Source organism: Chrysemys picta, chromosome 12 (genome assembly GCF_011386835.1).
Source record: "Chrysemys picta bellii isolate R12L10 chromosome 12, ASM1138683v2, whole genome shotgun sequence".
NCBI classification, from domain to species: Eukaryota; Metazoa; Chordata; order Testudines; family Emydidae; genus Chrysemys; species Chrysemys picta.
This window is the reverse complement of record NC_088802.1, coordinates 1,910,227-1,975,979: the sequence shown is the minus strand read 5'-3', so window position 1 is coordinate 1,975,979 and position 65,753 is coordinate 1,910,227. Positions and strand designations below refer to the sequence as shown.

General features: G+C 61.2%; 3 protein-coding genes, 1 long non-coding RNA gene and 1 pseudogene across 4 annotated transcripts in view; 3 read left to right on the top strand and 2 right to left on the bottom strand.

Annotated features, from left to right (window-relative positions):
- Window positions 1–9,213: 9,213 nt before the first annotated feature.
- LOC122173438 (uncharacterized) lies at window positions 9,214–10,819 on the bottom strand. Its single transcript, XR_010591966.1, has 3 exons — window positions 10,693–10,819; window positions 9,884–10,003; window positions 9,214–9,379 (listed from the first exon to the last, which is right to left on the bottom strand). It is a non-coding gene; the product is annotated as an uncharacterized LOC122173438 (long non-coding RNA).
- A 35-nt stretch (window positions 10,820–10,854) lies between these two features.
- NCR3 (natural cytotoxicity triggering receptor 3) lies at window positions 10,855–24,873 on the bottom strand. The gene is made up of 6 exons (XM_065563861.1): window positions 24,669–24,873; window positions 21,251–21,601; window positions 20,410–20,532; window positions 18,893–18,987; window positions 16,672–16,724; window positions 10,855–11,044 (listed from the first exon to the last, which is right to left on the bottom strand). Exons 1-6 carry the CDS (start codon window positions 24,709–24,711, stop codon window positions 10,855–10,857), a joined length of 855 nt encoding a protein of 284 aa, XP_065419933.1. The 5' UTR covers window positions 24,712–24,873.
- Window positions 24,874–26,815: 1,942 nt separating this feature from the next.
- On the top strand, window positions 26,816–41,666 carry LOC112061519 (von Willebrand factor A domain-containing protein 7-like; annotated as a pseudogene).
- Window positions 41,667–42,541: 875 nt separating this feature from the next.
- On the top strand, window positions 42,542–47,304 carry AIF1 (allograft inflammatory factor 1). Its single transcript, XM_008175597.4, has 6 exons — window positions 42,542–42,699; window positions 43,948–44,009; window positions 44,727–44,793; window positions 44,997–45,038; window positions 45,387–45,549; window positions 46,450–47,304. The coding sequence occupies exons 1-6, from the start codon at window positions 42,675–42,677 to the stop codon at window positions 46,535–46,537; spliced, it is 447 nt and encodes a 148-aa protein (XP_008173819.2). The 5' UTR covers window positions 42,542–42,674; the 3' UTR covers window positions 46,538–47,304.
- A 4,594-nt stretch (window positions 47,305–51,898) lies between these two features.
- PRRC2A (proline rich coiled-coil 2A) overlaps window positions 51,899–65,753 on the top strand; it is a 24,981-nt gene continuing 11,126 nt past the window's right edge. The window contains 13 exon segments of the mRNA XM_065564030.1: window positions 51,899–52,102; window positions 59,857–60,029; window positions 60,305–60,482; window positions 60,638–60,737; window positions 61,554–61,626; window positions 62,259–62,402; window positions 62,760–62,911; window positions 63,206–63,285; window positions 63,505–63,644; window positions 63,785–63,875; window positions 64,206–64,410; window positions 64,697–65,087; window positions 65,650–65,753. The exon segment at window positions 65,650–65,753 is cut by the window's right edge and continues 108 nt beyond it. Coding sequence (XP_065420102.1) covers window positions 59,918–60,029; window positions 60,305–60,482; window positions 60,638–60,737; window positions 61,554–61,626; window positions 62,259–62,402; window positions 62,760–62,911; window positions 63,206–63,285; window positions 63,505–63,644; window positions 63,785–63,875; window positions 64,206–64,410; window positions 64,697–65,087; window positions 65,650–65,753 — 1,770 coding nt within the window. The 5' untranslated portion in view covers window positions 51,899–52,102; window positions 59,857–59,917.

Genomic DNA, 65,753 nt, shown 5'->3' with positions numbered 1-65,753 from the left:
GGTGGCTGAATGGAATAGGGGGGATAGAGGTGAAGGGGGATGGGAGGGGGGATAGACAGGGAGGGGATGGGAGGGAGATGGATGGATGGAGGAAGGGGTAGATGGATGGAGGGAGCGAGGGATGGATGGAGGGGGTGGGGATGGATGGATGGAGGAAGGGGTAGATGGGTAGATGGATGGAGGGGGTGGTGATGGATGGATGGAGGAAGGGGTAGAAGGATGGAGGGAGGGAGCGGTGGGGATGGATGGATGGAGGAAGGGGTAGATGGATGGAGGGAGGAAGGGGTAGATGGATAGAGGGAGGGAGGGAGGGGTGGAGATGGATGGATGGATGGAGGAAGGGGTACATGGATCGAGGGAGGGAGGGGGAGGGGATGGATGGATGGAGGAAGGGGTAGATGGGTAGATAGATGGATGGAGGGGGTGGGGATGGATGAATGGAGGAAGGGGTAGATGGATGGAGGGAGGGAGGGAGGGGTGGGGATGGATGGATGGAGGAAGGGGTAGATGGATGGAGGGAGGAAGGGGTAGATGGATAGAGGGAGGGAGGGAGGGAGGGAGGGGTGGATATGGATGGATGGAGGAAGGGGTACATGGATCGAGGGGGGGAGGGGATGGGTGGATGGATGGAGGAAGGGGTAGATGGGTAGATAGATGGATGGAGGGGGTGGGGATGGATGAATGAGGAAGGGGTAGATGGATGGAGGGAGGAAGGGGTAGATGGATGGATGGGTGGAGGTGGTGGGGATGGATGGATGGAGGAAGGGGTAGATGGATAGAGGGAGGGAGGGAGGGAGGGAGAGAGGGGTGGAGATGGATGGATGGAGGAAGGGGTAGATGGGTGGATGGAGACAGGGGGGTGGGGATGGATGGATGGAGGAAGGGGTAGATGGATGGATGGAGGGGGTGGGGATGGATGAATGGAGGAAGGGGTAGATGGATGGATGGAGGAAGGGGTAGATGGATGGATGGGTGGAGGTGGGTGGGGATGGATGGATGGAGGAAGGGGTAGATGGATGGAGGGAGGGAGGGAGGGAGAGAGGAGTGGAGATGGATGGATGGAGGAAGGGGTAGATGGGTAGATGGATGGATGGAGGGGGTGGGGATGGATGAATGGAGGAAGGGGTAGATGGATGGAGGGAGGGAGGGAGGGAGGAAGGGAGGGGTGGGGATGGACGGATGGAGGAAGGGGTAGATGGATTGGGGGGAAGTGTGGGGTGGCTGAATGGAATAGGGGGATAGAGGTGAAGGGGGATGCGAGGGGGGATAGACAGGGAGGGGATGGGAGGGAGATGGATGGATGGAGGAAGGGGTAGATGGATGGAGGGAGCGAGGGATGGATGGAAAGAGGGAGGGAGGAGGGGTGGAGATGAATGGATGGAGGAAGGGGTAGATGGATGGATGGGTGGAGGTGGTGGGGATGGATGGATGGAGGAAGGGGTAGATGGATGGAGGGAGGAAGGGGTAGATGGATGGATGGGTGGAGGTGGTGGGGATGGATGGATGGAGGAAGGGGTAGATGGAGGGAGGGAGGGAGGGGTGGTGATGGATGGATGGAGGAAGGGGTAGATGGATGGAGGGAGGAAGGGGTAGATGGATGGATGGGTGGAGGTGGTGGGGATGAATGGAGGGAGGAAGGGGTAGATGGATGGATGGGTGGAGGTGGTGGGGATGGATGGATGGAGGAAGGGGTAGATGGATGGATGGGTGGAGGTGGTGGGGATGGATGGATGGAGGGAAGGGGTAGATGGATGGAGGGAGGGAGGGAGAGAGGGGTGGAGATCGATGGATGGAGGAAGGGGTAGATGGGTAGATGGATGGATGGAGGGGGTGGGGATGGATGAATGGAGGAGGGCTAGATGGATGGAGGGAGGTAGGGAGGGGTGGGGATGGATGGATGGAGGAAGGGGTAGATGGATGGAGGGAGGAAGGGGTAGATGGATGGATGGGTGGAGGTGGTGGGGATGGATGGATGGAGGAAGGGGTAGATGGATGGAGGGAGGAAGGGGTAGATGGATGGATGGGTGGAGGTGGTGGGGATGGATGGATGGAGGAAGGGTAGATGGATGGATGGAGGGGTGGGGATGGATGGAGGGAGGAAGGGGTAGATGGATGGAGGGAGGAAGGGTAGATGGATGGATGGGTGGAGGTGGTGGGGATGATGGATGGAGGAAGGGGTAGATGGATTGAGGGAGTGAGGGGAGGGGATGGATGGATGGAGGAAGGGGTAGATGGGTAGATGGATGGATGGAGGGGGTGGGGATGGATGAATGGAGGAAGGGGTAGATGGATGGATGGAGGAAGGGGTAGATGGATGGAGGGAGGGAGGGATTGAGGGAGGAAGGGAGGGGTGGGGATGGACGGATGGAGGAAGGGGTAGATGGATTGGGGGGAAGTGTGGGGTGGCTGAATGGAATAGGGGGGATAGAGGTGAAGGGGGATGCGAGGGGGGATAGACAGGGAGGGGATGGGAGGGAGATGGATGGATGGAGGAAGGGGTAGATGGATGGAGGGAGCGAGGGATGGATGGAAAGAGGGAGGGAGGGAGGGGTGGAGATGAATGGATGGAGGAAGGGGTAGATGGATGGATGGGTGGAGGTGGTGGGGATGGATGGATGGAGGAAGGGGTAGATGGATGGAGGGAGGAAGGGGTAGATGGATGGATGGGTGGAGGTGGTGGGGATGGATGGATGGAGGAAGGGGTAGATGGAGGGAGGGAGGGAGGGGTGGTGATGGATGGATGGAGGAAGGGGTAGATGGATGGAGGGAGGAAGGGGTAGATGGATGGATGGGTGGAGGTGGTGGGGATGAATGGAGGGAGGAAGGGGTAGATGGATGGATGGGTGGAGGTGGTGGGGATGGATGGATGGAGGAAGGGTAGATGGATGGATGGGTGGAGGTGGTGGGGATGGATGGATGGAGGAAGGGGTAGATGGATGGAGGGAGGGAGGGAGAGAGGGGTGGAGATCGATGGATGGAGGAAGGGGTAGATGGGTAGATGGATGGATGGAGGGGGTGGGGATGGATGAATGGAGGAAGGGCTAGATGGATGGAGGGAGGTAGGGAGGGGTGGGGATGGATGGATGGAGGAAGGGGTAGATGGATGGAGGGAGGAAGGGGTAGATGGATGGATGGGTGGAGGTGGTGGGGATGGATGGATGGAGGAAGGGGTAGATGGATGGAGGGAGGAAGGGGTAGATGGATGATGGGTGGAGGTGGTGGGGATGGATGGATGGAGGAAGGGGTAGATGGATGGATGGAGGGGTGGGGATGGATGGAGGGAGGAAGGGGTAGATGGATGGAGGGAGGAAGGGGTAGATGGATGGATGGGTGGAGGTGGTGGGGATGGATGGATGGAGGAAGGGGTAGATGGATTGAGGGAGTGAGGGGGAGGGGATGGATGGATGGAGGAAGGGGTAGATGGGTAGATGGATGGATGGAGGGGGTGGGGATGGATGAATGGAGGAAGGGGTAGATGGGATGGATGGAGGAAGGGGTAGATGGATGGAGGGAGGGAGGGAGGAGGGAGGAAGGGAGGGGTGGGGATGGATGGATGGAGGAAGGGGTAGATGGATCGGGGGGAAGTGTGGGGTGGCTGAATGGAATAGGGGGGATAGAGGTGAAGGGGGATGCGAGGGGGGATAGACAGGGAGGGGATGGGAGGGAGATGGATGGATGGAGGAAGGGGTAGATGGATGGAGGGAGCGAGGGATGGATGGAGGGGGTGGGGATGGATGGATGGAGGAAGGGGTAGATGGGTAGATGGATGGAGGGGGTGGTGATGGATGGATGAGGAAGGGGTAGATGGATGGATGGAGGAAGGGGTAGATGGAAAGAGGGAGGGAGGGAGGGGTGGAGATGAATGGATGGAGGAAGGGGTAGATGGATGGATGGGTGGAGGTGGTGGGGATGGATGGATGGAGGAAGGGGTAGATGGATGGATGGGTGGAGGTGGTGAGGATGGATGGATGGAGGAAGGGGTAGATGGATGGAGGGAGGGAGGGAGGGGTGGTGATGGATGGATGGAGGAAGGGGTAGATGGATGGAGGGAGGAAGGGGTAAATGGAAAGAGGGAGGGAGGGAGGGAGGGAGGGGTGGAGATGAATGGAGGGAGGAAGGGGTAGATGGATGGATGGGTGGAGGTGGTGGGGATGGATGGATGGAGGAAGGGGTAGATGGATGGATGGGTGGAGGTGGTGGGGATGGATGGATGGAGGAAGGGGTACATGGATCGAGGGCGGGAGGGGGAGGGGATGGATGATGGAGGAAGGGGTAGATGGGTAGATGGATGGATGGAGGGGGTGGGGATGGATCAATGGAGGAAGGGGTAGATGGATGGATGGAGGAAGGGGTAGATGGGTGGATGGATGGAGGGAGTGGGGATGGATGGATGGAGGGAGGGGTAGATGGATGGATGGGTGGAGGTGGTGGGGATGGATGGATGGAGGTAGGGGTACATGGATCGAGGGCGGGAGGGGGAGGGGATGGATGGATGGAGGAAGGGGTAGATGGGTAGATGGATGGATGGAGGGGGTGGAGATGAATGGAGGGAGGAAGGGGTAGATGGATGGATGGATGGAGGGAGTGGGGATGGATGGATGGAGGGAGGGGTAGATGGATGGATGGGTGGAGGTGGTGGGGATGGATGGATGGAGGAAGGGGTACATGGATCGAGGGCGGGAGGGGGAGGGGATGGATGGATGGAGGAAGGGGTAGATGGGTAGATGGATGGATGGAGGGGGTGGGGATGGATCAATGGAGGAAGGGGTAGATGGATGGATGGAGGAAGGGGTAGATGGGTGTGATGGATGGAGGGAGTGGGGATGGATGGATGGAGGAAGGGGTAGATGGGTGGATGGAGGGAGGGGGTGGGGATGGATGGATGGAGGAAGGGGAAGATGGATGGAGGGAGGTGGTGGGGATGGATGGATGGATGGATGGATGGATGGAGGAAGGGGTAGATGGGTGGATGGATAGAGGTGGTGGGGATGGAGGGATGGAGGAAGGGGTGGATGGATGGATGGAGGGAGGGAGGAGGTGGGATGATGGATGGATGGAAGGGGTAGATGGGAGGGAGGGAGGTGGTGGGGAGAATGGCTGGAGGAAGGGGTAGATGGGTGGATGGAGGGAGGGGGTGGGGAGGGATGGATGGAGGAAGGGGTAGATGGGTGGATGGAGGGAGGGGGTGGGGATGGATGGATGGAGGAAGGGGAAGTGGATGGAGGGAGTGGTGGGGTTGGATGGATGGAGGAAGGGGTAGATGGATGGATGGAGGAAGGGGTAGATGGGTGGATGGATGGAGGGGGTGGGGATGGATCAATGGAGGAAGGGGTAGATGGATGGATGGAGGAAGGGGTAGATGGGTGGATGGATGGAGGGAGTGGGGATGGATGGATGGAGGGAGGGGTAGATGGATGGATGGAGGGGGTGGGGATGGATCAATGGAGGAAGGGGTAGATGGATGGATGGAGGAAGGGTAGATGGGTGGATGGATGGAGTGAGGGGTAGATGGATGGATGGAGGGAGGGAGGGTGGGGATGGACGGATGGAGGAAGGGGTAGATGGATCGGGGGGAAGTGTGGGGTGGTGAATGGAATAGGGGGGATAGAGGTGAAGGGGATTGGAGGCGGGATGGACGGGGAGGGGATGGGAGGGGGATGGAGGGGAGAGGGATGGGAGGGGGATGGATGGGGCAGAGGAGATGGAGGTGAAGGGGGGGATAGAGGTGAAGGGGGATGGGAGGCGGGATGGACGGGGAGGGGATGGGAGGGGGATGGATGGGGCAGAGGGGATGGAGGTGAAGGGGGGGATAGAGGTGAAGGGGGATTGGAGGTCGGATGGACAGGGAGGGGATGGGAGGGGGATGGACGGGGAGGGGATGGGAGGGGGATGGATGGGGCAGAGGGGATGGAGGTGAAGGGGGGGATAGACGGGGGAGGGGGACGGCGGTACCCTAGCTGTGTGGCAGGGCGGGGTGACAGTTCGTTTGAATCACTCTCCACCCTCCCCTCCCCCCCGCCATCGATCTATCCATCCCTCCCCCCACCCCTCGGCCGTCTCCAGCCCCCCGCCCCCCTCTGCTCCCTTCCCACCCCCGGCCCTGCCCCTGGGCGCAGGGGGCACTCACCTGCCCATGCCAACCCAGCAGCCGGCCCCAGGCTCGGCGAGCGGCACCCCCAGCAGCGTCCGTCCGTCCGTCTTCCCCCACGGGCTGCGCGTCCTGCGGGGTGAGGGAACTTCTGCTACCAGCTCCCCAGCCCCGGAAACCCCAAGTGTTAAAATGAGAAACTCACAAGGCAGCTGTATCCGCCCTCGAGGGCTGCATGGTCAGCGGGGGGGGGGGGGGGGCGCGGGCTGGGAGCCAGGACGCCTGGGTTCTCTCTCTGGCTCTGGGAGGGGAGTGGGGGCTGGGAGCATGGACGCCTGGGTTCTCTCCCCAGGTGGAGGGGAAATGAGAGGGGGTCTGCTGGGTTAGAGCAGTGGGCTGGGAGCCCGGACGCCTGGGTTCTCTCCCCAGGTGGAGGGGAAGTGGGAGGGGGTCTGCTGGGTTAGAGCAGTGGGGCTGGGAGCCCGGACGCCTGGGTTCTCTCCCCAGGTGGAGGGGAAATGGGAGGGGTAGCTTTGGTGCCCCCAAGGGAGTGCCTGGCAAGCAAAATTTCCGCTGCTGAGCTGTGAAATCTACCCACAGCCCCAGGGCCCTGCTCCCCACCCAAGGGTGTGGCCGGCCTTGGGGGGGCAGGGAATGGGGCTCGGGTTCGTCCCCCCAAGGGGGAGCCGAGCTCGGGGGATTGAGCAACCGAGTGTAGTGGGGCTGCAGAGCGCTAGGACTCCTGGGTTCTCTCCCCGCGCTGGGAGGAAGAGAGGACTAGTGGTTAGAGCGAGGGGAGGGGAGGGGAGTGCCCAGGACTCCTGGGTTCTGTTCCCAGCAGAGGATTGACCCAAGCCCCCATCCCCCATCCCCATGGCTGGGGTCTGTCCTTCCTTGAGAATCTGCTGGTTGTGAAATACACGTCTCCTTCCTTCTGCAAAACAACCCCGCAACTTCCTGGCTACAGCACCTCCCTCCTCGGCCTCACAACAAGCAAATGCAACAGAACCCAGGAGTCCTGGCTCCCAGCCCCCCCTGCTCACCCCACTCTCCACCCATAGCTGGGGATAGAAACCAGGAGTCCTGGCTCCCAGCCCCCCTGCTCTAACCCACCAGCCCCCACTCCCCTCCCAGAGCCACGCAGAGACCCAGGAGCCCTGGCTCCCAGCCCCACTGCTCCACCCACCAGCCCCCCACTCCCCTCCCAGAGCTGGGGAGAGAACCCAGAGTCCTGGCTCCCAACCCCCTCCCACTTCACCTTGCCCTTGTGTGTGTTTGTGGGTCCCCTTTCACCCATTCCAAGCCTCCCATCTGAGTGAACCTTCGGCAGCTCTGCCTGGTATTATTGTAGGCCCTACAGGATGTCATTGAAGGGCCCCGGGAGCCGTAGCGGCGCCGAGGGAAATGAAGATTTCTGTTTTCAGCAGGATCAGCCTTTATTCGGCTCCTCGCCGAGCAGCTGGGTGCAGAGAAACGTAGCGAGTCGAAACCAGGGAGCGAGGAAGTGGCCGGTGGCCGGCGTCCGGCTCTGGGTGGCGTCAGGGCCGCAAATACCATGAGACTGTCTTCAAAAACCAGGGCCTGGGGAAAGCACCAGTCGCGAATCCAAGGACTGAAAGTCAGTGGATTGGCCGGGGGAAATCATGACCCGGGACGGCCCTGAGACGCTGCCCTCCGTATGATGTTATGCAAATATGCTAACGAGCATGAATAGGACGTCACTGGAATATGCTTCATGCGAAAGGTCTCTGTAAGGTATCGTTACAAAGCTTATCATCTACTGAGTGTGATCATCCTATTCGTATAAATGTATCACTTGTGTATCTGAAACTAGAAATAGGAAATATAACTCCGAGGGCCTATTGTCATTATGCAAAGTGGGGGCCGTTAACTGGGGGTTTGGAATCTTGATGGCTCCCATTAACCAGGACAATTGACTGTGGATGGCTCTGTTTGCAGGCCGCCTTCCCGTGAGTCAGGCTGGGGAGGAATGAACGCTGGGGTCTCCCAGGACATGGGACCATATCACCTGGTACTGGAGTCCATCTTGAACCTGGGGCTTTTCCATTGAGAAGGAGGGGTGGGGCCCAGAGACAAAGGATTCCCGCCTTGGGCCGAAGCTATAAAAGGGGGTGGAGCAGGACAAAGAGGGGCCAGTCATGAGAAATCCCCGAGTTACCACCTGAGCTGGAACAAGGGCTGTCCCCGGGAAGGGACGGGCCCAGGCCTGGAAGGAGTCTAGTCTGTGAAAGAAGCTATTGGAACATCTCTGAGGGGGAGATTTACCTGCATTTAGTTTCCTACTGTGTTAGGCTCAGACTTGCGTGTTTTGTTTGATTTTGCTTGGTGACTTACTTTGTTCTGTCTGTTATTACTTGAAACCACTTAAATCCCACTTGTTATACTTCATAAAATTACTTTGTTTATTAATTATCCCAGAAGTAAGTATTAATCCCTGGGGGAGCAAACGGCTGTGCACATCTCTCTATCAGGGTTACAGAGGGCGGACAATTCATGAGTTTACCCTGTATATGCTTTATACAGAGTAAAACGGTTTGGATTTGGGGTTTGGACCCCCTGGAGCCTGGGTGGGTAATGGAGACAGGGGACTTGCTGAGCAGTTTTTGGTTACAGGCTGCAGGTTTGGGGGCGGCCCAGACCTGGGTCGCGGTTGCAGCAGGCTGGCGTGTCTGGCTCAACAAGGCAGGGTACTGGAGTCCCAGGCTGGCAGGGAAAACGGGCTCAGAGGTGAATTCAGCACATCAGGTGACGCTCCCAGGGGGGTCTCTGTGACCGAACCCGTCACAGGCCCCACGATTGTCTGGGAAAAGAACAAATCGGGGCCGGAGGCAGGAGGAGACTGGCTGGAAAGGGCGGGGGAAAGCGAGACGCCCACAAATCCAGACATTTCGTTTCAACCGCCCGTTGGGTTTCTCTCAGCGTTTCAGGGGTCGCCATTTCCAGCCGTTCTTCCCGGCCGGGACACGGGGAAAAGAGACAACTCTTTAACCCAGAGCCCAGGTCCCCGGGACTCCTGGAGCTGGGGCATGAAGAAAAGGGCCCAAACTTGCAATGTTGGTTATGTGTACAGGGAGGCTGGCGGGAGTGTGGGCAGGGAGGGGGTCTGGCAGGTTAGAGCAGGGGAGGCTGGGAGCCAGGACTCCTGGGTTCTCTCCTGGCTCTGCCGAGGGCAGTACGGGCTAGTAGTTAGAGCAGGGGACATGAACATTCACATTCGCAGCTGGGCTTTGGACTGACGCTCCCTGACTCGTCTCTGTCTCCTCCGGGACACTAGGACGAGAAAACGGAGAGAGAAAAGTGAAGGGCTCAAATAAGTGGGGTGGAAAACAGCATCTCCCAACCTGGCATCCAGTAAAGTATCTGATACCATCAGCAGAGCTGGGCGGGACCCCAGGGCTGGGCTGGCAGAGGCTGCGGGTCAGGAGTGAGGGCACTGGCAGAGCAGGGGGGCAGGGCTGGGGGGGCCTGCAGGGCGGGAGGGGGGCAGGGCAGAGCGGGGGGACAGGACTGGGGGGGCTGCAGGGCGGGAGGGGGGGCAGGGCTGGGGGGGCTGCAGGGCGGGAGGGGGGGCAGGGCAGAGCGGGGGGGCAGGGCTGGGGGGGCAGGGCAGAGCGGGGGAGCAGGACTGGGGGGGCTGCAGGGCGGGAGGGAGGGCAGGGCAGAGCGGGGGGGCAGGGCTGGGGGGGCTGCAGGGCAGAGGCGGGGGGCAGGGCTGAGGGGGGGCTGCAGGGCGGGAGGGGGAGCAGGGCAGAGCGGGGGGATCTGGTCACTCACGTTTCCTCTGGTAGCACAGGCTGGTCCCCAGGGCGCCGGCGGCGAGGCCGAAGGTGCAGATGAGCCCACGCAGGAAAAGCCACAAGAGGACGAATCCGTCGGGCTTCACGTCCGTGGGCTCTGAATGGGATAGGAGGGAGGAGAACGGGATTGTGGGAAATTAATACTATGTGGGCGGGAGAGAGAACCCAGGAGTCCTGGCTCCCAGCCCCCCCTGTTCTAACCACCAGCCCCCACTCCCCTCCCAGAGCCGGAAGAGAAACCAGGAGTCCTGGCTCCCAGCCCCCCTGCTCTAACCACTAGGCCCCACTCCCCTCCCAGAGCCGGGGAGAGAACCCAGGAGTCCTGGCTCCCAGCCCCCCCATTCTAATCACTAGGCCCCACTCCCCTCCCAGAGCTGGGGAGAGAACCCAGGAGTCCTGGCTCCCAGCCCCCCTGCTCTAACCACCAGCCCCCACTCCTCTCCCAGAGCCGGGAGAGAACCCAGGAGTCCTGGCTCCCAGCCCCCTTGCTCTAACCACCAGCCCCACTCCTCTCCCAGAGCTGGGGAGAGAACCCAGGAGTCCTGGCTCCCAACCCCCCTGCTCTAACCCCACCAGCCCCCACTTCCCTCCCAGAGCCGGGGAGAGAACCCAGGAGTCCTGGCTCCCAGCCCCCTGCTCTAACCACCAGCTCCCACTCCCCTCCCAGAGCCGGGGAGAGAACCCAGGAGTCCTGGCTCCCAGCCCCCCCTGTTCTAACCACCAGCCCCCACTCCCCTCCCAGGCCCGGGGAGAGAACCCAGGAGTCCTGGGCTGCCCCAGACTCACCCGCTTTCAGCACCTGGAGCCACGTCCCATTCCCCGCCCCCTCGCCCAGGGTGGGGGATCTTCACCAGGCAGCGGTAGGTCCCGGTGTCGTAGGGTCTCAGCTCCCGCAGCTCCACGTCGGCTCTCCGCTCCCCGCAGGAAGCTCTGGTCCTGGGCCCCGGCTCACCCGGCCCCTGAACTCCTGGTCCCGTCGCTCAGCTCCAGCCGGGCGCCCGCCACGTCCTTCACCCAGGTGTAGCTGCCCAGCCGGGGCTCCCGGGTGCTGTTGTAGGAGCAGGGCAAGGTGACGGAGCCGCCCTCGGTGCCCTGCACGGAGCCGGGCTGGGAGACCCACAGGTCCTGCGCCAGGAACCTGGCAAAGAGACGGGACAGAGGGAAATCAGGCCTGGAGTCGGGCAGGGGCCTGTCCCCCTCTGGGGGGCGCCGGCTCCCACCCGGCCGCAGGGCGGGGACTGGCTCAGGGGGGTGGGGAATGGTGCAGGGACCTGTCCCCTCTGGGGGGCGCCGGCTCCCACCCGGCCGCAGGGCGGGGGATTGGCTGGCTCGGGGGGCAGGGAATGGGGCACGGGGGCCATATGTCGGCCAGCCCACGTCAGCCCGATGGCCTGTCTGTGGCAGGCCCCGCAATGAACAGAACCGGGCGATTATCGAGGGCTCCAGCCCCGGCCGGCCAGTCCCAGCCTCTGACTCCAAACCGGCCTCAAACCCGAATCAAAACCAGCCTGTGAAATGGTGATTCTCCTGCTGAGAGAAACCGCCACGTAATTCGTACTATGCGTCGGCTGCCTTCAGTGGCTGGATCCGCCCGAGCCCCCTCCTCCCCCGCCCACCAGCTCTCTATCCCCATCCACCCCCATCATCATCATCATCATCTATCCATCCCCATCCACCCATCCATCCGTCTGTTTATCCCCATCCACCCCCTCTATCTATCTATACTTTCCCCATCCACACCCCATCATCATCATCATCTATCCATCCCATCCACCCATCCATCCGTCTGTCTATCCCCATCCACCCCCTCTATCTATCTATCTATCCCCATCCACCCCCATCATCATCATCATCTATCCATCCCCATCCACCCATCCATCCGTCTGTCTATCCCCATCCACCCCCTACTATCTATCTATCTATCTATCTATCCCCATCCACCCCCCCATCATCATGCATCATCATCTATCCATCCCCATCCACCCAATCATCTGTCTGTCTATCCCCATCCACCCCCTCTATCCCCATCCACCCCATCTATCTATCTATCCATCCCCATCCACCCCCATCATCATCATCATCTATCCATCCCCATCCATCCATCTATCTATCTATCCCCTCCACCCCCATCATCATCATCATCTATCCATCCCCATCCACCCATCCATCCATCTGTCTGTCTATCCCCATCCACCCCCTCTATCTATCCATCCATCCATCTATCTCTCTATCCCCATCCACCCCCCATCATCATCATCATCTATCCATCCCCATCCACCCATCCATCCATCTGTCTGTCTATCCCCATCCACCCCCTCTATCTATCCATCCATCCATCTACTCTCTATCCCCATCCACCCCCATCATCATCATCATCATCATCTATCCATCCCCATCCACCCATCCATCCATCCATCTATCTATCTATCCCCATCCAACCCCATCTATCTCTATCTATCTATCCCCATCCACCCCATCATCATCATCATCTCTCCATCCATCCATCCATCCATCCATCCATCCGTCTGTCTATCCCCATCCACCCCCATCATCATCATCATCTATCCATCCCCATCCACCCATCCATCCGTCTGTCTATCCCCATCCACCTCATCATCATCATCATCTATCCATCCCCATCCATCCATCCATCCGTCTGTCTATCCCCATCCACCCCTCTATCTATCCATCTATCCATCTATCTCTCTATCCCCATCCACCCCCATCATCATTGTCCATTCACATCCACCCCTTCTATCTATCTATCTATCCCCACACACACCCTCCATCCATCCATCCATCCATCCATCCACCCCCACTATCCATCTATCTATCTATCTATCCCCAGCCACCCCCTCTATCTCTCTGTCTATCACCTTTTCCAACACTCTACATATTTCTGGCTGTTGCAGAGATAGGAAACACTCGCCGGTTTCTCTCCTCCCCTCACCGAACAATTCCCCATTCCATATTTTCTTCCTTCTCTACAGTTCGAGTCTCGTTTCCTTTCCGTTTGGGTCCTTGGCCTTTGTACTTTTCCACACAAAGCAAATGTCCCCAAAGCGCGTGAGACCCAGGACCTATCAGGCCCAGACCCCGGTCGGTTTAGTGTCAGGGATCGGATTGTAACACGGTTACGTTGGAAAGAAATCCCAGGCGTTTGCTGACGCGATAGTCACACACGGGGCGATAACTGAGTCTGAAATCAGTGGGATTCACAGCTGGGATGAATCTTAAACCTCTTGCAAGAATGTACGGGCTGAATTCTGAGTTGCTTTCACGCGATTAACTGGGCTACGTTTGTAAAGAAAACAGTGTTTTCCTTGGATTAAATATTAAAGGAATTTCAATGATCGAATGAGGTGATCAATCTAATTCCCACAATTTCCTTGGATTAAATGATAAACTTCTGGGGCTAATTTTGAAAGGACCCATGGATTAGCTTTAAGAAACTTCTATTTTTCCTACAGTTACATTGTAAAAGGATTACCATCATCTGATGGATTAACAGACACATTCCCTGGAATTAATTTTCTAATCTTCTGGGGTTCGTTTTGAAATGCATCACAACAATTTACTACAATGATTTTTAAGGACATTGAACTAGTTGCCCTGGGATTATTATTTAACTCAATTTCAACAGTGCGCAGGATTAACGATGCCATTGCAATCATTTGGTGCCTTTTTTTAAACTGCAACAATTGTTTCAGGATTTGGTTTAAAGACGTTGCAATAATTCTGCTGAGAAGCTCAGATCCATTGCACTACTTGGCTGGTAATTACAAAGAACTGCATCCATTTACTAGGAACCAGACTGTGATCACTGAGTTTAATTAACTCATAAATAATAATTTAGTACCATTAACTCTGAAATAAATGGCAACAAATTCTTGACTTTACTCTTAAAGAGATTGAAATTATTCAGTGGGACGAACTCTTAAATAGTTTGCAATATTTCACCAGGATTAGTTCAAACTGGGGATTATATTTTAAAGGAACCGCAAAAAATCAGTGGATTTTGCAGTAATTTTCAAGAAATCACCAAATCAATTATCTTTATTAGCAGCAATTAAATTGTAAAGAAAAAGAGTTTATTAGGGTTACTCAAATGGTGAATTAATTTGCTGGAATTATATTTGAAATTACCAGAGTTGGCTGGGATTAATATTTAAATATTGCAAGATAATTAATATTTAAATATGGAAGAATGACCCAGGATTACCTCCTAAACTTCCTCAAATTACTCTGATTAATTGGAATCAATTTCTATCCGTTTCTAGGATTAATTCTTTGAAGACATGGCAAGAATTTGGAAAGGGCAAACAAATAAATCGCCACGCTTGGCTCGGATTCGCTCAAAGAAATTGCAATAATTTTGGGTTGATTTAAATACTTTGCCGTAACGTCCCAGTAACAAAGAAATCGCCGCAATTGGATGAGGCCGGTCGTAAGAAAAGCTCGTGAAGAAAATTACATGAATTTTGAAATAATTTTCCCGGTTTCATTCAAAACTTGCAAGCCGTTTCGTGGGCTTAGCTGTGAAAATGTAACCGTTAACTGGGCTCAGTCGTTAAATCGTGCATCGTTATTTCTGGCCTTAGCTGTGAAAATACAACGGCTCCGGACGGTATCAGATGAATTCAGGTGTGAGACTGACGGAGCCGCTCGCTGAGAAATGGGCCACGTTCACTATCGAATCACTTGCGTTTCGGAGGCGAATCGTTCACTTGAGGCCTGGATCGGCCAGGTTCGTTCAGAGCAGCCGTTCCCAACCAGGGGTCTGAGCAGGTTTCGGGGGGCCCCCCAGCCAGGCCGGCCCAGGGCAGAAAGCCAGGACTGATGCCCGGGGCCCCGAGCCGGCTGGCGCCAAACCAAAGCCTGAGTGCTGCAGCTTTGCGGGTCCTCCTTGGCGTGGGGCCCTGGACAATTGCCGGGCATGTTGTGGGGGGCTCGGGCAGGAAAAGGGTGAGAACCCCTGGTTTCAAGGCAATCACCCCTTGCAGGCCCCATGCAGCGACCCCAGGGATGGGGCCCGTGCACTCGCGGCTGGCTCTGCCGGTGCCCGCCAGGACCGGCTCGGAGCGATGCCTCATGGCCCGGACCGCTCCGGTTCACGCTCGCCGCGAGTGGTACATTCATCCCGGCCCGCGGGCAGCGCTGGGCAGGGGATAGGCAGGGCGGGGTGCGGGGCACTGGATACATAGGGATGGATGGGTTGACGTGCCCACCCACCCAGCCCATACAGCATCTCTCTGCCCACGGAGAGCCGGCTGGCCAGTGCCCCATGCGCCCCGCTCGGTCTGTCTGGGCTGCGGGTTCAGATCCCCCCGTCCCAGCCTCGCGCCCCCCTCCCTCCCCACTCACCTGCAATCAGCGCCAACGTCCAGAGCAGGGGGCCTGGGGCCATGGCTGCCGGTGTGAGGGCACAGGAGAGCGGGTGCAGGGCTGGTGCGACTCGCACCGGGGGGGGGGTCAGGAAATGAGCCTCTGAACACCACCCGCCTAACGCGGCCGGTTCCTGGCTTCCGGCCCAGGGGCCAAGGGGGGGGAGGGGAGAGGAGGGGAGGGGCCCGGACTCCTGGGTTCCATCCCCGGCTCTGGGAGGGGAGTGGGGGCTGGTGGGTTAGAGCAGGGGGGCTGGGAGCCCGGACTCCTGGGTTCTCTCCCCAGCTCTGGGAGGGGAGTGGGGGCTGGTGGTTAGAGCAGGGGGGGTTCAGAGCCAGGACTCCTGGGTTCTCTCTCGGCTCTGAGAGGGGGAGTGGGGCCTGGTGGTTAGAGCAGGGGAGCTAGGAGCCAGATGTACGGGACACATTTAATTTAGGTCAACAGCTTCTTACATGGGCGTGACTTTATTTCAGCGCCAACACCGGGGGCTCACAGCCCCACCAGCCCGCGCCGCGTGTCCTGCTCCCGCCTCCATCGCTTTGTGAGACGATCCCGGACTGCAAACAGCCCCAATCCCCCCCCCCCCCCCCCGCGGCCCCATTACTGCCTGTTTGACCCAGGGCAGCTGGTCCAGAAGGAACCCGCCTGATTTAAACCTCACCCCGGCGGGAGCCCCCCCAGGGCCCGGGGAAATCACACACCTGGGGAATTCCCCTCCCGGCACAAACCGATGCCTTGTTCCCAGGCTGGCTCTGCCCAGCTCCGGCTCCAGCTCCGGGCCAGGCTGGGGTTCGATCCCCTGCCGGACTCAGGACCCCAGGGGGTGTTTGGTTCCCCCGGTCGGTGCCTCCAGCCGGGGACACGTCCCCCCCCTCGCCGGCCGTGCTCAGCTCATGGACCGAGCTGGGGGTCTCGCTCGGAGGCCGGTTTTCTAACCCCTTTCATCGTCCTGGGGACTCCTCCCCGATTGACCCACGTCCTCCTCGAATCGCGGGCACCGGAACGGGAGCCAGGACCCAGCCGCGGGAAAACCCCCTCCCGGCTCCTACTCGAGATCCCCCCGGCCACGGCCCAGGCCGGCGTTCGCCGCTTCGCCCCGTCCAGCTGGAGACGGAGCTGCCCAGGGTCTGCCCAGGGGGAACTGATGGGGGACCAGGGATCTGGGGAGCCGGAGTCCTGGGTCCTTCGTTCCTTTCCTCCCTGGAGAGCCGGCCCCGCTCCGGATCAGCCGCTGCTGACGTGCGTGGTTCAGCCCCACACGGCCGCCCGAGCGCTCAGCCGACCACACGCCCAGCCCAGGGCCTGTTTCCTGAGCGGGGCTGGAGGCCGGGTTGTATAAGCGGCTCTTGAGAGGCCGGGGGGGTGGAAAAACTGGGTCACCGGCTCTCAACGGCCTGTGGGAGGAAACAGACGCCGGCCGCGTCCTCTACCGCCTGAAAAACCACCACGGCAGCAGTTAACCCTCATGCTCCAAGGCGGAGAGTGAGGCTGGGAACTAGGGGTCCGGAAGGGACAGTGAGTCCAGCGCTGGCCACTGGGTGGGTGTCTTGGGTCCTCTTCTGAAGCTGTGGGTCAGGTCTGAGGGGCACTGGCAGAGCTGGGGGGAGCAGAGGGCTGGGCTGGCAGGGGGCTGCGAGTTGGAGTGAGGGGCAACCGGCAGAGCTGGGGGGGACAGGGCTGGGCTGGCGGGGACTGCGGGTCGGGAGGTGAGGGGCACCGGTAGAGCTGGGGGGGGCAGGGCTGGGCTAGCAGGGGGCTGGGGGTCAGGAGTGAGGGGCATCAGCAGAACTGTGGCATGGGGGGAGTCCAGGACTAGACTCTGCCGGTGCCCCTCACTCCCGCCCCGCAGCCCCTGCTCCCCGAGCTCCGGGCTCCCCCCGCCCCACAGAACCTCCGGATCTAAACACACGACCCCTCGTGACGGAGCTCATGGGCCTGGGGGCTGCTGCCGGCCCCTCACCCCTGCCTGCGGCCCCAGCCAAACCCACATCTTTTCTTTCGCTGCATTGGGCGGTCAGCCCAGCTCCGGGTTCACTAGGCCCAGCTCCGGGTTTCGCTAGCCCAGCTCCGGGTTTCTCCAGCCCGGCTCCGGGTTTCTCCAGCCCGGCTCCGGGTTTCGCTAGCTGGTCTTCCAGGCTATGTTTAGCCGCTCTGTGGATTTTTTCTAGCCATTTTGGCGAGGGGGGATGGGGGGGTTACGGCGTCTCGCAGCGTCTCCGGGCCCCCCCGCGGGAGCTGGGGACAGTTACCCTGCCTGGCTCCCTCCCAGCGCCGCGCTGGGCCCGGAAACACCCGGTTCCTGGAGCCGCTCGGTCCCAGCTCCGGCCAGGCTCACCCCAGACTCAGCATCGCAGGCCGGAGACGGGGCGGGAGGGGACGGCTGGGGCGGGACACACGGAGGGGGGCTGGGGTGGGGAGCAGGGACCCGGGAGCCCCAGAGTAGCTTGTGCGGGGGGAGAGGGGGGGGTGATACTGCAGGGCGAGGCCGCCCCCTGGTGGCGGACGGTTGGAACTGCAGCCCCTTGCTGGGAGGATGGAGACATGCAGCGGGGCTGGTTTAGGGGGTGTGAATGTTGTCCCCCCTACTGGGGGGTCCCTGCTGCCCCCTCCTGCCGGTGCTGTGGGGGAGGTTCGTGGGGGGTGCACACGTGGTGTGAGGTGCAGGGGGCATGTGGAAGGGGGACATGTGTGGGGTGCGTGTGTGGGGGAGCATGGGGGGGTGGGAGGCGTTTGTGGGTGGGGTGAGGGGGGAATATGGGGGTCTCCGTCCCCCCCCCGGCTGAGCCCCCTAGCCCCGGAGGCTGCCCCCGATGGCGGCGTAGGTGACGAGTTCGCCCGCGGGCGCTGGGCGCCGACCCGGCTTCACCCTCAGCTCCGCGTAGCTCGGCTCTTGGGGCCTGGTGAGATGGGACAGAGACGGACCCCTCACCCCACAGCCCCATCAGCCCCCCACAGACCCCCTCAGACCCCCCACAGCCCCGTCAGCCCCCCACCGACCCCCTCAGCCCTCCCACAGACCCGTCAGCCCCCCCCTCGGCCTTGTCAGCCCCCACAGACCTGTCAGCCCCCCCCACAGCCCCATCAGCCCCCCACAGACCCCCTCAGCCCCCCCCCCACAGCCCCATCAGCCCCCCACAGACCCCCTCAGACCCCCCCACAGCCCCATCAGCCCCCCACAAACCCCCTCAGCCCTCCCACAGCCCCGTCAGCCCCCCCCATCGAACCCACAGCCTCTCCACAGCCTGGCAGCCCCCCCCGACCCCTCAGACCCCTCCCCCATGGCCCCATCAGCCCTGTCAGCCCCCCACGGCCATCCCAGCCAGGATTGTCCCTTCAGCTCTTCCCCCAGGTGATCCGCCCCCCACAGCCCCACCTCCCAGGCCAGCCTTGTCCCCACCCCAGGCACCTCTGGCAGGGGAGCCCCCGACTCACAGAGCCACCTCCCCAGGCACTGCGCTGCCTGTCCCTGCACATGCCCCTCCATCCCCCTCACACCCCTCTGTCCCCCCCATTCGCCCTCCCCCATCCCTCCATCCCCCCCACACCCCTCACTCCAGACCCCCCACACACCCCTCACTCCATCCTCCCATTCCCCCCCTACGTCCATCCCCCCTCCACACACACCCCTCCCTTCATCCCCCCAGCGGGGTCTCACCGGCATTGGGGCTTCCGTCTGGGGTCCTACTTCTCGCTGGTCTAGGGGGATCATTCATGTCATTAATTAACCAGCGGGAGCCAGAAATCGCTAGTCAGCGGCCCAGAATCACAGCTCAGCCAATAGCCAATTAGAATAATCAGTAGCCAATTATCAAGTTCCTTGGCCTAATCAGTTCTCAGCATAAATCAGCCGCCAATAACCAGGGGTCAGCGGCTACCCAGCGCAGCCAACGCTCACCAGTAGCCACTCAGCAGGAATCCGGAGCCAGCCCGTAATCGAGACTCGCTAACGGAGCTGCCAGTCTGGGGCCATTAATTGGTAAGTGGTGATTGACAGCTGAGGGGAAGACGACAGGGACTGATAGCCAGGAATTGATAATTAGTTGCCAATAGACAACTATGCGTAGAAGCCAATAAGCAGACGCTGTTAGCCAATGGGCAGAAGCCAGTCGTCAATAACCTTTAGACAATAATCAGTAGCCATTAGTCAATCGCTGGTAGCCCGTAATCTAGCAAGAATCTTTAGCCAGGAACCAGGAGCCAAAACTCCATAATTGGTAGCCAGTAATCAGCAGATAATAATAAATATTCAGTACCCAGCAATCAATAATCAGTAGCCAATAATCGATAGCCAATAGCCAATTATCAATCAGTAGCTAGTAATCAATAGCCAATAATCAATATAATTAATCAGTAGCTAATAATAGTGAATAATCAATAACCAGGAACCAATTGCCAACCAGAAGCCAGTAATTAATAGCCAATAATCAATAATAAGGACTCAATAGCCAATCAGTAGCTAACGATAGCAAATAATCAATAACCAGGAGCCAATTATCAATCAGGAGCTCATAAGGTCCCCAGTTAGTGTCAGGGTCAATGTCAAGGTCCCCGGTTAGGGGTAGGGATGGGGTTTGGGGTCAGGGTTTGGGGTCCATGGGTGGAGCTTGGAGTTCGGGTCAAGTCTGGGGCTGAGGGTCGGTGTCTCTGGCAGCCCCCCCCCCCTCAATCTCACTGTGACAGCTGGTCACCTCACTATTCACCACTGTCGTGTATTTAGGACACGTTTTGTGCAAAGTGTCATTGTAAAAGTCTGGACCTGCTCGCCAGGCCCATCTCGTCGGATTGTGTGCGCTACCGGCGGGTGCGATGTTATGGAGTTTGTCTGCGTGTGTTACTGAAACACGGTGTGAGGTTGAGAACATCCACAAGCAGCCTTTCGGGTACAATCGTGAAAAGGCCAAACAAGGCTAACGGCTCACTGAGAAAACACTGAAACGCTGGTGAAAGTGAAGCCGGGAGGCAGGTGGCAGAGACCCTGCGTGTAAGGGCAGCTGGGCGTGTCCCTGCCGGTGTGAAACGCTGGTGAAAGTGCAGCTGGGGGGGGCAGCTCAGTGCGAGAGGGAGGGCTGGGGGGGGCTCGGTGGGGCCCTGGTTCCAGGGGGGATCTGTCCCACTCACCTCGTCTCCTCTTGTGGCAGATCAAAACCAGGGCGGCGGCTGCGCCAGCGACCCCCACGGCGGTGCCCGCGCCCAAGCCCAAGCCGAGCGTGCCCAGCGCCAGGGGGGGCGATGATGGGGGGCCTGGAAGGCAGGGAGAGAAGGAAAGTGGGAATGAGACAAAGCGGCCGGAGAAGGGGTGGAAGCCGGCACCGACTCCTTCCCTGCGCTTCTCTGCACCCCTCCTTTCGCCTCTTCATTCGTCCCTTTCTTCCTCCCTTCGTTCTTTCCTCCCGCGGCCTTCCCTGGCTCTCCCTTTCCGTCCCCTCCTTCGGCTTTTCACTCCTTCTTTCGCTTGTTCGTGACCCGGCCCCTCCTTCCGGCCTGTCCTTCGCGCGCTCCCCGGCTGTGTTTCTGCCTCCCCCCGCCGTCCTTCGCGGCCCACCACGCCTGCCCCGACTCCGCCATCAGCCTCGCCCCCAAAACCAGCCGCTAACAACACCCCAGAAATAACAATAACGGCCCCACTTCCCCTTTTCAATCCAGAACCACCACCCCAGTCTAACCACCAGCCCCCACTCCCCTCCCAGAGCCAGGGAGAGAACCCAGGAGTCCGGGCACCCAGCCCCCCCCGCTCTAACCCACCAGCCCCCACTCCCCTCCCAGAGCCGGGGAGAGAACCCAGGAGTCCGGGCTCCCAGCCCCCACCCCCGCTCTAACCACCAGCCCCCACTCCCCTCCCAGAGCCGGGGAGAGAACCCAGGAGTCCTGGCTCCCAGTCCCCCCTGCTCTAACCACCAGCCCCCACTGCCCTCCCAGAGCCGGGGAGAGAACCCAGGCGTCCTGGGCTGCCCGGACTCACCCGCTTTCAGCACCTGGAGCCACGTCCCGTTCCCCGCCCCCTCGCCCAGGGTGGGGATCTTCACCAGGCAGCGGTAGGTCCCGGTGTCGTAGGGTCTCAGCTCCCGCAGCTCCACGTCGGCTCTCCGCTCCAGCAGGAAGCTCCGGTCCTGGGCCCGGCTCACCCGGCCCCTGAACTCCTGGGTCCCGTCGCTCAGCTCCAGCCGGGCGCCCGCCACCTCCTTCACCCAGGTGTAGCTGCCCAGCCGGGGCTCCCGGGTGCTGTTGTAGGAGCAGGGCAGGGTGACGGAGCCGCCCTCGGTGCCCTGCACGGAGCCGGGCTGGGAGACCCACAGGTCCTGCGCCCAGGAACCTGGCGGATCAAAGGCCAAGGGTCAGCAGGACGGACGACCCCCCTCCCCTCCCAGAGCCAGGGAGAGAACCCAGGAGTCCTGGCTCCCAGCCCCCCCTGCTCTAACCCACCAACCCCCACTCCCCTCCCAGAGCCGGGGAGGGAACCCAGGAGTCCTGGCTCCCAGCCCCCCTGCTCTAACCCACCAGCCCCCACTCCCCTCCCAGAGCCAGGGAGGGAACGCCGAGGGGGTTGGCCAAAGGCGATTGTCCAAGCGCCCGGCCTCCCTTGCCCACTTCACTCGCATTTCTTAGGGGCGACGCTAAGTAGACACAACATTCGGCCCTCGAGCCTGGTCTCCCCCAGCACTGAATTGCACCCATCTGCCACCGGCTGGTCCTTGGCCAACGCGGCTTCGAGGACGGCCTCCAGGTTGGAGCTGGACAACCCACTGCTTCCCTCGGTGGGTCTTTCCAATGGCCCATCCCTCTCACTCCGAAACATTGGAGCCTTATGTCTAATGGGAACGCATCTGGCTTTCATTTCCCCCTTCGGGCCTTGGGCAGCCCTTCTCCGGTGGGAGAAAGAGCCGTTCGGGGCCGCGTATCTCGCCCTGAGAGGGTCCCCTCTGGGTCTTCGGCCGGGGGCGCTGAACGGATGGAGATCCTTACGTCTCCCTCTCTCCGGCGTTTCTCCCACCCTCCAACCGCTCGTGTGGCGGCCGTCTCTAAGGTCTCCACATCTGGGTCTTGTCGGACAATCCCTAGCCGTGAGGTGCAGGGTCCGAGCGCTGCCCAATCCACCACGGCCGTCGGGAAGCTGCTCCGACGGTTAATTACTCTCGACTGTTAGTCGGGTTCCCGGTCTGAATTTGTCTGGCTTCAGCTTGGAGCTTGTTCAGCTGCTGTCTGCCGGACGGAGGAGCCCTCGAATATCAGAAATCTTCTCCCTCCGTCATCGCCTTCCCTCGGGTAAAGCCAGGTTTAACGCCCGGCTTTGGTCCTTAACGTATTCTCCACATTAAGCGCACAAGACGCTCCCGTGATGTTGTTGCCAATCCTGGCGATTTTATCCCCATAGCTGGTGTTTTTCCGCAGCTCCTGCTCTCGGTGTTGTGTGGATACGTCACACGTTCAGCTTTTGTTTACCAAAAAAACCCCAAAAAACGGTTTCTAGCCCTTTGGGTTGTGGAGAAAACCCAGCGAACACGACTGCGAAAATATCTATTTTTTCCCCAATGGAAAATCTTCGACGGGAACAGAAACGCTTTGCTTGGGCCTCGTTCAGGTTTGCGGCATTCGCAACAAACGAGGGGTTCCTGGTTGAGAACCCGCAAATCTGGGCTGAGAATTTAATGTAACGGAAAAGCCTTTTCCCACCGAAAACCTTTTGATGGAAGGTTTTATGTAACCTTGCGGCTTGGAAAAGGAGAGGCAAAGACAGACAACTTCCAGGTGGATTATTTTTTACAACCGGATTTTTTCAAGTCCATCTCGTGATTCACGGCGGAGCCTGACTTGTGCTTGCACATTGGAATGGCCACTTAAAAAACTAGGGTTATTAACCAGCTCCGTTGGAAGCAGCTTCGTTTGCTCACGGCTCTTATCACGCAAACACTGAGGCATAATCTTCAATTTAACAGCATAATTTGCCCGTCAAATTCAGTCTGCAGCATTGCTACCCGGCCACGAGTTAACCTCCCCAAAAACTCATGAGATTTGCCTAAAATTCACAAGATTTAGGGGGGGAAAGAGGAAATCTTTGTCTTTCTACCTTTTGCAGATTCAGAATTCCCAGTTTTGAATGTTTCTCCACAATACAAAATGCTGGGAACTTGCTGGGTTTTTATAAAAGAAAAACGGACCGTTCCTGCAGACCTGCAGAAGCCGGAGCGTTCAGGAAAACACCGAATAGCGTCAAAACCAAATCGTGAGCTGGCAAGTTGAGACTAAAATGGTGATTTCTTTGCAGCCCTGAAAACTGGCAGGGGAGAATTGTTCGTTTCCGGCAAGATGGTTCCATTTCTCATTCAGTGACTGTCGTCGGTCAAAACCCAAGAAAATGGGGATTAAATAAAGATGAAAGAATCCAGATTAGATTAAGATTAAGTCACGCAGGCTGGATTCTGCAAACGCGGCTCATGGGCTAACATTAGACTTGGTCTGTCTTTTCCAGGCACGTTTTAGAGGAATCATTTGGGGGGGTTTGTCAACTTCTGTTGCTTTTTATCCCCACCCCGAAAACATCTGGTTTCCAAAATGAAAAACCTTGTTCAGAAAAAGGGATTTTCCAGGACATTTTTCGGTGGACAATGTTGGGGTTTTCAAAACTGGGGGGGGGTGGTGGGAATGTTGGGTTTTTCATCAAACCCTTTTACAGAATTATTTGGGGTTTTCTCGGTTTTGGAAACAGCCAAGGAGGGAATATTTAAGCGGCTTTGGGCAATTTTCACTGCTTGGTGGGGTGGGTCGGTTCATTTTTTCCCTAGATTCCTTGAGGAAACATTCTGGGGGTTTTCCACCAAAAAGACAACACCCTGAATGCCCTGAGGGCCTCGGCAGCGTCTCCAGTCAGTCCCGTAACAGCTCTTACCTCGCCTGGTGTGTCTGACTTTGAAAAAGCCAAATATGATTTTGGGGGAGCAAAAAAAGAGGGAAATATCAAAAAAACAGTGAGATGAAAACCAGAAAAATGGGAGTTTTTTTGGTCTCTTTCGCCGGGCTCCACGTGTCAGTGGCGGCCGCGCCGGGACCCACTCGGGGTGTCCCGGGGGGGGTAGAGCGGCTGGGAGGGGTCACGTCAGACCAGAGAGGGCAACTTCCCTGCGGACGGGGCTCTGGTGAGATCGTAGCCGGGATGATGCCGGGCCGGGGGTCCTGGCTCCAACGGGCCGATGGAGCGATGGGCCGGGCACGGGCAGAGGGGAGTGGGGGAGGGATGGACAGAAGGGGGGAGGTGAAGCGATAACCCAGGAGGGGATCAGGGGAATTCCCCGCACCCGGGGCGAGGGAAGGGACGATTGTACCCCAGGCCCATCCCCGGCTGCAGGACCCCTGGGCGGGGGGCAGGAGGGGCAGGGCCCCCTTACCGGACCAGCTGAGCAGGCAAACGCAGAGGCGGTGCAGAGCCATGGCGCCGGGGGCTGCAGGGGTCCTGGAGTGAGACCCCGACCCCGACCCCGCGGGGCGGCAGGATCCAGGCAGCCCCCACCGGACGTGAGTCACAGAAACCAGAGCGAGCGGGGCCCAGAGAGCGACGCCTCCGCTGGGCCGGAAACCTCCCCCCCAGCCAGGCCCCTCTGCCCTGGCCCTGCCGGTGCCCCTCACTCCCGACCGGCAGCCCCTGCCCCCCGAGCCCTGCCAGTGCCCCTCACTTCCCGACCCGCAGCCCCTGCCCCCCCCAGGCCTGCCCCCCGCAGCTCTGCCGGTGCCCCTCACTCCCGACCCGCAGCCCCTGCCCCCCCCAGGCTTGCCCCCCCCCAGCTCTGCCGGTGCCCCTCACTCCCGACCCGCAGCCCCTGCCCCCCCAGTCCCCCCCAGCCCTGCCAGTGCCCCTCACTCCCAACCCGCAGCCCTGCCCCCCCAGCTCTGCGGTGCCCCTCACTCCCGACCCGCAGCCCCCGCCAGCCCAGCCCTGCCCCCCAGCTCTGCCGGTGCCCCTCACTCCCGACCCGCAGCCCCCCCAGCTCTGCCGGTGCCCTCACTCCCGACCCGCAGCCCCCGCTAGCTCAGTCCTGCCCCCCCCCAGCTCTGCCGGTGCCCCTCACTCCCGACCCGCAGCCCCCGCTAGCCCGGCCCTGCCCCCCGCAGGTCTGCCGGTGCCCCTCACTCCCGACCCGCAGCCCCTGCCCCCCAGCTCTGCCGGTGCCCCTCACTCCCGACCCGCAGCCCCTGCCCCCCCCAGCCCTGCCCCCCAGCCCTGTCGTGCCCCTCACTCCCGACCCACAGCCCCTGCTAGCCCAGCCCTGTCCCCCCAGCTCTGCTGGTGCCCCTCACTCCCGACCGGCAGCCCCTGCCCCCCCCAGCCCTGCCGGTGCCCCTCACTCCCGACCCACAGCCCCTGCTAGCCCAGCCTGTCCCCCCCAGCTCTGCTGGTGCCCCTCACTCCAGACCCGCAGCCCCTGCCGGCCCAGCCCTGCCCCCCCAGCTCTGCCGGTGCCCCTCACTCCCGACCCGCAGCCCCTGCCCCCCCCAGCCCTGCCCCCAGCCCTGCCGGTGCCCCTCACTCCCGACCCACAGCCCCCGCCAGCCCAGCCCTGCCCCCCAGCTCTGCCGGTGCCCCTCACTCCCGACCCACAGCCTCAGGGCTCTGCGTGTGAGCTGTCTCTGTGGTATCGAGCATCTGGCACCAGACCGGGCCGGGGTCAGCAGCCCGGAGCGGAGACGCTGACCACATGGGGGGTGGGGATGCAGGGCCTCTCGCTGTCTGTGCAGGTCGGGGTTGGGGCCGCCAGCGGCTCTAGGGCTCTGGGGGCGACAGGGCCCCTGTGGGCTCTGGGCTGACGCACAAACCCGCTGGGCTCAGCACGGCCATGAGGCGTTTCCTCTGCAACCACAATCCCCGGCTCGCAGCTGCCCGGCACTTGCAGCCTCGACCAGCGCCCAGGGGCTGCGGGTCGGGAGTGAGGGGCACCGGCAGAGCTGGGGGGGCAGGGCCGGGGTAGCAGGGGGCTGCGGGTCGGGAGTGAGGGGCACCGGCAGAGCTGGGGGGGCAGGGCTGGGCTGGCAGGGGCTGCAGGTCGGGACTGAGGGGCACTGCGGGGGGGGCAGGGCTGGGCTGGCAGGGGCTGCGGGTCGGGAGTGAGGGCACTGTGGGGGGGCAGGGCTGGGCTGGCAGGGGCTGCGGGTCAGGAGTGAGGGGCACTGCGGGGGGGGGGCAGGGCTGGGTCTCTCTGCACCAGACATCATTTCTCAGCACTTGGACTTTATTCCGTGTGAACCGAGTTGCTCCAGGAAGCGTCAAAATAAAAAATAGTTCAATGGTGCAAAAGTAAAAAATCACGTGCTTGGGGTGGGGGAGGGGCGTTGGCCTAGAACCCCAGGCCCCATGTCCCACCCCCGACCCACCAGGACTCCTGGGTTCTCTCCCCTGCCCTGGGAGGGGATGGGGTCCAGTAATTAGAGCAGGGTGGGGGGAAGGGGGAGTCGGGGCCCCTTGTGCCTCAGTTTCCCCCTTTGGAGTGGCTTCGGAGTGGCTGCAGGAGGCCAGGGGGCTTTGCCAGGAGGAAGTGGATTAGTCGCAGAGCTGGGTGGGGAACCCTGGCCCCGCCCACCCGCAGGGTTATAAGGCGACCGACATCCCTTGGGCCCCTCCATCCCTGGGGCCAGCGACACCCTCCCAGACCATGGGCCCCGGCCGCGCCCTCCCCTGGGTGCTCCTCCTGGCACTGGCCAGTGCCTTCCGCCCCAACCCCGAGTCGGGGGGGCCTGGCCCCTGGCGACTTCACCGACGCCGACATCACCGAGCTGGGCGCCCTGCGGGCCGTGGCCTGGTTCCTGGAGAGGAACCCGCCCGCCGGGAAGCCCCCCATGGCCCCCGGGACGCTGGAGAACATGGAGCCGCTCACGGCCAGCGGGCTCTTCAAGGCCTATTTCCAAGGTGGGGAGAGAACCCAGGTGTCCGGGCTCCCAGACCCCCTGCTCTAACCCACCAGCCCCCACTCCCCTCCCAGAGCCAGGAGAGAACCCAGGAGACCTGGTTCCCAGCCCCCCTGCTTTAACCACCAGCCCCACTCCCCTCCCAGAGCCGGGGAGAGAACCCAGGAGTCCTGGCTCCCAGCCCCGCCCCCGCTCTAACCCCCCAGCCGGGAGGGGCTGGGGGGATCTGGGGGGGCGGGGGGGCGGGGGGGATCGGGGGCGCCGGGCCGGGGGGACCGGGGGGATCTGGGGGGTCCCGGGCCGGGGGGGCTGGGAGGATTGGGGGGTGCTGCACTTCAGGGAGCTGGGCAGGGGGGGTGGGGGGGTCTGGGCTGCAGGCGGGGGGCTCGGGGGCGGTACAGGTTACAGGAGCCGGGCAGGGGGCTCGGGGGCACCCGGCTGCAGGAGGGAGGTTTGGGGAGCTCGGGGGGGCACCCGGCTGCAGGTGGCGGGTTCAGGGGGGTTGGGGGACACCAGGCTGCAGGCGAGGGACTCGGGGGGTTCGGGGAGCTCAGGGGATTCGGGGGGCACGCGGCTGCAGGCGAGGGCTTGGGGGGCTCGGGGGGTTCAGGGGGTCCGGGGACACCCACCTGCAGGACCCGGCGTGGTTCACACAGGCCCCCGCGCTGGCTTTGCAGGGTCGCCCCGGCTGCGGGCGGGGGGTCGGGGTTTCGGGGGGTCGGGGGGGGGGTCAGGCGTTTGGAGGTTCAGGGGATTGGGGTTTCGGGGGGCTCGGGGAGCTCACACAAGCCCTGCACTGGCTTTGCAGGGGCGACCCGGCTGCAGGCGGGGGGGTCGGGGTTTCGGGGGGTCGGGGTTTCGGGGGGTCGGGAGGTTGGGGGTTCAGGGGTTTCGGGGGGCTCAGGGAGCTCACACAGGCCCCGCGCTGGCTTTGCAGGGGCGACACGGCTGCAGGCGGGGGTCGGGGTTTCGGGGGGTCGGGAGGTTGGGGTTCAGGGGGTTCAGGTTTCGGGGGGTTTGGGGGTTCAGGGGGTCGGAGTTTCGGGCGGGTCGGGGGGTTGGGGTTTGGGGGGTCGGGGGGGTTGGGGGTTCAGGGGGTTGGGGTTTTGGGGGTTGGGGGTTCGGGGGGTCGGGGGGCTCGGGGAGCTCACACAGGCCCCGCGCTGGCTTTGCAGGGGCGACCCGGCTCCGGCTGCTGCGGGCCGCGGCCGTGGGGGCGCTGGGCGGCGCCGGGACCCCGGGGGGGCTGGAGTCGGCTCGGCTCAGCGCCGGGAAAGCCCTGCACGTCCTGCAGCAATTCTATAGCAACACCAACTGGGCCGAGCTGGGCCAGGCCGAGCCCTACGCGCACCTGGGTAAGCGACGCCCCCCCGGGCCACAACCCGCTCGCCCGCCCCCGGGGCCACAACCCGCTCGCCCGCCCCCGGGCCATAACCCGCTCGCCCGCCCCCGGGGCCACAACCCACTCGCCCGCCCCCCGGGGCCACAACCCACTCGCCCGCCCCCGGGCCAGGCCTGCCGGAGAGCAAACCCCCTGGTCGGACCCCACCGCGGGCCTAGGACGGCCCTGAAATCCCCAGACCCCCCAAATCCCGAGACTGGCTCCCAGAATCTCATGATTTTCTGCAAAGCTCCTCTTGGGGTTTGGGGCCCTCCCCGGGGGTGGGGGGCAGGAGCTCACCCCCCACATCTGCCTGGCTCCTGCCCAGCTGTTAATCCTGCCCCCCAGCTCCCCATGGGCTCAGCTCCCCCACCCCAGTGCCGCTGTCTGTCACGGACTCACAGATCGTGCCCACTCTTGGCCCCGTGGGGTCCGTGGGGGGTGCCCCTTTCAGTGCGACAGCCCTTCTCGGGGGTCCCCTCTCTCTCGGGGTCAGGCCCCTCCACCTCCTGGAGCCGCACCTCTCGGAGCCTTAGCACGTCTGTCTCTGCCGTGGGCCCCCTCAGGGAGTCCCCTCGCTCTGGACCCCCGGGGCCTCCACCCCCGAAGGGACGATGCCCCCCCCCGGCCCTGTTCTCTAGCCTAGAGCGACTCTCAGCCAGCGTCACACAGGAGGTTTATTGAGCGTTGACCCCAGCACAGGAAACTCTCTGACCCTGAGGACTGGCCTCCCTCAGCCCAGCACATCCCAGTCTCTCTGCATCCTGGGGGGCTCTGCCTGCTCCCCCTCTCCAGCCCAGAGCCCCCCTGCTCCCAGCTGGGCATCTGAGATCCCCGGCCCCAGGCCCCGCCTCTGTCCATTGTCTTCTCTCCAGGGAAACAGGGTCACTGGGCCCCCTCTCCCCTCTTCTATCCTCTGGCTGGACCCGGCTGGTCAGGTCACCGGGGTCCTTTCCCCACAGCCCATTGTCCTCCCACTGGCCAGAACCGGCTGCATCTCCTGAGCTGCGTCTCCGGGTCGGGGTCTCAGGTCACCGGTCGCTGGGGTCTCCGTCCTCCAGGCCATTGGCAGGGGTCCCACGTCCTCTCTCCGGTCCTGTGTACCCACAAACTCCCTCTCCCCTCCCCTCGTTAAACCAGTAACCCCCAGGGAAACTGAGTCCCACCCCCTCCGCATGCAAGCAAGCAAATCCCCCACTTCGTCACCCCCATCGCCCTCCACTCACCCTCCCAGCACAGCCCCTCGGCTCAGCACCCACCAGCCATGCAGCCCCCCAGGGCAGGGACTGGCTGGCTTGGGGGGCAGGGAATGGGGCAGGGACTGGCTGGCTTGGGGGGCAGGGAATGGGGCAGGGACTGGCTGCTCAGGGGGGCAGTTACCAGATTCTCACCCCTTCCCCCCCCCGCAGTGAACGCCTCCAGCCCGGCCGTCCCGACAGCGCCCCCGGACAAGCCAACGTGCAAGGACTGTGCCAAGGAGCCAGGGTGAGACCTGGGGACCCCCCGACACTGTCTGGGGCGGAGATGGGGAACCCGTGTGTCCAACCTCAGGGGGCCCTGGGCTGGGAGGCTGGGAGCAGCAGGGGGTGCTGGGCTGGGTGGACTGGGGGGGTCCCTGGGGGCATGGATCCCCCCGAGTTTAATGCTCCACTTCTCCAGCAGGGGGCACTGATCTGGGGGATGGGTGGGGGTCAGTGGGGGTGGGGGACAGGAGGGGGTGCTGGGCTGGGGGCAATGGGGGGGTCAGTGGAGGCATGCCCCCACGAGTGTAACGCCGCAGTTCTCCGGCAGGGGGCGCTGATCTGGGGGATGGCTGGGGGCAGCGGGGGGTCAGTGGGGGCATGCCCCCCCCCGAGTGTAACACTGCAGCTCTCTGGCAGGGGGCACTGATCTGGGGGATGGGTGGGGGCAATGGGGGGGTCAGTGGGGGCATGCCCCCCCCGAGTGTAACGCCGCGGCTCTCCGGCAGGGGGCGCTGATCTGGGGGATGGGTGGGGGTCAGTGGGGGTGGGGGACAGGAGGGGGTGCTGGGCTGGGGGCAGCGGGGGATCAGTGGAGGCATGCCCCCCCCGAGTGTAACGCCGCGGGTCTCCGGCAGGGGGCGCTGATCTGGGGGATGGCTGGGGGCAATGGGGGGTCAGTGGGGGCATGCCCCCCCCGAGTGTAACGCCGCGGCTCTCCGGCAGGGGGCGCTGATCTGGGGGATGGCTGGGGCAATGGGGGGGTCAGTGGGGGCATGCCCCCCCCGAGTGTAACACTGCAGCTCTCTGGCAGGGGGCACTGATCTGGGGGATCGGTGGGGGCAATGGGGGGTCAGTGGGGGCATGCCCCCCCGAGTGTATCGCCGCGGCTCTCCGGCAGGGGGCGCTGATCTGGGGGATGGCTGGGGGCAGCAGGGGGGCAGTGGGGGCATGCCCCCCCGAGTGTAACGCCGCGGCTCTCCGGCAGGGGGCGCTGATCTGGGGGATGGCTGGGGGCAGCGGGGGGTCAGTGGGGGCATGCCCCCCCGAGTGTAACGTCGCGGCTCTCCGGCAGGGGGGCGCTGATCTGGGGGATGGCTGGGGGCAATGGGGGCTCAGTGGGGGCATGCCCCCCCCGAGTGTAACGCCGCGGCTCTCCGGCAGGGGGCGCTGATCTGGGGGATGGCTGGGGGCAATGGGGGGTCAGTGGGGGCATGCCCCCCCCCCGAGTGTAACGCCGCGGCTCTCCGGCAGGGGGCGCTGATCTGGGGGATGGGTGGGGGTCAGTGGGGGTGGGGGACAGGAGGGGGTGCTGGGCTGGGGGCAGCGGGGGGTCAGTGGGGGCATGCCCCCCCCCGAGTGTAACGCCGCGGCTCTCCGGCAGGGGGCGCTGATCTGGGGGATGGCTGGGGGCAATGGGGGGTCAGTGGGGGCATGCCCCCCCCCGAGTGTAACGCCGCGGCTCTCCGGCAGGGGGCGCTGATCTGGGGGATGGCTGGGGGCAGCGGGGGTGGGGGACAGGAGGGGGTGCTGGGCTGGGGGCAGCGGGGGGTCAGTGGGGGCATGCCCCCCCCCGAGTGTAACGCCGCGGCTCTCCGGCAGGGGGCGCTGATCTGGGGGCAGCGGGGGGTCAGTGGGGGTGGGGGACAGGAGGGGGTGCTGGGCTGGGGGCAGCGGGGGGTCAGTGGGGGCATGCCCCCCCCCCTGAGTGTAACGCCGCGGCTCTCCGGCAGGGGGCGCTATCTCTGCCAGGGGAACATGCTGGTGAGTGACATGGTGACCAGCGGGTACAAGCTGTCGGGCACCTGCCGGAGCAAACCCCGAGGTGAGCAGAGCCCCCCCCCCACCGCTCCCCTCCCCCACATCACCCCCTCCCCACCCCACCCCCATTCACCTTCCCGTCTCGGCCCCAGGGAAATGCGGCCATGGGGGGCGGAACGACGTGACCCAGAACTTCTCCCCGACCGGCGGCATCAACAAAGAGACCTCGGACCCCCAGCTCTCGCCCCACCACCACCTGCACCGCCAGGCCGCGGACCTGGCCACCCGGGCCACGCGGGACTTCTTCGTGGGACCAGGTGAGAGCCCCTCGGCCGGCCGGCGCCCCTCACTCCCGACCCGCAGCCCCCCACAGCCGGCCACCGCCCCTCACTGCCGACCCACAGCCCCCCGCCAGCCGGCGCCCCTCACTCCCGACCCGCAGCCCCCCGCCAGCCGGCGCCCCTCACTCCCGACCCGCAGCCCCCCGCCAGCCGGCGCCCCTCACTCTCGACCCGCAGCCCCTCGGCCGGCCGGCGCCCCTCACTCCTGACCCGCAGCCCCCCGCCAGCCGGCGCCCCTCACTCCCGACCTGCAGCCCCCCACAGCCGGCCAGCGCCCCTCACTCCCGACCCACAGCCCCCTTGGCCGGCCAGCACCCCTCACTCCCGACCTGCAGCCCCCTGCTCCACCAGCCGGCGCCCCTCACTCCCGACCTGCAGCCCCCCGCAGCTGGCCAGCGCCCCTCACTCCCGACCCGCAGCCCCCCGCAGCCGGCCACCGCCCCTCACTCCCGACCCGCAGCCCCCTCAGCCAGCCAGCGCCCCTCACTCCCGACCTGCAGCCCCCCGCAGCTGGCCAGCGCCCCTCACTGCCAACCCGCAGCCCCCTGCTCCGCCAGCCGGCCACTGCCCTCACTCCCAACCCGCAGCCCCCCTCAGCCGGCCAGCACCCCTCACTCCCGACCCGCAGTCCCCCGCTCTGCCAGCACCCTTCACTCCCAACCCGCAGCCCCCTCGGCGGCCGGTGCCCCTCACTCCCGCCCCGCAGCCCCCGCCCCACTGAGGCGTGTTGGGTCCCGCAGGCTCGGGGCTCCTGGCCCAGGTGGGCTCGGCCGCCTTCCGGAAGCTCTTCAACCTGGCCGGCTACTCGCTGACCTTCGCCATCGACACGACGGGCAGCATGAGCTCCGACATCGCCCAGGTCCAGCGCGTCTGCCTGGAACTCATCCGCCAGCACGTGGGCTCTGCCGACGCGCCCCACAACTACGTGCTGGTGCCGTTCAATGACCCAGGTAGGGCCCCGATCCCCCTGCGCCCCGATCCCCTGGTACGGCCCCAATCCCCCTGTGCCCCGATCCCCCTGCGCCCCGATCCCCTGGTACGGCCCCGATCCCCCTGTGCCCTGATCCCCCTGCGCCCCGATCCCCTGGTACGGCCCCGATCCCCCTGCGCCCCGATCCCTGGTACGGCCCTGATCCCCCTGCGCCCCGATCCCCCTGTGCCCCGATCCCCCTGCGCCCTGATCCCCCTGCGCCCCGATCCCCTGGTACGGCCCCAATCCCCCTGTGCCCCGATCCCCCTGCGCCCCGATCCCCTGGTACGGCCCCGATCCCCCTGTGCCCTGATCCCCCTGCGCCCCGATCCCCGGTACGGCCCCGATCCCCCTGCGCCCCGATCCCTGGTACGGCCCCGATCCCCCTGCGCCCCGATCCCCCTGTGCCCCGATCCCCTGGTACGGCCCCGATCCCCCTGCGCCCCGATCCCCTGGTATGGCCCCGATCCCCCTGCGCCCCGATCCCCTGGTACGGCCCCGATCCCCCTGCGCCCTGATCCCCTGGTACGGCCCCGATCCCCCTGCGCCCCGATCCCCTGCGCCCCGATCCCCTGGTATGGCCCCAATCCCCCTGTGCCCTGATCCCCCTGCGCCCCGATCCCCCAGTATGTCCCCGATCCCCCTGTGCCCCGATCCCCTGGTACAGCCCCGATCCCCCTGTGCCCCGATCCCCCTGTGCCCCGATCCCCCTGCACCCCGATCCCCCTGCGCCCCGATCCCCCTGCGCCCCGATCCCCTGGTATGGCCCCGATCCCCCTGTGCCCCGATCCCCCTGCGCCCCGATCCCCCGGTACGGCCCCGATCCCCCTGTGCCCCGATCCCCTGGTACAACCCCGATCCCCCTGCGCCCCGATCCCCTGGTATGGCCCCGATCCCCCTGCGCCCCGATCCCCCTGCGCCCCGATCCCCTGGTATGGCCCCAATCCCCCTGTGCCCCGATCCCCCTGCGCCCCGATCCCCTGGTACGGCCCCAATCCCCCTGTGCCCCGATCCCCTGCGCCCCGATCCCCTGGTATGGCCCCAATCCCCCTGCGCCCCGATCCCCCTGCGCCCCGATCCCCTGATACGGCCCGATCCCCCTGCGCCCCGATCCCCCTGCGCCCCGATCCCCTGGTACAGCCCGATCCCCCTGCGCCCCGATCCCCCGGTATGTCCCCGATCCCCCTGTGCCCCGATCCCCCTGCGCCCCGATCCCCCGGTACGGCCCCGATCCCCCTGTGCCCTGATCCCCCTGCACCCCGATCCCCTGGTACAGCCCCGATCCCCCTGCGCCCCGATCAACCTGTGCCCCGATCCCGCCGCCCCACAGCTATGTGCTGGTGCCCTTCAGCGACCTGAGTATAGCCCCAAACGCCCGACCCCCTGAACTCCGATCCCCCCGCACCCGGATTCCCCTGCACCCCGATCCCCCAGTATGGCCCCGATCCACCGATCCCTCTGATCCACCGATCCCCCCGCGCCCCACTGCTACGTGCTGGTGCCCTTCAGTGACCCGGGTATGGCTCCGAACGCCCGGTGCCCCTGCGCCCTCCTCCCCCTGCGCCTGCCCCCCATTCACCTCCCCTCTCCCCGCAGATGTGGGACCCGTCTACACCACCCAGGACGTGGGGCAGTTCGAGGCGGCCATCGCGCGGCTGGTGGTGAATGGTGGTGGGGACTGTCCCGAGCTGGCGCTGACCGGCCTGGAGATGGCGCTGCGGGCGAGCGAGCCCCGGTGAGCCCCCCACTGCCCCCCGAGTCCCCCAACCTCCCACTGCCCCCCCATTGCCCCCCGAGCCCCCTGCTGCCCCCTGACCTCCCACTGCCCCCACTGCCTCCAACATCCCCAACCCCCCGTGCCCCCCCACTAACCCTGAACCCCACCAAAGTCCACCCACCCCCCCAAGCCCCCCACTGCCCCAAGCCTCCCAAATCCCATCCCCAACTTCCCCCCAGGTTGGAGCCCCGGAGCCCCAAACTGCCGCCTGACCCCCCCAACCTCCTCCCATCCTGCCAGCCCCCCTTCCCAGGCCAGCCCCATGCCCCCCCAGGACGAGCCCCGGCCCCCACCTCACCTCTGTCCCCTGCCCCCCGCCCGCCAGCTCGAAATCTTCCTCTTCTCGGACGCGGGGGCGAAGGACGAGGCCCGGCTGGAGCAGGTCAAGGTGCTGGTGGAATCGACCCGCAGCCAAGTCAACGCCCTGCTGACGGGGTATTGCGCCACCCGCAGCGCCCGGGGTGAGCACGGCGAGTGGGGGCAGGGCTGGGACCCCTGGGGGGCGTCGGCTCCCATCTGGCCCCAGGGCGGGGACTGGCTGGCTCAGGGGGGCGGGGAATGGGACAGGGGCCTGTCCCCTCTAGGGGGCGCCGGCTCCCATCCGGCCCCAGGGTGAGACTGGCTGGCTCAGGGGGTGGGGAATGGGGCGGGGGCCTGTCCCCTCTAGGGGGCGCCGGCTCCCACCCGGCCCCAGGGCGGGGACCGGCTGGCTCTGGGGGGCGGGGAATGGGGCAGGGGCCTGTCCCCTCTAGGGGGCGCCGGCTCCCACCCAGCCCCAGGGCGGGGACTGGCTGGCTCAGGGGGGCGGGGAATGGGGCAGGAGGGCGCTGTCTCTAATCCGGCCCCAGGGTGGGGGACCGGCTGGCTCTGGGGGGCTGGGAATGGGGGATGGGGCTTTTCACCCTTCTTGTCCGTCCGTCCGTCCCCCCAGCCGTGAACATCTTTGAGGAGCTGGCAGCCTTCTCGGGGGGCTACTATGTGCTGACGTCGAAGGCTGAGCTCTCGGGGGTGCTGGGGGTCATGGAGCTGGCCCTCAACGCGGCCCCCATCACGGTGACCCGGGCCCGGCTCCTCGGCTCCCGCTTCCCCTTCCCCGTGGACGACACCCTGAGCGAGCTCTCCGTGTCCGTGCGCAGCCTGGCCGGCAGCAGCTTCAGCGTCTCCCTCCTGCAGCCCTCAGGTAGGGGGCGCTCTCCCCCCCACCCCCCGCGCACTGGGCTGCCCTTCTGCAGGGTTGTTATAGGTGGCTGTTTTCCCGGCTCCCCCACACCCCACCCCAGAGGTGGCTGCATTTCCACACTGGGCGATGGATCGCTGTATAACCAGCCCCTGCGCCCAGCCCAGAACCAGCCGCACCTCAGGCCCTGGATAAGCAGCCCCCCCCCCCTCCCCGAGAGGGCCGCGGCTCAGCGCCGGGTGAGGGAGCCAGGTCTCAGCGCCCCCGGTGCCGTGTCGCCCTCACGCAGGCGGGTCGCCGGCCGGTGTGGAGCCGGTGATCAACACGGCCCTGCACAAGGTGCTGAAGCTGCGGCTGGTGGAGGCCGTGGGGACCTGGACAGTGGCACTGACACCCAGCAGCAGCTACGAGGTGGAGATCGGGGGCAAGAGCCTGTTGGACGTGACCCTGCAGATCCTGGAGCGACGCCAGGACCTGGTGCTGCCCATCCAGGGCCGGCCCGTGCGAGGTAACGCCCGTGCGAAGTAACGCCCGTGCGAGGTAACGCCCGTGCGAAGTAACGCCCGTGCCAGGTAATGTCTGGGCGAGGTAACGCCCAGGGGAGGTAACATCCGTGCAAGGTAATGCCCAGGGGCGGTAACATCTGTGCAAGGTAATGCCCGTGCAAGGTAACGCCCGTGCGAGGTAACGCCCGTGCGAAGTAACGCCCGAGCGAGGTAATGCCCAGGGGAGGTAACACCCGTGCCAGGTAATGCCCATGCCAGGTAACGCCCGAGCGAGGTAATGCCCAGGGGCAGTAACATCTGTGCGTGGTAACGCCCATGCAAAGTAACACCCGTGCCAGGTAATGTCTGGGTGAGGTAATGCCCATGCTAGGTAACGCCCGAGCGAGGTAATGCCCAGGGGAGGTAACGCCCGTGCAAAGTAATGCCCAGGGGAGGTAATGCCCGTGCGAAGTAACGCCCAGGGGAGGTAACATCTGTGCAAGGTAATGTCCGTGCAAGGTAACGCCCATGCCAGGTAATGCCCGGGGAGTACCGGGGGGCTCTGTGCTGACTCCCATCTCTCTGTGCCCCCCCGCAGGGGCGAATTACACCGTCTCAGCCCGGCTGCTGGGGGAGGCACGTGGCGCCCGGCTGCTCCGGCTCCTGGCCCTGGACGGTGCCGGGGGCCCGGTGGGCACCGCGCCCCTGAACCAGAGCACAGATGCCAGCGGGAACCTCCTGGCCCTGGCGCCCATCAGCTTCCAGCTGCCGGTAAGGACCCGCTGTGGGGCGCCCCGATGTCCCCCCCCGCCAAGCCGGGCCCCCCCTTTCAGCTCTGTTCTCTGCCCCCCCACAGGCCACGGTGCTGGGCGTGGAGGGGCTGACGGGCGCTGGGCTCCCCTTCACCCGCCTCCGCCCCGACCCCATGGCCACTGAGTCAGTGCAGGTCCGGGCCCTGGACGGGCAGAACGGTGAGTGTCTGGAGGGGGGGGCTAATCCCGCCCCCCCCAGTCCGCCATCGCCTCTCCCCCACCCCATGCCCCTCCCCCTCCTGCCATCCTGCCCCCCCGCCACTCACCCCACTGCCAACTGCCCCCCTGCACCCCCACAGCCCCTCCCCTGCTCTAACCCACTAGAGCCCCCCCCCCTCCCCTCCCCTCTCCCAGCCAGGAAGAGAACCCAGGAGTCCTGGCTCCCAGCTCCCTCCCCCCGGCCTGGTTCTATCCCACCAGACCCATTGCCCCTCCCCCCACCAGCTGCCTCATCCAGCCCCCCTCCCCAAAGACCTGCCCCCCCTCCCCCACCTCTCTCCACCATAGCCCCTCCCCATCCACTGCCCCGCCCCTCCCCAATTCTCCGCCCCACCTCTCTGCCATAGCCCCTCCCCCTCCCCCTCCCCAATGCTCCGCCCCATTTCTCCCCCCACCCCCTCGCTCACCCGCTCCGTGGCCCCCCCAGGCACGCTGCTGCCGGGCACGGTGACGCGGCTGGCGGTGCTGGTTGTGAACGACGGGGCCGAGGCCACGTTCACCTTCTCGGTGACCGACGAACTGGGGCTGCTGCAAGGCTACGACCCCCCCGGGGGGCGCCTAGGACCCGGTGCCAGCGTCGTCCTCAGCGGGACCTTCGCCGCCCCCGCCAGCCACACCGGCTTCTCCTCCAGGTGAGGCCCCCAAGCCCCTCGCGGGTCCGGGACGGGACCCGGGGGAATCTCGCCCGTTTCAAGGGGCCGAAATGCAACATTTTGACACGTTTTGGGAGGATTTGGGGGAATTTGCAGAAGGTAAAAGGGGAACGAAATTCGACTTGTCCAGTGCGGCAGGGGTGGGGGGGTGTTCACAAGGAATCTGAGCTGAAATTGGCCCCAAAAGAGAAAAAAAATTAAACCATTTTCACTGACGTTGGGGGGCAGGGAACCAAAATCCGAAGGGACGTTTGGCGTTTTGGCCAAAAGGTTTGAAAAACATCAAGGCAGATGTTTTGGTCGGGGCTCAGAAATGTTCAGCTGAAATCTCGGCTGCTGTTTGAAATCGCAACGAACCGTGTGGCCGGAATCCCAAATGCGGCAACGAAAACTTTCAGCACCGTTTGGAAAATGTGGAACATTTCGGCGACGGCGTTTCGGGGCTGCAAAGGACGCCGGCCCGTTCCGTCGCGTGTCGTGGACGAATGGGAGGGACGCTGCGGGAAAGTCGCACTGATTTTTCGGGGTGGGTGTCAAAATTTCCACTACAATTTTTGAGGCAACTTTTTACAATTTCAACGTTAACATTCAAATGTTAACATTTTTAAAAGTTCAAATGTTCCGCCAAAGTCAAAATTCCAGCTAAAAGTTTTGGTGAATTAAAAAAAAATTAGCTCAAAACTTTGGAGAATTTTTATAAACCAGCTACATTTGGGGGAGGGGGGAATTTCCACTTCACGTTTTTCAAACCAAATGCATCACATTTTTGGCAGAATTTGAACCGTTGAAAATGTTCCTGAAATGCCAAACATTTCGCGCTGTAACTTTTTGCAAAATTAAAACAAATTTCAAAAAGTAAAGAAAACAACTACAATTTTGAATGCCCGCCCTGACGTTTCAACAACAATTCCTTGAATTCCAAAAAATATCAACAAAATTTTCCATGAAATTTCAGCTGAAACATTCAGTGACCGGTCGGCTGAAATTGTTGATGAAATTCAACAGCCCAGTTCCACGACAGCGTTGGATGAAACCCCAAACATTTTGATTGCCAAAAACACCACCTGCAAATGTTCGGTACCATTTGCTCAAAAACGTTCGATGACATTTAAAATTTCAGCCGCCATTTTTGACGACGTTCAGTTTTCAGCAACATCGTCGGCTTTGCAACCAAAACACTGGGACTGAAATTCGCAACGGAATTTCAAAATTCCATAAAACGCCCCCAAAAAACCCAGATCCAAGAACGGGGAATGTCCAAAATGTTCATCCCAACTTCAACGCAGCTCTAATTACGCGGATCCATAATTATTAATCACCATTATTAATGGGAGTTTTAGGCAGCCACAGTGTTTCACGTAACACCCAGCTCGGGCGCAATCTTCTAACGCAAACACACACCCCCGCCTCTCCCCAGCATCGCGACGTTTATGGCACAAAGTTCGTCAGCTCATAATTACGTGAAAATCCCCATCATGGTGGTGCCAGAAGACGCCGTGGTGAGTTGGCTTCAGAGCCAGCCCGCGCTCTCCCTTCCGACGGCGTTGCGTTGGGTCGCTGGCATCCCCCGCTCATCGCTTGCCAATAATCGATGATCTCTAAATGATCGCTCCCTGGCTAGCATTGACAACTCCTGGCCAATCATGCGTCACTCCCAATGACAATTGATGATCATTAACGATGGCTAATGGACGGCCGGTTATCGGGCATTAATCAGCGATCGTGAACTATTGGCTATTGGTGGTGGCCAAGAGTCACGTATCGATCGCTGGCCATTGGCTCCTGCTCACCGATGGCCAGTGATGAGCGATCAATTTCCGAGTATTGATGACGAGTCACCGCAGTTAATGCCGGATTCTCCTCTCGCCGGAGGACGGTCGATTGTTGACGTCGGCACTGCTGACTTTCCCGGCTGGCTGCTCTAACCCCCGCATGGTATTTCGTGGCTGGCTGATTATTGATTATTGGCAACTGATTCGCTGTCCCCAACCTTCGCCTATTGATTATTGATTCCCAGTTACTGGTGACTGATTCGCTGTCCCCAACCTTCGCCTATTGATTATTGATCCCCAGTTACTGGTGGCTGATTCGCTGTCCCCAACCTTCGCCTATTGATTATTGATCCCCAGTTACTGGTGGCTGATTCGCTGTCCCCAACCTTCGCCTATTGATTATTGATCCCCAGTTACTGGTGGCTGATTCGCTGTCCCCAATCTTCACCTATTGATTATTGATCCCCAGTTACTGGTGGCTGATTCGCAGTCCCCAATTTCTCCGCAGTGGGGGCTGACCCCAGTTCTCCAGGGCTACTAGGGTCCCTCCCTGGCTAGTGATTACTGATCTTGATTCCCTGCTCTTTGGGTGCTGAGGGCGGATTTTTTGTCCCCCTCCCGACAGGTGACGGATGAGAACCCGCCGGCCCACAGGCTGCTGGAGCTCTCCATGCCCTGCGCGGGCAGCATCCAGCACGACCCCGACTGCGCCCGGCACGTCTGGACCATGAGATTTCACGCGGTCGATGCGGAGAGTCCGGTGACGGTCCGGGTCGGCGCCAACCCCTCTGGGCTGAGCTGCCGCCCGCGGGGACCCAGCGCGGACGAGGGCCTCGTGTGTGACTATCGGTGGGTAATAGTCCCGGTGCCCCTCACTCCCGACCCGCAGCCCCCTCGGCTCCCCCCCAGCTCTGCCGGTGCCCCTCACTCCCGACCCGCAGCCCCTGCCAGCGCAGCCCTGCCCCCCAGCTCTGCCGGTGCCCCTCACTCCCGACCCGCAGCCCCTGCCAGCCCAGCCCTGGGCCCCCCCAGCTCTGCCGGTGCCCCTCACTCCCGACCCGCAGCCCCTGCCAGCGCAGCCCTGCCCCCCCAGCTCTGCCGGTGCCCCTCACTCCCAACCCGCAGCCCCTGCCAGCCCAGCCCTGCCCCCCAGCTCTGCCGGTGCCCCTCACTCCCAACCCGCAGCCCCCTCGGCTCCCCCCAGCTCTGCCGGTGCCCCTCACTCCTGACCCGCAGCCGCCTCGGCTCCCCCCCACCTTTGCCGGTGCCCCTCACTCCCAACCCGCAGCCCCTGCCAGCCCAGCCCTGGGCCCCCAGCTCTGCCGGTGCCCCTCACTCCCGACCCGCAGCCCCTGCCAGCCCAGCCCTGCCCCCCGAGCTCTGCCGGTGCCCCTCACTCCCGACCCGCAGCCCCTGCTAGCCCAGCCCTGCCCCCCCCCCAGCTCTGCCGGTGCCCCTCACTCCCGACCCGCAGCCCCTGCCAGCCCAGCCCTGCCCCCCCACTCTGCCGGTGCCCCTCACTCCCGACCCGCAGCCCCTGCTTATCCGTCCTGTCTCTGTTGCCCGACGCAGCTGGACGTGCTGCTTCCCGTACGCGGAGGTGCTGGTCAGCGATGAGAACGGAAACACAGACGCCTTCACTGTGGACTATCGGACACCCGGCCCCACCGCAGCATGGTAACCCTCCCTCCCCCCACGGGCCTAGCCATGAGCGGGGGTGGGGCCCCGATGCCTGGGTTCTCTCCCCGGCTCTGGGCGGGGAGTGGGGGCTGGTGGTTAGAACAGGGGGGGCTGGGAGCCAGGACTCCTGGGTTCTCTCCCGGCTCTGGGAGGGGAGTGGGGGCTGGTGGGTTAGAGCAGGGGAGGCTGGGAGCCAGGACTCCTGGGTTCTCTCCCCGGCTCTGGGCGGGGAGTGGGGGCTGGTGGGTCAGAGCAGGGGGGGCTCAGAGCCCGGACTCCTGGGTTCTCTCCCTGGCTCTGGGAGGGGAGTGGGAGCTGGTGGGTCAGAGCAGGGGGGGCTCAGAGCCCGGACTCCTGGGTTCTCATCCTTAATGTGACTCTCTTTCTCCCCACAGGTGAGTGGGGGTCCTGTGCTCACCCCATGGCTCAGCAGGGGAGGGGAACCCCCAGTTCCCGCCGAGTGACCAAAATGGAAGTTCTTTGGGGGCTTTAAGCTTTCAATAAACGCAGGCACCCAGCAGGTCGAGGCATCTCTGTGATCATTTCATCGCCACGGAGCTGGGCTCGGTGGCGACCCCTGGCCCGGCACTGGGACGCTGCCCCTCTGCGGGGGGCAGGTTATAGGGGGATCCCTCACTAAGCACCGAGACACAGCCCCACTCTGGAGGGGAACAGAGGCTGGTTACCCGGGGACCGCTTGCCTGGCCCTCAGATGCAGCTGGCTCTGGGGTGGGGGACCATCAAATAGAACAAAATGTCTGGGACAAGACTGGGGTCTCTGGGCTGGCACCGACTGCTGGGGAGAGCGCCCCCTGCTGCCCCCTGCAGCCCTGGCCCCCCAGCACAGTGACACCCCCTCCCCCCCGGAGTCAACGGCTCCTATAGGCGGCAGAAGGGGAAGTGGCCGGTGTCTATAAAGGCCGGGCCCCAGCTGCGGAAGGGGGAAGTGGCCTTGAGGCATCGGCCTGGACTCCGGGGTCCAGCGTGGGAGGCCGAGACCGGAGCAAACATGAGCTCCCAGAAGAATCCACAAGGTACTGTTCCAGTCTCCTGCTCCGAAGCTCCCCGGATGCCTGGGTCCTCTTCCCCATCCAGGTCTCCCCCACATCCCAGCCCGGATGCCTGGGTCCCATTTCCCATCCTGACCTCCCTCCCCCCACCTCCTCGGAGTCCTGGGTCCCCTTCTCCTGCTCCCCGGATGCCTGGGTCCTATTCCCCATCCTGGTTTCCCCCACATTCCACCCCGAATGCCTGGGTCCCATTTCCCATCCTGACCTCCCTCCCCCCACCTCCTCGGAGTCCTGGGTCCCCTTCTCCTGCTCCCCGGAAGCCTGGGTCCCATTCCCCATCCTGGTTTCCCCCACATTCCACCCCGGATGCCTGAGTCTCATTTCCAGTCCTCATCTCCCTCCCGCCACCTCCTTGGACTCCTGGGTCCCGTTCCCTGTACCGGTCTCCAAGTCCACCCCACATGCCTGGGTCCTGTTCACTATCCTCCCCGCTCTCTACAGGCTGAGCGCACGGCAGGGTCCCTTGGGAGTGAGTGCCCTCCCGGATGCCTGGGTCCCATTCCCTCGCTGCACAGGGGCTGGCAGCGCTGCGGGGTCCCCTACCCCCCATGGACGCGTGGGCGGGTTGGGGGAGGGGTGTTTCTCTCCTCTCACACCCCCGGGCTCCCGATCCTTCTGTCAGTTCCTCCTGCCGGGCGGGGAAAGGCAGCAAAAGCGAAACTACCTCAGGCTAACCCCAGAAAGGGGAAACCAGCCGGCCCGAGAAAGAGGAAACCCAGAGCCTGAAAGGGGGGCTGGGCTAGCAGGGGCTGCGGGGCGGGAGTGAGGGGCACTGGCAGAGTTGGGGAGGGACAGGGCCAGGCTAGCAGGGGCTGCGGGTCGGGAGTGAGGGGCACTGGCTGAGCTGGGGGGACCCGGGCGGCTGCGGGTCGGGAGTGAGGGGCACCGGCAGAGCTGGGGGGACCCAGGGACTGCGGGTCGGGAGTGAGGGGCACCGGCAGAGCTGGGGGAGCCCGGGGGGCTGCGGGTCGGGAGTGAGGGGCACCGACAGAGCTGGGGGGGGCCCGGGGGGCTGCGGGTCGGGAGTGAGGGGAACCGGCAGAGCTGGGGGAGCCCGGGGGGCTGCGGGTCGGGAGTGAGGGGCACCAGCAGAGCTGGGGGGGCCCGGGGGGCTGCGGGTTCGGAGTGAGGGGCACCGGCAGAGCTGGGGGGGCCCGGGGGGCTGCGGGTCGGGAGTGAGGGGCACCATTAACCCTTTGTTCCCCCCGCCAGGGGGCAAGGCCTTCGGGGCGCTGAAGGCCCAGCAGGAGGAGGGTCTGGACTCTCTCAATAAGGTAGACGGCCCCCCCCGGGGGTCTGTGGGGGCCCCAGGGATGGGGGAGGGGAATGGGCCCCACAGCCCCCCCCCCACGTCCAGCCCAGGTGTGTCAGACCCTGGATCACCCCCAGTTTGCTGTGCCCAGGGCGGAGCTACCCGTTGTCATGGTGTCACAGCCAGCTCGTGATGTCGGGGGGGGGATGTTACGAGGCTCCGGTGTCACTCACCGCGGGCTGTGATGTCACTGTGACGTGTGATGTCATGTCCTGAGCCAGGCAGCATCACTCCGGTGTGTGATGATGTCACGCTCGGCACCCTGTGATGTCATACCCAGGGGGCTGTGATGTCATACAGCTGTGAGGTCACCCACCCGGGATTCTTGTGACCTCACATGCCAGTCATTATGAGGTGACAGGGGTGTGATGTCATAAGCCGGGGTGATGTCAGCAGGCTCTGATGTCACACACGGATTCCTGTTATGTCATACTCAGACTGCTGTGATGTCAGGGTTGTGAGGTCACCCGCAGATAATGGTGATGTCATGAGCAGGGCACTGATATCACCCACTGAGGTCCTCTGACCCCCCCACGCCACTGCCCACCACCATGGGGCTGCCCCCCCAGCTCCGCCCCCAACCAAGCCCCCGCTCTCTGCCCCCAGCTCCACCCCCCAACACAGCCCTCTTTCCCTACCCAGCTCCGCCCCCAACCCAGCCCCGTCTCTCTGACCCCAGGAATTCCTGGATGACCCCAAATACAGCACAGACGAAGACCTGCCGGAGAAGCTGGAGGCCTTCAAGAGTGAGTGACGCCCGAGGGGGCTCATTTGGGTGGGGCCAAGTCCCCTGAGGGCTGAGGGGGAAACCAGGGGTCCCAGGCCCCCTGGGGGTGGGGGGCAGCAGGTGCCAGGGGGCTGGTGATGGGGCAACGCCCCTGAGAGTGAGGGGGAGCAGGAGCCCCGAGTGCCTCTGTCTAATCCTCTTGTCCGTCCGTCCCTCCTGCAGAGAAATACATGGAGTTCGACCTCAACGGAGAGGGGGACATCGGTGAGTTCCCGTGTGCGAGCGTGTGTGTGAATGTGTGTGTGCATGTTTGTGTGTGTGCGACCGTGTGTGTGTACGAGCATGTGTCTGTGAGCGTGTGCGAGCGTGAGCATGTGCGGATGTGTGTGTGCGAGTGTGTGTGCGAGTGTGTTTGTGCGAACGTGTGGGAGTGTGTGCGTGTGTGTGTATGCACGTGCAAGAATGGGTGTGTGTGCGAACGAGCATGTGTGTGTGCGACTGTGTGTGTGCACGAGTGTGTATGCGTGCGAGTGAGCGTGTGTGGGTGTGCGCGCGTGTGTGTGCGAGCGTGGGCGTGTCCCCGCTGGCCCCCTGATCTCTGCTCCCCCCCAGACATCATGGCTCTGAAGCGGATGCTGGAGAAGCTGGGGGCGGCCAAGACCCACCTGGAGCTGAAGAAAATGATCACGGAGGTGACGGGCGGCCAGGGCGAGACCATCAGCTACCGGGACTTCGTCCGCATGATGCTGGGCAAGCGCTCGGCCATCTTCAAACTGTGAGCGCCCCTCACTCCCGACCCACAGCCCCCGTCCCCCCTTTTCCCCCTGCCCGGCCGGTGCCCCTCACTCCCGATCTGCAGCCCCTGTATCCCCCGCCCGGCCGGTGCCCCTCACTCCCGATCCGCAGTCCCTGTATCCCCCGCCCGGCCGGCACCCCTCACTCCCGACCCGCAGCCCCCGGCCCCCTGTTCGCCCTGCCCGGCCGGTGCCCCTCACTCCCGACCCACAGCCCCCCAGCTCTGCCCAGCACCCCTCACTCCCGACCCACAGCCCCTGTATCCCCCGCCCGGCCGGCACCCCTCACTCCCGACCCGCAGCCCCCGGCCCCCTGTTCGCCCTGCCCGGCCGGTGCCCCTCACTCCCGACCCACAGCCCCCCAGCTCTGCCCAGCACCCCTCACTCCCGACCCACAGCCCCTGTATCCCCCACCCGGCCGGCGCCCCTCACTCCCGACCCACAGCCCCCATCCCCCCTTTTCCCCCTGCCCGGCCAGTGCCCCTCACTCCCGACCCACAGCCCCCGTCCCCCCCGTTCCCCCAGCCCGGCCGGCGCCCCTCACTCCCGACCTGCAGCCCCCGTCCCCCTGTTCGCCCAGCCCGGCCGGCGCCCCTCACTCCCGACCTGCAGCCCCCGTCCCCCCTGTTCGCCCAGCCCGGCCGGCGCCCCTCACTCCCGACCCACAGCCCCCGTCCCCCCTTTTCCCCCTGCCCAGCCGGTGCCCCTCACTCCCGACCTGCAGCCCCCGTCCCCCCTGTTCGCCCAGCCCGGCCAGCGCCCCTCACTCCCGACCTGCAGCCCCCGTCCCCCCTGTTCCCCCCGCCCAGCCAGCGCCCCTCACTCCCGACCCGCAGCCTCCGTCCCCCCTGTCGTTCACCCCGTCTCCGTTCCCCCCGCAGGATCCTGATGTATGAAGACAAAGCCAAGGAGAAGGAGGAGAAGCCGGCCGGCCCCCCCGCCAAGAGGGCCATCACTGACCTCCCCTAGCTGCCCCCGGCGCCCCCCCTCCGGGGGGCTGTTGGGGGCCCCGGGCAGGGAGCTTCTGCACCTCTGCTCTGGGGTTCCCCTGGTTCATGTCACTGCTGGAAACCAAGCCACTAACAACGTCCGTGGGGGAGCAGGGGGGCAGCACCCAGGCTGGGGTGGCAGGGTTGGGGGGGCTGGGGGGCAGCCCGCAGGCTGGGGTGGCAGGGTTGGGAGGGCTGGGGAGTGCAGTTTTGCCGGACCCACTAGGGGGCAGCACATCGGGGGAGCCTGGGGGGCAGGTCCTGGGGGAGGCTGGTTTTGCAGGGGGGCCCTGGGGGCCAGAGCTGAGCCCCCCCTCAGTTCACCTCGACATGTCCCCTGGGCTGAGGATCGTGACCTCTCTCCCACCCCCCCCCCGCGCCCTCTTTGGCCCTAGCTCCTAACTCCCGCCAACCCTGCAAAGGATTCTGGGATTGTCAGACCTTATCACACCTCCCCTATGACTCCCGCCAACCCTGCAAAGGATTCTGGGATTGATAGACCTTGTCACACACAGACCCCCCTCCCCCCCATGACATATGCTAAGCCTGCAAAGGATTCTGGGATTGCCCCTCCCCCCATGCCAGACTCACGCCAACCCCACAAAGGTTTCTGGGCCAGCCAAGGCGGGGGAGGTTAAAGGTCGAGAGCCCCTTGGTACTCATGGGGTCGGTGTGAGGGGTGAAAGGTCAGGGGTCACAGGGGGTGACCCATACGTGCGGCACTGTCAATAAAGGCCTCTTAATGACCCTGCTGTTGCCTGGTGGTTTCTATGAGGGGGTCACTGATCATGGGGGGAGCATGATGTCATCCCCAGCCAATCAGGAGCCTCCAGGCAGGCGCGACGGGGATAGAAGTCTCTGATTGGCCAGGAAGTGGGTGAGTTGGGCTTTTCCGCCCGGGTGGAATGATCCATTAGCAGCAGAGGTGGGAATGTCCCATTATAGAGGGGAAGTGGGGGTGTCTTCCAGGGGAATGGCCCATTCTAGCCGGGGAGGAGGGGTGGGTTGGGATGGAATGTACTATTATAGAAGGGTGGGAGGTATCCCCTGATGGAAAGGTCCATTATAGCAACATAGAATGGGAAGGGCTCTCGAGAGGTGTCTGGTCCGGTCCCCTGCACTCAGGGCAGGACTCAGTATTATCTAGACCAGGGGAGGGTGAACCGGCACCACATCCCTGCGGGGGGGAGGGGACAGAGGGCTCTGTGCGCCGCCCTCGCCTGCAGGCACCGCCCCCGCAGCTCCCATTGGCTGGGAATGGGGACCTGCGGCCAATGGGAGCTTCAGGGGTGGTACCCGCAGGCGAGGGCCTCACACCACCCCCAGGGGCCACTGCCGGACATGCTGGCCACCTCCGGGAGCGGCGCAGGGCCAGGGCAGGCAGGGAGCCTGCCTTAGCCCCCCTGCACGCCCTGCCACCCTGGACCTGCTCCAGGTAAGCAGTGCCAGGCCGGAGCCTGCACCCCGAACCCCTCCTGCACCAAACCCGCTGCCACAGGCCCTCCTGCACCCTGCTCCCCTGCCCTGAGCCCCCTCCTGCACCCCGCCCACACCCCAACCCCTGCCCCTGCCCTACATTCATGGCCCTGCATACGATTTCCCCACCCAGATGTGGCCCTTGGGCCAAAAAGTTTGCCCACCCCTGATCTAGACCATCCCTGACAGGTGTTTGTCCAACCTGCTCTTAAAAATCCCCAATGACGGAGATTCCACAACCTCCCCCGGCAACTTATTCCAGTGTTTAACCACCCTGACAGTTAGGAACTTTTTCCTAATGTCCAACCTAAACCTCCCTTGCTGCAATTTAAGCCCATTGCTTCTTGTCCTGTCCTCAGAGGTTAATGAGAACAATTTACCTCCCTTCTCCTTGTAACAACCTTTTATGTACTTGAAAACTGTTCTCATGTCCCCTCTCAGTCTTCTCTTCTCCAGACTAAACAAACCCAGTTCTTTCAATCTTCCCTCACAGCTCATGTTTTCTAGACCTTTCATCATTTTTGTTGCTCTTCCCTGGACTTTCTCCAATTTGTCCACATCTTTCTTGAAACGTGGCACCCAGAACTGGACACAATACTCCAGTTGAGGCCTAATCAGCGTGGAGCAGAGCGGGAGAATGACTTCTCGTGTCTTGCTTACAACACGCCTGCTAATAAAGCCCAGAATGATGTTCGCTTTTTTTACAACAGTGTTACACTGTTGACACATATTTAGCTCTTGGTCCACTATGACCCCCAGATCCCTTTCCACAGTACTCCTTCCTAAGCAGCTATTGCCCATTTGTTCTTATTGAATTTCATCCTATTGATTACAGCCCATTTCTCCAGTTTTGTCCAGATCATTTTGAATTTTAATCCTGTCCTCCAAAGAACTCGCAACCCCTCCCAGCTCGGTATCGTCCACACACTTTATCAGTGGACTCTCTCTGCCATTATCTAAAACATTGATGAAGATATTGAACAGAACCGGACCCAGAACCGATCCCTGTGGGACCCCACTCGTTATGTCCTTCCAGCGTCACTGTGACCCACTGAGAACTACTCTCTGGAAACGGTTTTCCAACCAGTTCCAAACCCACCTTATAGTAGCTCCATCGAGGTTGCATTTCCCTAGTTTGTTTAGGAGAAGGTCACTCGAGACAGCATCAAAAGCCTCACTAAAGTCCAGATCTACCACATCTCCCACTTCCCCCTACGCAAGAGGCTTGTGACCCTGTCACAGAAAGCTTTCAGGCTGGTCTGACATGCTTTGTTCTTGACAAACCCACGCTGACCGTTACTTATCACCTCCTTATCTTCTAGAGGTATGCAAATTGATTGCTTAATTATTTGCTCCATTATCTTTCCAGGTACAGAAGTTAAGCTGACTGGTCTGTAATTCCCCGGTTTGTCTTTATTTCCCTTTTTATAGCTGGGCACTAGATTTGCCCTTTTCCAGTCTTATGGAATCTTTCCCACCTTCCAGAACTTTTCAAAGATAATCGCTAATAGCTCCGATATCTCCTCAGTCACTCCTTGAGTATTCTAGGATCATTTCATCAGGCCCTGGTGATTTGAAGACATCTAACTTGTCTAAGTAATTTTTGACTTGTTCTTTCCCTATTTTAGCCTCTGATCCTACCTCATTTTCACTGGCATTCACTATGTTAGACGTCCAATCATCACCAGCCTTCTTGGTGAAAACCGAAACAAAGAAGACATTAAGCACCTCTTCCATTTCCACATTTTCTGTTATTGTCTTTCCCCCCTCACTGAGTAACGGGCCTACTCTGTCCTTGGTCTTCCTCTTGCTTCTAATGTATTTGTAGAATGTTTTCTTGTTACCCTTGATGTCTCTAGCTAGTTTGTTCTGGTTTTGTGCCTTGGCCTTTCTAATTTTGTCCCTACATATTTGTGTTATTTGTTTATATTCCTCCTTTGTAATTTGACCTATTTTGCACTTTTTGAAGGACTCTTGAGTTTTAGATCACTGAAGATCTCCTGGTTACGCCAGGCTGGTCTCTTGCCAGACTTCCGTCTTTCCTACGCGGTGGGGTAGTTTGCTCTTGTGCCCTCAGTAACGTCTCTTTGAAAAACTGCCGACTGTCTTCAGTTGTTTTCCCCTTAGACTTGCTTCCCGTGGGATCTGACCTGCCAACTCCCTGAGTTTGCTAACGCCTGCTGCCTTGAAACCCATGGTCTGTATTGTGCTGTTCTCCCACCTACGAATCACCAACTCGACCATTCCAGGGTCACGTCCACGTTCCAATTCTCAATTATAACGGGGGTATAGAACATTCCATGATAGGATGGGGGTGTCGTGAATTATAGGGGGCATTGGAATGTTCCATTATAGCGGGGATGGGGGTGTTAGAATGGGCCATTATAGGTAGAACATTCCATTTTGGAGGGTAGAGGGGTGTCTCTTTGTGGAAGGGCCTATTATCTCCGGGGAGGTGGGCTAGTTCCTGATGGCATGACCCAGATGAGGCAGAGTGGCACAGTCCATTTAATGGGGAGGCGGTGTCTCCTGGTGGAATGGCCCATTACAGCAATCCCGGGAGGGTGCCACTGCGAGGAACTGTCTATTATAGCAGGTGGACTTGGAACATCCCATTATTATATGGAGGGGGAGTTTCCCAGTGGAATGGTCCATTATATTTGTAAGTGAATGTGGTTGGAACTTCTCATTGTAATGGGGAGGTGCCTCTCCAGGTAGAATGGTCCATTATAGCAGGAGGGATTGGAACATCCCATTATAATAACAAAGGGGAGTGTCATGGTGGAATGGTCCTTTATCATTATTGGAGGAGGGGTTGGAATATCCCATTGTACTATGTGGGTGAGGGGGGGTCTCCCAGTGGGACATTTCATGATGGCAGGGCAGGTGTCTATGGCCAGGTCAGGATTAGTCTACAATACATAAACCCCCACTCAGCCTTCCCCTCCCTGGATTCTCCACCCCCCCACCCTGTTCAATGGAGTATGCCCTAATAAACCTCCTCCTTTTCCAGGAGACCCTCCTCTTGGGAATAAATTATGCAAATGATACTGTCCCTCTCTGAAATGTGCATATTTGCATAAATTATGCAAAAATTCTCTCGTTTACATAATTTGCCTTAGGACGCCGCCCCCATTGTTACATAAATTATGCAGATAGAAAAAACTGTTAATGGCCCCCTTTGATTTTTCAAAACCCATGTTAATTACAGGCCCGCCCACATGCGCACTGCATTCCAGCTGGTCCCCTCCTCCTTTCCAATAAATTGTTCAAATCAACTGATTTTATTATGCCAGAAGCCACGCCCCTTATGCAGATTAGGACATTAAATTACCTCAATGGCATTACATCACAATCCAGGATTTATGCAAATTAGAAGGATCTCCAAGTATTAGCCCAGAAGCCTCTTATATTTTGCATACATTATGCTAATGAGCAAAGAGCTCCCTAATAGCCACTCTCCTAGTGCATAAATTATGCAAATATAAAAGAGCTTAATTTGATAACCAGGAACCTCCTTCCCTTCGCAGGTATTATGCAAATGAGAGACAAACTCACAAGACTTCTGTTGGACCACAAACCTCTCCTCTTTTGCATAAATTATGCAAAAGAGAAAGCGTCCGAAACGTCAGCCCCAATCCAAAAGCTCTGTCCTTTTGCATAAATTATGCAAATCACAAACAACCCCCTAAAGGCCACTATTCCATCCTGCAAGAATCCCCACCACTTCTGCATAAATTAGGCAAATTTTTCAGCCCCGTGCCAAAGCTATGGCCCTGGGAAGCCCCGCCCCCTTCCTATTGACCTTTCCCCGCCCCCTCCCAGCCCCTAGCCCCGCCCTTACGCAGCGTGGGGGCGTGGCCTCTCCTGCGCCGCCGGGGCCTGGGACCCGGATGGCCGTTTAGTCGGTGCCGAGACGCCGAGGCTCCCACATCGGGCCCTGGAAAAAAAAAAATAAAACAAGGGGGGGGGGACCCGCCGTAATCCGCATCCATCCTCCGCTTGGCGCCCCCATCCGCTCTCGGGAAGCCCGTATCCGGATAGAGCGGACCGAGCCCGATCCGAAGAGGTGGGTATCGACCCGGTTCCGACCCGCTGGGCTCGGCTCTCAGCCCCTGGAAAGGGGGCGGGGGGGAGACGGCTCGGCTCGAGCCGGTAGAACGTTCAGGCCTCCGCCATCTTGTTCCCAGCCCTCTCCTTCTCCCTACCCCCCCCATCTTCATCCACATCCATCCGCCCCTCGGGGGCCCCCATCCTCCCCCCTGGACCCCCCCATCCCCTCCCAAATCGCTTCCACTACCACCTCCAGGGGGCATTTGCCCCATTGGGGGGCGTCTGGGGTCACTAACCCCCCCAATACCGAGCCTCAGAGAGGAGGGTTCAAGTGACTGTTGAGAGGGGAGTAGTGCCCCCACAATTCCCCAAAACTTGTCCCCCCCCTGGGGTGTGGGCTCCATGAGGGGTCACCATGGGGTGTATGCAGTGGGGGGGCTGGATCCCCTTGCACCCCCCTTTTGGCCCCAGAATTTCAAAGCCACTGAAGCTACCCCAGAAGTTTAAATGGGAATGGGGGGTTAATGGGGTTTTTGGGGTGAGGGTATCGGGGGGGGGCTGGGCAGGTGAGGGGTGACAGGGTGAAGGCTGCTGTTGCCCCCTTCCTCCCCATGGCTGTCAATTTTGCCCCCACGATTCAACCCACTGGAAAAATCCTGCCCGCTCTTTGTGGGGTCCCAGCACATTTGTAGGAGCGGTCTTGGGGTACCACAGAAATCTGGGGTCCGTGGGGATGCCTGGCCAAGGGGTGAATCTCATTGTGCTTTCTCGGTTTCCCTAAAAAAAAAAATCAACCCCAGGGAACACCTCAGCGCTCATTTTGGGTGGGCTTTTGATGCTACTATTGGGGTGACTGAATTTTGGGGTGCACGTTGATGCCAGAGCAGGGCTGCGTCTAAGTGAACCCTCATCTGTATTTCTGGGGTGGAGTTGTTTCATGTATTGGGGTATTGTGATTTGGGGGGAGTCAATCAGGGCTAATTAAATCTCTTTTCATTCTTTCTAGAGCACCCTAAAGTATTTAAGTCACTGCCAAAAACCCAGCCCGCTTTTGCGGGGGGTAAGACGAAATTCTCATGGAAATAATGGTCTGTCATTGAAATGTGGGGTGCATGCTGGTGGCAGAACAGGGGTGCCATTTAATTTCTCTCTTTCCCTCCTGTTATTTAAAGTGGCACCCTGAATTCATCTGAAAAACCCCATCTGCGCTAGAGAGATGGTACTGAAATTTGGGGTGCATGCCTGTTGATCTCGTATAAACCTCCTTTTCTTTTCAACCACACCTGAGAAAAATCTTAAACCGCTGTAAAAAGAGAAAAATACAACCCAACCCCAATTTGGGGGTAATAGACAACTTTCCTCATTCTGGGGTGTTGGTTTAAGACACAGCAGGGGGGTGGATCTAAATGAACCCCCTCCTTTCTTGGCAGTGCCCTCGTATTTTTAAATTACTGGGGGGGGAGGGTCATCCAGTCCCACATTTTCAGGCTGCTGGAAATCGGGGTGTTGCTGAAATCTGGGTAGGGGAAGGTGATTATGAAGCAGGGGGGAGCTTTTCCTAATTTTCCCCACCCTAAAAATATTCCATTGCAATGGAAGGAGAAAATATGGGGTGCTCATAGTAGAATAGGGGGTGAATTAGCCAGTAGTTTGATACCACCCTAAAAAAAGAAACCATTGGCAATTTAAATGATAATCATGGTGGTGTGGAGATTTGGGGGTGTATTTTGGTGGTGGTGTGTAGCTTTACCCCTACAAACCCGTCAGTCCCTCCTTTAAAATGATATTGGGGTGATTCACATTTGGGGTGTGGTGACGGGATGAGGGAAGGTCTGGGTATCACCCCCCACAGAAATAAGCCCCAATGACAAACAAACAAAAAACCAAAATCCACATGGATGTTTATTTGGGGAGGGGGGTGCTGCCGTTTTGGGGTGGTCAATTTGAACTCTACCCTATATTTCAGCACCGCCCTACACCTACCAGTTGAAGGCAACAATCCCAGATTCATTATCAGTCTGTGATTAGGGTGGGAATCAGCGGGTTTGTGTTGGGTTTGGGGGCTGGATTCTTATTTTACTTCTCTTTCTTACCCCATAATTATCCTTTTCTCATAAAGAACGTTTAGGGCTAATATCATTGAATTTGGGGAGGTGGAATCGAAATACTACCCCACCCCTTTATAATGCCAACTCAGGCTTCAGCAGCTACATTATTTATATTCCGTCATTATCGGATTTATTTTTTTTAAATTACGTTGAGAGTGAAATTTGGGGTGTGGAGGGGATTTGGTCTTGATTTTTTTATTTTAAACTAGGAAAGAAGTAAAATAGAGATCTGTGTGAATTTAGCTTTAGAAAGCCATTACGTTTTGGGGCTGTGGAGTTGGTAATTTAAATAAAAAGGAGAGAATATAATGAAGAATGCATACCGTGCTGTCTACTGTAGGACTAATAATACAGATGGAACTGAAATTCCTGACCATTATGTGGGCATTTAAAAGATGGGGGAGCGAAGGGGGGAAAGTGGGGTTGGTCTCCCTCGCTATTTTATTTTCGTTAAAACGTGGGTGTGCGCAGTTGGGGCAAATTATCACCCTATTTTGTGTTGTCTTTCTCGTGAAAATCTGGAGGGCTGGGACAGAACCGAAGAATCAAGGTTAATTAGGCAGCATGCTTAGGGTTACAAGAAAATTAGGAATGGGGGGAAAGGAAGCCGCTAAAATTATGGGTGGGGTCTTCTGATTTGCATGGTCCGGTGAGGTGTCTTTGACATCTAATGATGAATTGAATAGTCAGTCCGTATCTGTGTATCATGGTGACTCTCAGATTAAGGCTGGGGGTCTCTTACCCCCCTGGAATTTATGATGCAAAAACATTCATGAATTCAATCATCGTAAAGGTTTTAAGAGGCTCCCCAGGAGTATGCCGGTGGCACTCTACCAAAGACAATGCTAAATTAATAAACCATTCTAAATGAACAGACATTATAATGAACTAACCCCCCGCTCGAGCTGTATTTGTGTATTGACATCAGGGACCACCCTGGTTATGCTGATGAATGCCAGATCCGAATGGTTTATTAATTCCATCTGCAGTGATATTCAGAATAACCGGCTCTCTGTACACTTATTGTTACCCGACGACACCAGTACGTTTTGCTGAGTTGTGAATGGATCCGCTTTTTGTGGGGGTGATGCTAAAATTATTCCTAGGGGAATCTTTATTTTCGTCTCCCTTCGGTGCTCAAGATGGAGCATCCGTAATGTAGCCAAATTTCTACGTTTCGTGGTAGGGAACTAAATGTATACCATTGCTGCAAAGAGACCGGAGGAAGAATTCTGATTTACCTGTAAGTAAGGCCAGGAGAGATCGTTAAACCTGCCCTTTAATTACTAGATAAATAATCCACGAATATTAGCACGCATCATCTCTCTTAGAGAGGCCCCAAAATTACACTTATTCTAAAGCTCCATTCACAGTTCGAGGGGCAGCCGATGTTACGTGTGACTGGAAAATCCGTCATTTGAATGATCAACATTTGTGCAAAGAACCGGACACCTGAATAGCGAGGGTTTGCCTGGTCCCAAAACAAGATAAAATACAGGATCAATTGTCACTTTCCCAGCGAGTTCGAGTGGATGCTGCCCTGTTCCTGGATACTTCAGATGTAGCGGGATTGGTGCTCTCTGCAACCTCTCTGCTTCCTTCTCCGACAGCTTCCTTCCATCTGCCAATCAAATATCTGTAAAATAAAGGTTCTCCCCCACCCCCCCAAAAAAGGTGTTTTGCCCCTTGATCTCTAAGTAACTTGCAGCCATTTGTGGGAGATAATTGTCATGGTGTTACAATCTTAACACAGAATTTCAAAGATGGGCATTCACACGATACGTGTTAATCCCGCGCTGTATCATTCACCCTTTAATTATATCTAAATCATGTTAATGTTTTGTATTTTTCGGGATCTAGTGGACACAGCTGTGAATTGGACCAGTTATTAATATTGTCTTGTCTACTCCTCACTTTACGATGTGATGGTCCTGTTTATCTAACAATATTTGTATTTCACTGTGGAGTTATGTACCAGGTACACTTAATCCTGCCTGGATGGGCTAGATTCTCTCTTCCAGGCCTACGTTTCTGTCGTTCTGTGGTAGTTGTACCCCCTGTTCGTTTGTTAACAGTGTATATTGTGTGTGTATATTGCTAACGTTCTGTTTAACAATATTTAACAGGATATTTATTCTGGGTGCATTTTAACCTTTGTTCCTAAGAATATCCTGTATTCTCTTTCTTTCTTAGCAATATTTCTTAACAATATCTTGTATTTCTTAGCCATATTTGGTGTGACATTGTTAACACAAGGTACTGCCGACCGATAAGAGGCATGCATAGTATTGTTAAGTGTTTTCGTAAAGTGTTTACTCCATAACTAGATTGTTTCCCCTTTAAATCTTAACAATCTTTGTGGCTCTGGATGTCTTGCTAACAAATAGAGAGGTGTGAACAATCCACATACACAATAAGAATTAAAGTGTTGGCAAATACAGGTACACCTCTACCCCGATATATCTCTGTCCTCGGGAGCCAAAAAATCTTACCGCATTATAGGTGAAAACCGCATCATATCAAACTTGCTTTGATCCGCCGGAGTGCGCAGCCCCGCCCGCCCGGAGCACTGCTTTACCGCGTTATATCCGAATTTGGGTTATATCGGGGTAGAGGTGTACTGCTCTTGAGACAAAAAAAGCTGTTGTTAAGATTTGGGCCCCACCCCGCGATAATGACCCTTAGCTTTTACCTAGCACTTTCCATGGATAGCTCTCAAAGTGCTTTACTAAGAAGGGTCAATATCCTTCTCCTGAGTTTACAGATGGGGAAACTGAGTCACGGGGAAGTGACTTCCCCTAAGGTCACCCAAGAGGCCAGCACGGAGCTAGTTCAAGGCAGGTGTCCTGAGTCCCTGTCCAGCACGTTATCTGCTAGGCCACACGGCTGCCTTTCTGGAAAGAAAATGCAGGATGGTATTTACGACTACAGAGCAGCGTCCATAACCCACTGGAGAAATGAATTAATACTGGTAGCCATTAGGAACACAGAGGCTCGTACCGATGTCTTTGCGCTGCGTGGGTTATTTACAATCTTTGTATGTATTAAGATTCTGGCTTTTTTTCCCCCTCCTGTTCTTGATCAGTGGTTTTTTCTTGATTCCTTCCATCCCTCCTCGTTTAACAGCGGTTGATTATTCTGGGTAGATTGTAAGAGGATTGCCTAGTTTTCATGTGGATTTGTTTGTGCCCTTCCTTGCTTAATAGTAGTTTTGTTAGCGATAATTCTGGATGCTTTGGCTACACCTCTCCATTAGCAGGATGGTTTTTTGCCAGCGATATTATTTACTTACTCCGTCCAGATTGGATAATTGTTCTTTGTAAGGATTGATTTCCCCCCCCCCCTTTATTCTTAGGCTATTTTAGGGGTTGTTCTCGGGGTGGATTGTGTTTCTGCTTTTATTTTCTCTGTCACAGGTTCCTGTCCTCCTGCTTCCTTCCCCACCCTCTGAAAATCCAGCCAGGAATTAATTCAGGGCAGAGCAGTGGTCTGTTGTACAGGGGGTGAGACTGAGGCTACGTCTTCACTTGGAGGGGGGGGGGTGTCGATTTAAGATACGCAAATTCAGCTATGCGAATAGCGTAGCTGAATTCGACATATCCGAACCGACTTACCCCGCTGTGAGGACGGCGGCAATTCGACCTCCGCGGCTCCCCCAGCGACGGCGCTTACTCCTACCTGCGCTGGTGGAGTACAAGCGTCGATTCGGGGATCGATTGTCGCATCCCGATGAGACACGATAATTCGATCCCCAAGAGAGGGATTTCTACCTGCCGATTCAGGCGGGTAGTGAAGACGTAGCCCCAGGCTGAGAGTTATCCTTTCTGGCCTTAATCTGTGAAAATAAGCCCAGCCATCAATATCAGGACGACCTCCTTGGGGTGTGGCTGTAACATTATCACCTGTCGGTTTGGGGCAGTGGAGTCATGGGTTTTAAGGGACCATTAGATCATCTGCTCTGAGTTTTGCTGTGTCACCCAGGCGAGGGAATCTCACCTGTTCCCCTGGCAGGCTGGAAATCCCAAACGACAGGGTGTGTAATTCTGTCGGCTGTTCCGTTATTCTTTCCCTGACAGTAGCCGCCCCATGGCCTGTGATTTCCAAATCCCATCTCTCTGCGCCATGGATTCTGTCCTCCCCAAACCTCCCCCTAAATCGGTCTGCGCTGGGGGTGGAGGGGAGAGACATCCCTGGTTCTTTTCCCACCACCCCTCCCTTTCGCCCCCATGGCTGCTAAAAGCGGCCAGTTTTATTCCCCCTTTCCCAGGCCCTCCCAAGGGAGCGCTTGCAGCCTGGCTGGGCTCTGGAGAATTCCTCCCAGCTGCAGCCTCTCTGCCCGGCTGTGTCTTCCGGCTCCGGGCTCGGGGTGTTGGCTCAGCCAGGAAGTATGGGGAAATCGGGCGCGGTGATTTCAGAGAGCGAGTGCACAGATTTAGCTTTCGGTTGGAAAGTGCTGCAGATCCCTTGGCGAGACACCGGTCCTGCTTTACAGCAGGGGCTGGGAGCCAGGACTCCTGGGTTCTCTCCCCAGCTCTGGGAGGGGAGTGGGGGCTGGTGGGTTAGAGCAGGGGGGGCTGGGAGCCAGGACTCCTGGGTTCTCTCCCCGGCTCTGGGAGGGGAGTGGGGGCTGGTGGGTTAGAGCAGGGGGGGCTGGGAGCCAGGACTCCTGGGTTCTCTCCCCAGCTCTGGGAGGGGAATGGAGGCTGGTGGGTTAGAGCTGGAGGGCTGAGATTTCATATGGCTGACTCCAGGCAGCTTTAGGCGGGGTTTCCCCATCGCCAGGCACTTGGGGTGAGCTGCCCCTCCTGAAATCCAAGACAGCCCCATCCCATGTCCTCATGCGACCCCAGCGCTGAGCTGGACCCCAGCTGTCAGGGAGACCCTGCGATCATCCCAGGCGTCTCAGCTGTGCTGAGCTCAGGCTCAGAGGGTGAGTCAAGGACGTGTCCTTAAAGGGGCAGGCGCAGACACTGAGGATGGAGTGAAACTAACCCCAGGGGTTAGAAATGCTTCCCTTCCCTGCCCGAGGTCTGACCCGGAAGGAAAACACCAACTGCCTCAGGGCCACATTACCCCCGTCAGTTTCATCTTCCCTTGTTTGTTTGGAACTACAGAAATACCCCCTCATTCCTGGTTCCCTGTTGCGTGGCCTGGAGGAAGTATGGACTGCATTCAGAGCCAGATCTCCTTCACCCCCCTGTTGTTTATGTTGCAAGGGGAAAGTTTGAAATCCAAAGCAAAATTGCAGCAAAACCTTTCCCAGGGATGCTGGATTGGCTGATCTATTGTTATAACAAACCCTCACGTTCCTGGACTTAAAATAAAAACCATACGGGACTCAACCACTCTCATAAAAATAACAGGGGTCACTTTGTCTGATGCTGTCTCCGTCGTTTTCTTTTTTTAAAATGGTCTCTCGGAGGAAGTGGGTGAGGTGGTTTGTGTGGGACCTAACATAAACACAGAGCTTCAAACCGATTCCCCTTGAAACACCCACTTTCAGCGCAAAGGCAAATTTGTAAAGGCGACAAGGAAACTAGGAAGGGCAGAAAAATGGCAGGATTCTCAGGTCCTGTCCCGGGCTCTAGCCGGGGGGGTGGGGTTAGAGGGGGTGGGCCCGGGAGCCAGGACACCTGGGTTCTCACCACTGTCCTCCCTGCAGACAGAGGCACGTTTCGCGAGGCGCCAGGAGGAACCAACGTACTCAATGACCTTCCAGCGCGATGTCAGATCGTTTGGGGCAAACAGCAAAGGGGAAGGATGGAAAAAAGTATTCGTCGCTCAACCTGTTTGATACGTACAAGGGAAAGTCCTTAGAGATTCAGAAACCCACAGGTACAGGCACGAGGGGGCGCTGTGCTGCAGGGAGGGGGCCGGAGGGGGCACTGTGCTGCAGGGAGGGGGCCGGAGGGGGCACTGTGCTGCAGGGAGGTGGGTGGAGGGGGCGCTGTGCTGCAGGGAGGGGGCCGGAGGGGGCGCTGTGCTGCAGGGAGGTGGGTGGAGGGGGCCGGAGGGGGCGCTGTGCTGCAGGGAGGGGGCCGGAGGGGGCGCTGTGCTGCAGGGAGCAGGGCGGGGGGTCAGAACAGGCCCTAACCTCTCTCCCCCTACAGTAGCCCCTCGCCATGGCTTGCAGAGTCTCGGGAAAGTTGCCATTGCCCGGCGTATGCCACCCCCTGCGAACCTGCCAAGCTTAAAAGCGGAGAACAAAGGCAATGACCCCAACGTCTCACTAGTACCAAAAGACGGGACAGGATGGGCAAGCAAGCAGGAACAGTCAGACCCAAAGAGGTGAGGAGCCGTCCCCCCTCGGAGTGGGGGTGGGCCTGGCCCAGGGGAGTGGGGCCTTTCCCCTCTAGGGGGCGCCAGCTCCCATCAGGCCCCAGGTCTGAAGTCTGTGTGTCTGTCTCTCTCTCTCTCTGCCTCGTTCATTCCCTCCGTCTCAGTACCGATGCCTCGACAGCTCAGCCGCCGGAATCGCCGTCGCCGCCGGCTTCACAGACGTCTGCCTCAAACCCACCGAAACGACCCCCAACAGCACCCGAGGTGAAGACACTGGGGTGGGGGGTGTCTCCCTTGACAGAGATCAAGATCCTGGGGGTGCCTTTAGGGGAACTCCCCAAACAGTGTCCAGGATGGAGAACAAGGAGAGTCCTGACTCCCAGCCCACCGTTCTAACCACTAGACACCACTCCCCTCCCAAAGCCAGGGAGAGAACCCAGGAGTCCTGGCTCCCATCCCCCACTCCCCTCCCAGAGCCGGGAGAGAACCCAGGAGTTCTGGCTCCCAGCCCCCCCTGCTCTGATCCACCAGCCCCCACTCCCGTCCCAGAGCTGGGGAGAGAACTCAGGAGTCCTGCCTCCCAGCCCCCCCTGCTCTGACCCCCCAGCCCCCCACTCCCGTCCCAGAGCCGGGAGAGAACCCAGAAGTCCTGGCTCCCAGCCCCCCTGCTCTGACCCCCCAGCCCCCCACTCCCCTCCCAGAGCCGGGAGAGAACCCAGGAGTCCTGGCTCCCAGCCCCCCTGCTCTGACCCCCCAGCCCCCACTCCCCTCCCAGAGCCGGGGAGAGAACCCAGGATTTCCCTCTCTTGCAACCAGCCTGCGTCCATGTCACTGGCCCCTAGACCCCGCTGGCATTTCCTAGGGCCACGGGGCGCTAGTGCTGGAGGTTGGTGCTGCGGCCTGTAACCGCTCTCTGCCGAAGGAGCTTCCCAGCCTTGGCAGGATCTGAGAGAGAATCAGCCAGTGGGAGCTGTTCAATGAGCATCTGGGAACGTGGGGCTGGGGGTGGATCTTGGGAGGCTGGTAAGGGGGCTGCAGTCCCCAGTCAAACTAACCCCTCCCCCTCCTTTGTTCTGTCAGAATCCCCCTACAGTAGCAAGCGGGGTAAAGTCTTGGGCACAGGCCAGCGTTACCCATGGAGCGCAAGGAGATGGTGAGTTCGTTTACCGATCCCCTGGAGTGGAGCTTGGGGGCACTGAGCTGCAGGGAGCTGGGGCTTCTTTGGGGGATGCACTAATGTCAAACACAACGTTAACCCGGGGAACTCTCTGCCCCTTGATGTCATGGAGTCAAAGAGCCGAGCAGGCTCAGACACTTCAATGGCTCAGTTAGAGGGGATGAGATGTGAGGGCTTGAACCCCAACCACCAACTGTCCAGGGCGTGACCCAGCTGCTCAGCCAGTGATCCGGAAGGACACGCCCACCCCCATTGGGCTCTGAAGCAGCTGACCCTGACCACTCAGAGACAGGCTAGGTGGGCCCCAGTCTCATTCTGCCAGGCAGTTCCCTGGCTTGGTCCTCCAGGGTCATAGAAATGAAAGACGTTGGCCCTCAGGGTTGGCGAGTTGGCACGTCACAGCCTCTTGCGTCTAGCTACAAAGAGCTGGATGCTGATCGGTTCACCAGGGTCAGAGACGGAGCAATTCTCACCCCTTTGGTCCTGAAGAGTCATAGAGCTGGAAGATCATTGGTCCTCCGGGGTCATAGAGGGGACAATTCTTTCTGTTCCATGGTCCTCCGGGGTCATAGAGGTGGGCTAGTCAGTCAGCCTCCCTCTCTCCGCAGGTGGAAAGGGATCAAGCCTACTGTCGCGATTCTCTCGCGAGGAATTTCCGACCCTGCAGGCGGCTGGAGACCAGGACAAAGCTGGCAAAGAAAAGGACACTACCGATGCGTCGTATGGGCCCGGACCAAACCTCCGCCCCCAGAGTGAGTCCCACCCCTCCCCGGCAGGGGTGTCCCAGGGCAGCACTGGGGGCCTGTGATGTTCTGTCATCAAAGACCCCAAAGTGCTGGGCCCCCTAACTGAGCCTTGAACCCGGCTATGCCAGCCAAACCTTGGCCAGCCCCTGCCTGCCCCAGGGTGTGTCCCCCGGTCCCTCCCGCGCATGGCAACCGGACTGGGGAGACCCCTTCTCTGCGGGTCACGGCCTCGTTCTGTTCAGCTGCTCCCCCGTTTCTGCGCCCCACCCCAGAGGAGCTGCATCTCTGTGGTGGGCCAGGGGTCCACGGATAACCAGCCCCCCGGCAGCACGTTGCCTTACCCCGTCCCCCTTTCCTTTGCAGATGCGACGAGCTGGCGGGATGGAGGCGGGCGGGGCACTGACGGGGAGGTGCCCGAGCAGCACCCCGGAGCCCCCGACGGGCGGGCCGGGGTGGGCATGCAGCCCTCCGCCCCGCCCCACTTCCCTCCCTACCGGGGCATGATGCCACCATTCGTGAGTGTCGGGGGGGGGGGTTGCTCTGTGGGGAGGGGCAGGGGGGTTTGATCCGTGGGGGGGGGGCAAGGTGGGGGGCAGGAGGAATGCTCTGTGGGGAGGGGCAGGGCGGGGGCGTTTGCTCCCTGGGGAGTGGGGGGAGGGAAGAGCTGGGGGGCGGACACCTATCCAGGGAGTGATCCATCTCCGTGACTGAAGGTAGCTCAGCAGATTGGGGTTTATGGGGGGACAGGTGGGGGCTGAACTCTTCCCCCCAGCATTGGGGGGCCCCCTTAACGGCCCGTCTCCCCACAGATGTACCCCCCGTACCTCCCGTTCCCGCCTCCGTATGGGCCGCAGGGACCTTACCGCTATCCCACCCCGGACGCACAGAGGTGAGTTGGGGGGGGCTGTCAGGACGCCTGGGTTCTCTTCCCAGCTTTGGGGGTGAGTGGGATCTAGTGGTTGCAGCCAGTTGCCAGGACTCCTGGGTTCTGTCCCTGGATCGGAGGAAGAGGGGGGAGGAGGGAGTGGGTTGGAGCAGGGGGGTGGGGCTGGGAGCCCAGACTCCTGGGTTCTGTCCCTAGCCCCTCCATGGTTCTCCCTCCCCCCAGGTTCCCCCGGCTGGCTGGGCCCCGCCCCTCGCAGCCCCCCCAGCGCGCGGCGGAGCCGGTGAGCCGCCCGCCCGTGCTCCGGCAGGACGATCTGAAGGAGTTCGACGAGCTGGACCAGGAGAACGACGAAGGCTGGGCAGGTAGCGCCCCCCGCTGGGGATCCAGGGGGTGGGGGGGAGCTCCTTTCCTCCGCTGCCCCCCGGCCTCGACACACAGCCCCGGGGCCCCCCGCGTCCGGCTGTGGGGCAGGCTCTGACGCCGGGTGTCTCTGTCTGGCCAGGCGCGCACGAGGAGGTGGATTACACCGAGAAGCTGAAATTCAGCGACGAAGAGGACGGCAAAGAGTCTGACGAGGAAGGGGCCGAGAAACAGTAAGAGGGACCCCGGCCCCCCGCCGGCCCCATCCCGACCCCTCCCACCTCAGAGTTACTGCCCCATCCATGCCCCTGGAACCGGCCCTTCGTGCCCCACATCCCTGCCCCCCCCAACTCCAACTCAGCCCCATGGATCAGACCCACCAGCTTGCCCAGCCCCACAACCCTGGATCCAGTCCCCCAGCTCAGACCCGCTGACCCGTCCGCCCCACCCCCTGGCTCAGTCCCGCATCAGACCCCCGGGCTTGCCGCGGCCCCACCCACCCCGATCCGAGCCGTGGCCCATCTCACTGCGTTTGTTGCTGATCTCTGCCCTCTGCCCCCCAGCCAGGACAGCGAGGGGCCGGGCCCCGAGGGCAAGAAGGCCAGCAGCCCCAAGGAGGAGCTGCCCCCTGTCAAGGCGGCCTGGGCCGAGGGCTCCCGCCCCCCGGAGGGGGCCAAGGAACCGCCCGCCGCCCCCGCACCTCGCCCCCCGCCACCGCCACCCCCACCCCCCAATCGGGGCAACTGGGGGCAGCCCAACGACTTCCCAGTGAGTGTCGGGGGGGGAGGGTTCCGGGAAGGATCTGAGGGCAGTGGGTGTGAGCCCTGGGGAGGATGGAGCATTCATAGGGTGTGGGATTGGGGGGATAGAATAGGATTTAGGGGGTGTATAGAGGAAAGGTGTGGGCCTGGGGGGATATAGGGGCTGTGGGGCAGGGATCTGGGGGGGGTGAGGGGACATGGGGGGGGCTGCAGGGTGGGGATCTTGGGGGCTGCGGGCCGGGGATGAGGCGGTGGGAGGTGCCTGGCTCCCCCTGACCCCCACCTGCCCCCAGGCGCGCCCCCCGGCGCCGGAGGACGAGGACGAGGCGTGGCGCCAGCGGCGGAAGCAGTCCTCCTCGGAGATCTCGGCGGCGGTGGAGCGGGCGCGCCGGCGGCGGGAGGAGGAGGAGCGGCGCATGCAGGAGGAGCGCCGGGCCGCCTGCGCCGAGAAGCTCAAGCGCCTGGACGAGAAGTTTGGGGCCCCGGACAAGCGCCTCAAAGCCGAGCCCCCCAAGGAAGTGCCCGCCCCCCCGCCGCCGCCCCCGGCCGTCGCCAGCCCCCCGGCCGCTGCCCCCCCGGCCCCTGCCCCCCCAGAGGAGACGAGAGACCAGGAGGAGCCAGCCCCGGTCAGCAAACCCCGCAGCAGCGGCAGCAGCACCAGCGGCAGCTTCGACGCCGGGCTAGGTAGGAGGCGTCTTGGGGGCCCTCGGTAACCTGTCCTCTGTCCCGCCCCAGAGGGGCCGCGTCTCGGGGGCCCCGGGTAACCTGCCCCGCCCCAGAGGGGCCGCGTCTCGGGGGCCCCGGGTAACCTGCCCCGCCCCAGAGGGGCCGCGTCTCGGGGGCCCCGGGTAACCTGCCCCGCCCCAGAGGGGCCGCGTCTCGGGGGCCCCGGGTAACCTGCCCCCTGCCCCGCCCCAGAGGGGCCGCGTCTCGGGGACCCCGGGTAACCAGCCTCCTGCCCCGCCCCAGAGGGGCCGCGTCTCAGGGGCCTCGAGTAACCAGCCCCCTGCCCCGCCCCAAAGGGGTCGCGTCTCGGGGTCCCAGGTAACCAGCCCTGCCCCAGAGGGGCTGCGTCTCGGGGGGCCACAGGTAACCTGTAACCTGCCCCGCCCCAGAGGGGCCGCGTCTCGGGGGCCCCGGGTAACCTGCCCCGCCCCAGAGGGGCCACATCTCAGCTGTGGCTGCCAGGTGAGGCCTCTCCGCTCCCGTGTCGTGCCCAGCGACTCACCCCCCTGCTCTCCCCCAGCCGAGCCCCCTGCGGCGCCCGCCCCCAAGGAGGTGCCCGAGGTCCCGGATGAGCCAGTGGTGGTGCCGGCCCCCCCTGTGGCCCCTGCCGTGCCCAAGACAGAG

Bases quoted from the DNA above. Each gene is read 5' to 3' on its own strand.
- NCR3 (XM_065563861.1), bottom strand. From the start codon at position 24,711: ATGGCTCTGCACCGCCTCTGCGTTTGCCTGCTCAGCTGGTCCG. The intron at 21,602-24,668 runs GTAAGGGGGCCC...TTGATCCGCCAG, and splicing joins TTGCCTGCTCAGCTGGTCCG to GTTCCTGGGCGCAGGACCTG. The intron at 18,988-20,409 runs GTGAGTGGGACA...TGATCCCCCTAG, and splicing joins CTGCCACAAGAGGAGACGAG to ACCAGCGAGAAGTAGGACCC.
- AIF1 (XM_008175597.4), top strand. From the start codon at position 42,675: ATGAGCTCCCAGAAGAATCCACAAG. The intron at 45,039-45,386 runs GTGAGTTCCCGT...GCTCCCCCCCAG, and splicing joins CAACGGAGAGGGGGACATCG to ACATCATGGCTCTGAAGCGG. The intron at 45,550-46,449 runs GTGAGCGCCCCT...TTCCCCCCGCAG, and splicing joins CGCTCGGCCATCTTCAAACT to GATCCTGATGTATGAAGACA.